Source organism: Phallusia mammillata, chromosome 6, assembly GCF_965637545.1.
Source record: "Phallusia mammillata chromosome 6, kaPhaMamm4.hap1.1, whole genome shotgun sequence".
In the NCBI taxonomy this organism is placed as follows: domain Eukaryota; kingdom Metazoa; phylum Chordata; class Ascidiacea; order Phlebobranchia; family Ascidiidae; genus Phallusia; species Phallusia mammillata.
This window is the reverse complement of record NC_137257.1, coordinates 15,980,013-16,030,546: the sequence shown is the minus strand read 5'-3', so window position 1 is coordinate 16,030,546 and position 50,534 is coordinate 15,980,013. Positions and strand designations below refer to the sequence as shown.

General features: G+C 37.3%; 4 protein-coding genes and 1 long non-coding RNA gene across 6 annotated transcripts in view; 4 read left to right on the top strand and 1 right to left on the bottom strand.

The window, feature by feature from the left end:
- The first annotated feature begins 394 nt into the window (after nucleotides 1-394).
- LOC145232548 (lutropin-choriogonadotropic hormone receptor-like) lies at nucleotides 395-23,858 on the top strand. 2 transcript variants are annotated; one of them, XM_080097193.1, is made up of 17 exons: nucleotides 395-605; nucleotides 929-1,010; nucleotides 1,249-1,321; nucleotides 4,111-4,188; nucleotides 7,398-7,472; nucleotides 12,071-12,145; nucleotides 12,684-12,761; nucleotides 13,916-13,993; nucleotides 15,083-15,154; nucleotides 15,242-15,316; nucleotides 16,077-16,405; nucleotides 17,245-17,365; nucleotides 19,293-19,817; nucleotides 20,372-20,547; nucleotides 20,990-21,173; nucleotides 21,672-21,908; nucleotides 22,318-23,858. In XM_080097193.1, exons 1-17 carry the CDS (start codon nucleotides 519-521, stop codon nucleotides 23,033-23,035), a joined length of 3,063 nt encoding a protein of 1,020 aa, XP_079953319.1. In that variant the 5' UTR covers nucleotides 395-518; the 3' UTR covers nucleotides 23,036-23,858. The 2 variants fall into 2 exon arrangements, with proteins under 2 accessions (XP_079953319.1, XP_079953318.1); XM_080097192.1 differs by having other exon boundaries at nucleotides 17,245-17,374.
- A 2,246-nt stretch (nucleotides 23,859-26,104) lies between these two features.
- Nucleotides 26,105-30,211, top strand: LOC145232549 (uncharacterized). The gene is made up of 4 exons (XM_080097194.1): nucleotides 26,105-26,374; nucleotides 27,162-28,226; nucleotides 29,339-29,567; nucleotides 29,959-30,211. The coding sequence occupies exons 1-4, from the start codon at nucleotides 26,251-26,253 to the stop codon at nucleotides 30,083-30,085; spliced, it is 1,545 nt and encodes a 514-aa protein (XP_079953320.1). The 5' UTR covers nucleotides 26,105-26,250; the 3' UTR covers nucleotides 30,086-30,211.
- Nucleotides 30,212-30,981: 770 nt separating this feature from the next.
- LOC145232550 (parkin coregulated gene protein-like) lies at nucleotides 30,982-33,274 on the top strand. The gene is made up of 5 exons (XM_080097195.1): nucleotides 30,982-31,271; nucleotides 31,530-31,664; nucleotides 31,825-31,996; nucleotides 32,254-32,403; nucleotides 32,807-33,274. Exons 1-5 carry the CDS (start codon nucleotides 31,197-31,199, stop codon nucleotides 32,965-32,967), a joined length of 693 nt encoding a protein of 230 aa, XP_079953321.1. The 5' UTR covers nucleotides 30,982-31,196; the 3' UTR covers nucleotides 32,968-33,274.
- Nucleotides 32,034-34,194, bottom strand: LOC145232551 (uncharacterized). Its single transcript, XR_013860914.1, has 4 exons — nucleotides 33,895-34,194; nucleotides 33,534-33,706; nucleotides 32,174-32,417; nucleotides 32,034-32,098 (listed from the first exon to the last, which is right to left on the bottom strand). It is a non-coding gene; the product is annotated as an uncharacterized LOC145232551 (long non-coding RNA).
- Nucleotides 34,195-48,475: 14,281 nt separating this feature from the next.
- Nucleotides 48,476-50,534, top strand: part of LOC145233630 (uncharacterized) — a 17,984-nt gene continuing 15,925 nt past the window's right edge. Inside the window, exons 1-2 of the mRNA XM_080098394.1 lie at nucleotides 48,476-48,603; nucleotides 49,400-49,579. Of these exons, the coding sequence (XP_079954520.1) occupies nucleotides 48,577-48,603; nucleotides 49,400-49,579 (207 nt within the window). The 5' untranslated portion in view covers nucleotides 48,476-48,576. The remainder of the gene's footprint in view (nucleotides 48,604-49,399; nucleotides 49,580-50,534) is intronic.

Genomic DNA, 50,534 nt, shown 5'->3' with positions numbered 1-50,534 from the left:
TAGGTTAATCTTCGCCCTATCAATGAATGGTTCGTAGGTAGCTTGTGTGTGGTAAGATTTTGGTTAGTATAAGCAGTAGCTTGAAGAAAGACTCAATGGTACTTGACTTAATAACAGATTGTGGTTTGTATGCGCTTTAGTAGTTTACTTTTTTGTTACGCGGGTATCGGCTTTCAAAGTTTGTTTACAGTTTATGTAGTATTGGTAGTAGTAGTGAGTACTAATGGCTGCGAGCAAGTCTTTCGGAACCTTTTTTTAGAATCTTGATTTTTATGATCAAAAGACAGAAAACGATAATGTTTAAAATACAAAAATTGTTTAGAACCGTTTGCAGTCAGTTTTGGTGATTTTTCCATATCTAAACTACAACTCGTCTTCTGCTATTTCAGGTGCTAATAAATATTACATTTAATTATCAAGTTCATACTTACGTTTTGTTACGTTATGGGTGATTCTGTTGCTTGAAAGGCCAAAAACGCGACCCCCAAAACATCCAACATTTGCCGGTTAAACCAATCATGCATCGAAGTATAACGCTCGTTCTGGCGGCAATTCTGTTTTGTATTTTTCCGACAGATGCTGGATCACCACGAATCGTTTCACAGGTAAAGAATGCTTTATAAGCCAGTGTAGTAATCGAAAATAGACAAATGATTCATTTCATCTCGCAAAATTTAACATCTTAAGCCACACGTTTGATGGGCTTTACAAACTGCGCAGAAAGCTAAACGTTAAACTGTTTTTTTCTGTGTGGATGACATAACAACACAAGCCAAGATAAAAAAATAAATTGTTTAAATGTTCTTTCACGACAAAAATGGAAATGTAAAAAAAAACGATACAACACTACATATTATATTTATATGTCTACTTGTTTCATACCTTGGATTTTTTACGCAAAATTTTTAACGTTAACAATTTATTTTAGATTTGTCCAGGAATCAACGCAAGCCGAAGTTTGTGCCCCGATTTACCTAAGACCTGCTGTTGTAAAACCGGAAGCCTCGCAAGTGAGTAAACGACTTTAATCGCTTTGTCACATAATACAATTTCCAATGCAGTAGCGACTGTGATAGGGAACGCCATTGAGTAGCATTTAAGAAATCGCCACTATAGCTAAAAAGGTTGAAGAAAATCGTTGATATGCTTTATTTATTGCGTATAGGAAACTATGAAACCACGAAAAAAATCACTCAGAGTATTTTTCTGTATCGTAACACTTACTAAAGTTTATGAACACATTTTCAGATGAACATATCAACGTAAAGTGCACAAAACTTGATTCCTTGCCGAAGAACTTTCCAATTAGCATTGTCCAACTGTAAGTATCAAAATATATCCATGGCATTGTTTTTTCTCATGATTGTGCATGTGCAAACTAATCGATCTTAGGACTGCCAAAGTACATACGTTTCCAGTGAGCTTCAGAAACATGCCATAACTGCGAGTTTTCATCGATTTACGTTTCATATAATTTTGCTAGAGTTTCGACACGTCAATTACGATTATCGCTTTGTTATTATAAGACTGTTATGAAAAGTTATAAACTGAAAATAAGCTGCCAACTTCAGTTTCACGAAAGAAGACGTCATTACCTTAAGCAAAAACGTTTTTCAACTATTGCCAACGCCATGTAATCCTCCATGTAAACCTAACCAAACGTGCGGTTCTTTCCTATAATGCCGCCAATTCATGCCACCAACCCCACAGGACGCTGTCAGTCAAATTGTGGCTTGCAACCGTTTCGCTCGTCGCTATAGGCTTACTGCAATTTGATCCGAGGCCAAAGTCACCACGAAACTATTTTTAAAACCTGTGGCGCTTCGTTGCAATCCTTTCGTTAACTCCCTAATACGAAAAATCACACATTGGGAGTCCATTTTCAACTGCTGTGAAAGATAAGCGTTTGGCGTTCATGAAAACAGACGTGCCTAACGCAAGAATTGGTAGCTACACGCACACTTTCGGTTTGGTATAGGAACAGAACAAAACGATTTATTGTGTTTGATACTCTGCCTAAAATCTATTTTTATTTCAGGTTTAGTTTCATGCCACATAATAAAACTATCGTAGCTCGCTGTGTGCCGGTCAGAGTTTTGCTGCCCGGTAGATACCAAGCAGGCACTTGTGTGTGCACATGCCTGAGTATTCATGCATAAAGGACACCGGCGCCTTGGCTAAACCCTTGTGATAAAATCGCTTAGCAAAATGGAATATAATTTGATTTTTACTTTGCTGGTGCCAAGTAACTTTTCTCCTTCGGTGCATATGTCCACAAACCTAAACACAAACTTGCTTCTTTTTTAATACCAACCAAGGAATAATTCTCCCAAAGCGTGTAAAATATACGGAAAATAAATAATTTGCAATTTTTAATTTGTCGTTGTCGAAAATCTGCGTGTCCGTAGCGAATTCGACAAGGTTCCTAAAACAAACACAAAGTGGTACGGAGAATTAAGAGTTTAACTTCCATTTACTAAAGATGCTTCTTTGTCTGTTGCGGAGATAATCGGTGAAACATGTAAAAGGTGCTAAAACCATCCTCCGGAGAAAAGGCTTGACATTTTTCACAGCTACTCCTTGCCACAAAAGCGTGTTTCGTATAACGCTGCGAACAAAATGTTTGTAGGCAAACTAACGCGATTTGGTAAACCTTATTGACCCATGAACTTGACACTTAACCTTAAGATGCTGCGAGCTTGGTTTAACAAACATCGAAAATTTTGAAAATATTTTTCACAATTTTAAAAAATTAAGGCGCAAATTTTTTTAAATTATAAAACATGTCAATTTCATCTAAGTTATTAAGTCCATTTTTTACAACTTTTAAAATAAGCAAGGCGCGGATATTCCAAAATTCACATTGCGCTTAATCTGTTTTAGGACGCTACGGATTGGCTCCGAATTTTAAAGTAAATATTGAATTTGAATTGTAAAATTAGAATTTAAATTGCTATTTTTCAAAGTGGCATTAAAACGCGAAACGAAGTATGCGAGTTTATTTATCTAACCACTATATAAGCTGTGTTGGACTTCAAGGAATAAGTAGCATCTTTTGGTTGTCTAGTGGAATTTCAGCTTAAGCCGGTACAATTTATTACACTTGCTTCTAATTCGCTTGTTTACAGATCAGATAAACCTAATGGTGTAGTACGTGCGCTCTACAGTCTACAGCGGTGTGTAATGCGCTTTGGTCTGACAAAAATCCGCCGTGAAATTCGGTTTTAACCTAACAAGACGAGCGGTTCTGAGTCTTATGGCTGGCAAATCACGCAGATTTGGCACCTTAGCTTGGTTTTAATTAAAACATGTCAGGCTGTTTGCAGAAGGCTTTGGATCATTCATGCTTTGGGGTTCTAAGCCCTTCTGCATATTTTAAATTGCTTACTATTCTTGGTTATTTCCAATTAATATACTTAAACATGCTTTGGATTTAGGACTTTGGACTTTGGATAAACTTTGGATTCAAATACATCAGTATTTGGCTTTAGCCAGGAGTTATAAATTATTGAAATTACAACACGTTGTCATTGATCTCCTATCAATCATAAAGAGTTTGTGGTAGAAAGCTATTAGGGTTTGATCCTTTTGCATGCTCTCTTGTCGCCTCAAAGTGGATTCAAGTCTAAATTTAGAGCATAGAATAAAATATAATCATGTGTTAAAACTCCCTTGGTTGTCGCAACAGGAAACGTAAGGTCATAAATATTTGGCAATTACGTAAACAATTTAAAAAAAAAACGCACAAAGGTATTAAGTAAACGTAAATCATATGCTTTGTAAATCTCAAACAAATACATTTAGGCATCACTCAATTTAAACAGAAAATTTAAACAAAGCTCAACTCAAACAGATTGGATATTTTGACATATTCAAAAGAATAATCAGTTGGTCTTACATGTATAGTTTGTTCAAATGCAGTCGACATTTTCCAAGAATTAACCCGCTAATCTGTAGTTGTTATTACAGCATATACACCCGACTTTTCCTTCGTGCAAAAATTTGACCTGGATATCCACAAAGGCAAATTATAGATTCACACCTAATTTAGAATACTATACCGTTGTCAGTTAGCTTGATAATAATAAGAAAAAAATATGTTCTTTGCAGGGCGTTGGAGTACACAACGATTGAAGTCCTCAAAGAAACTTCATTGAATCGGACGCAATTTTCCCCACTTCTTGACTTGTAAGTGTTTTGCAATCTTGGTACTTGGAAATATTACTTCCCAATGAGCTAGACCTTCGATGAAATCAGTAGTTGCATATTTCTGACTAGGCGCCATGAATTGCTACCAAATAAACCAAGATAAGCAAGGACTGGGTCACATGCAAAGGTTACACAGCCTGTTTAAAAGGTTGTCAAAAGCCTTTGTTTGCCGTTCAATTATTGCGACCAGTCGTGTTAGGGCCCTTGAATTATTACTTTCATCAGAGCAACAATTATTATAGTTGTGCATATGGATCTACTTGCCAGTGACTTCTAATCTTTTCAGCTGTTTCCCAAGCTAATAATCTTTAAAACCTTGGTGTACTCCCAGTTGTTGGTGAAACTAAAAATAAAATTTTGGTTGAAACGTTGGCTTTTTCTCCGCCTGATTAAAAATCCTCCCATTCAAAAACAAGTTAACTTCTGATCGTGTTACGGGGTCAATAAAAGTGGTTAACCTTACAACGCTTGTCACCCTGGTAATATTGCGGCCTTTTTAATTTCGAACACTTCCTCCTTGCGTGTGTTGGTAGTTGTTTTGTTTGATGTGTGCTAGCGTGCACGTACACTCTGTTTTTCCAAGTCTCTATAGGTCAAAGGGCACATTAAAACCGTTCACCTTTCCAAAAAATATATTTTCCCTTCATTTTTGTTCATTGAAACATTTGCTTTAAACGTCTTTTAAAATCAAGATATATGAAGTAGTTTTTGGCACATTCGACAGATCGAATAATAACTTAACTTGTCCTGTTTATCGAATATGGGTATCCGTCGTAGCCAACAGTTGCTGGAAACTCGCTGACAACAATAAAACTAATAAAACAGCTTTAATAATTACCAATCATACCGTCAGATTTTTAAGTGTGAAACACAACAAGACAATATTGTTTGAATACAACTTGATAATTTATACAGCGGTTAGTAAGTTGCGTAAATTGAAGTGACAAGCGAAAAGGGACAATTCCCTCAGGATTGTCTTTCGCTCATATGGGTTTCTACCGTGACTGCATAAGTCGTTTAGCTCGTTTTGTATGCAACCTTGTTATATTCAGACTTTAAGAGGGTTTTCGTATTTAATCGATCGCATATTGAAGGTTGTTGAATAAATTAATTCAAAGCCCCTTTTCGCAGCGTAACACCAAAAAGGTAAACCGAAAGAATATTCTCCTCTATATGGCACAAACTTTGCTTTTGTTTGAAACAATTTCATACAGGAGATAAAAATGTTAAACGAATGTGGCATATTTATTGTCGCTTTCAGAATTTGGCTCATACATTAAAATTTAGCTTAATAGTAAAAAAAAGATGCCAAAATCAAGTTATAAGAGTCTAACGTTCACACAAATACATCAACAGTTACGTTTTGCAATCTGGTACCCTTGTCCAATCAGATTAAAGTACGTATCGCCAAGACTTAGTTCGATAAGACATTTAGTCGCCTGAATTCCGGACCCTTAAACCAAGATATCTGACGTATTGTCGTAAAATCTTCTTATCGCAATTCGAGCAAATATTTTTCATCGTCATGCCTACGTATCCATCAGTTTATCATCTTCGATAACATTTCATCTCTGGTGACCCTAAAATTAGATCGTGTATGTCCGTCCCTTATGCCAACGTTGAAGCAGGTCTATGTAGACGCCCTTGTGAGGTTAAACGGAGATTGGCAATAAAACCCCGTAAATACCATAGTCAGCATTAATTCTATAAGGGCGCAAAGTTTAAACGCTTGTAACTTTTTTAATCGCGGGATCATTCTTTACCGGTTGGAGATAAAATTTAGGGCGTAGTTGGAAAAATAAATTTAAAGAAGATCGTTTCAAGTGGGGAATTAAATTGCATGTGTGTTACATAAAGCATCTTCAAAGTGAAGAAAAAAAGGGCAAAAACCAAGAAGTTTAAAGACTTCAAGCATTCGCGTTGAACACTCAAATTTTGAAACTAATTCTTTTTCTCAGTTAGTTAAGCCAAGTTGAAACATTGTTGTCTTAAATTTAAAAAAAAAATATTATTAATAAAAAGCGCCATTGACCCATGCTGAAGCTAATAATAACATTAAAAGCGCATGAATGTTTTTGATATGTCTTATACTTTGAAACACCTTGATCAAAGACTTACTTGGAAATGATTTGCTTTATCAAAGACTCGTATAATTGTCCTAGCGCGGAAGAGGGGTTAATGGGGGTCTTGTCCGATGCGCACGTGCATTCACCGAGCAAGCGATAATGATGTAATTCTCATCACTAACCACAGCAAATTGTTATGTCTTGTAACTCGCAATATTATACCCACCTCTCGTTACAAGTCAAATTAAATCGCCGTTACCTGGTTATTAGCGCAAGGTACAGAGTGAACACGTTGCCATTTCCACACTTTGTCGCTGCGATTTTAAGCGACGTCGCGGCTCAGAATCAGGCTGATAACACAACTCAATCACCGACAATTATGGCAGGTTTCGTGGAAATCTAAAATCGTTTTCCTCATGTTTGGTCAACCGACCTCCAAAAATCACCCGAAACGTGCCGATTTTTGGTTCCAAGTCCGTTCCATGCACCTGTGGCATTCATTAAGCGCAAACAAGGCGGCTCGAGATGCCAGCACAAGCTTAACAGAAACCTAATCTTGTGTGCACTTGTCTTTGCGAAGTTTACAGACTTAAATAGGATCAAAGCACTTGCTCTTGCATGCGCGTTATTTGTCTGCGAGCACAAGGTATATGTGGCCGTTGTGTTGGCGGGTGTAGCCTGACAGCACAGCAGTGAATGATCTATCTCGCAGATGCATACGGCGACGTCGTATTTGACGGAAATCGCCTGTAATCTGGATCACAACACACCCACTCTCGCATTTTAATTCTCGCCTGGAGCTCTTTGTTTTTCGAGTTGTGGCTTTTTTGTTTTACGGCCGGTCGCATCGTCGCGGAATTGTTTGTTGTCGCTGCAAGTTCGCTCGTATTTAGCCAGTCACGTTTTATTAGAAAGTCGCCAGTAACAGCCCATGAAACCCACCGCAGCGGTTTTGCCCAGCGCCCGCGCGGATAATTCGATTCCTCCCGATCCCGTAGTAAGACACACAAATCGCCACCGCAAATACTCTGTGATAAATGGTCATCCCGTTTGCAACATCTAAAACAGGCTGTAACTTCTCAGAAAATCCGGTCACTCACTTCCGTTTTTATGTCTTTTTAGCACAATCTCTTACGACGACCTTCTGCGGAGAATTGAAGCCAAGACTTTCTCGGGATTTCGCCAGCTCCAAACTGTGTAAGTGTACATTGTCTAACCTCAAATATATACTTGCATGAGCCGGTGTTTGTTTCACGTCTTAGTTTAGCGCATTCCGCAACGTCGGGCCCGGAACGATTAACGCCCGACAACACTTATAAATAGTGCTTCTCTAAACGTGTGGTGTCAAAACAGGTGTTCAAATGTGCCTTGTAAACACTGATTAGAATCCGTTACAAGATTTTTAGGCTATTACCTCGTTTAAGTAGATTCCCTTCTTCGTGTAGGTTTTTGACTTTAATCCGAAACGAAGTCAAACACATCTATATTGTGTTTTACGAGAACATAACTTGGACCTTTGCACTTTCATATTTCGGTTTTAGGAGCAGACTTTTTGGGTTTCCTGAAGATTCTGCTTTAGTTTACTTTGTTATAAAGAACATTATAACAGATGGGTAAAATTGGGGATTTGTACAAGAATTTGTCACGTAATTTGCACTTAACCGCATGGATATCGTTATGAAACCAAAGTGTTCAGATTGAAGAAGATCATTTAGCTAATAAAAGCTTCAGAGTATGTAGCAAGTACTGAAAAAACGCCAGTAAATATTTCAGCTATTTTGGGCCTTTGTATTTAACACATCCAAAGACGTGAAACAAATAAACAGTGCTGGAGCTTCGCCCTTTGGCTCCCGAATTTACTGGGGTGAAAAATTGAACTTTACATTGGCACGTTCGGCTTTCAGATCCTTATTGATGGTGTTTCCTCAAAGGTTTTGCAACGCCAATTAATTATCGCACCAACATCCCACAGAATACAGCTATAGGTTTAAGTAGTGGACAAATGTGGTATTTCTTGTTTATGTGAGTTTCACAACAACTCATGTTACCACGTTACATAATTGTGACACTTTTTGAAGATAAAAACTGGTCAACTGTTTTTGTGGTAAGCTGAAACACAAAGTATCAAAAATATATTTTATTGTTGTGCACAAAGTCATTTTAGGTTTGCGCAAGGCTAACCGCCCAATAATTAGTATTTTATTTATTAAGACAAGAAACACGATTTAATTGCATTCAACACAATAGCGGGTAAACACAAAGTACTTTGACTCATTACCCAAACCATCTTGTTGACTGGTGGGCAGGGCACGTATACAATGAGATGCCTTGATATAACGCGGATGATAGAGTAAGGTGGAATGTCGAGGCTTCGTGAACGGTTTCACGGCGGAACGAAATGGACTTTATGCAGTTGATAGGATAAAGTTTTACAGGAGAGACAAATCCGCTGCATGATGAACTTGCGCAGGTGGTTCATGATCGGTTGTGTACCACACCGCAGGAACACCTTATCTTAATGTAGAGCCGCAGTTGACATTTAAACGGGCGCTAACTAAACCTTGGACTTTGGACATTTATTGGATTGGTACAATAACATTGGTAAAAATTAATCGGCCGGTTTATACGAAAATTGTAATCTTGTGTAAGCTTTGGAAAAACCGCTTATGTACGTGAGGAATAGAACGCTCAATAATTTCATACCGGAAAACTATTCAATTTGCATATTAATATTTTGATGTATAGGATCCGCATAGAAAATCCCTAGATAGTGGCAGGAGTTGTTCAAGTTTTTGCATAATGTTGGGCTTTATTGTTTCTTCGAGGTGTAGAATATATAACTCCCAAGAAGTTTTCCTGTGTATTGTTTTGAAGCGCAACAGCATCTGTCAGTTTCAGTAAACATGCCACCTGGTTTGGGTAACGTGTCAAGGGTCAGGTGTAACCCATACCGTAAAACAAGATAGTGCTTTTATTCTTACCAGCAACTGTTCACGTTCAACACATCGCCAATACAAAAAGGTTAAGGACGCCGGATTAACGTCGAAGACCCGGTTTAGCGGTTTTTTGACACTCGAATTAGAAACCTTCCTGGTATGACTTAACCCTTACAACTCAAGATTCTATCAGTATCTCATCGGCGTTAATTGCCCTTTCCCCAACAGACTTTGACCATAGAACACAATATGGTGCTGTTGCGGGTCTTGAGCACGCGATTCGGCCGAGTAGGATTTGAGGAGAATGGGGCCACCGCGAATAATCGTATTACATGTTTTCGTGCCTGCTTCCGACCATATTGTTTCACGGCGCTTGCACACTGGGATCCATGCCTAAAGTCTTTATGCTGTGGCGTCGCACGCAATCTTAGTAGCACCTTTACACGAAAGACCCACCGCAGGATAAAAAGGAAATTTCTGCTGGCCTATAATTGGAGTCAAACAACTTAGATGCATTGGTAAATTTACTACATACAAAGCGTTTAAAACAACTAAGATTTAAAACTCTAGGGATTACACCTGACATACAAACCGGCCTTGCAATATTACCATAAAATCGAATGTCAATGTAACTTGTTCAAATTAACATCAAGTCAGTGGGACCCATGTGATTATTCCGGTTTAGACGTTGTTCAGCAAAAAAGTATACAAACCTTTTACCGCCTTGATTGCGGATTTGCAATTGTTTATGTCAGGTCTTACAGGGATTACAAGTCGGGAAAAATGCGTGGGACACGAAATCGAAGGCGTAAACAAGACTTATCCTTTACCAGATAGAGAAACCGTCTCACATCTCATCACGTATCCGTGGTTTCAACGCACTGTACAGGAGCAAACAATAGCGTTAATGTGATGCACAAAACGTGCTTTAAATTTAGCAGACAGCAAAACAAAATCCTTGATGTTTTGACCTTGTTCGACCCAAGTCTCTACGCTCCTTGAGCAGTGAAGCTTCTTCATATTTACCCGGTTTGCTCTGATAAACACTATAAGAGCTAAGGGCAATTTTGAGTGCTGTTTTTGTTTACAATGCCAGGTAATTTAGACCCTAATTGTACGCGTATTTGAAACCGCAGATCACGAAATCGCTTGAGTTTCCGTAGAAGTCATTTCGGGTCATTTGCATCACACAACGGCATGAACGAGCAGAAAATATTGACTTTATTTTTATAAGATGTTTTTTGTCGTTTTTTATAGTAGTCTAAACGTACGAAATTCAAAGGCAAAAATCATACAATTAAATGAGTCCACGAATAACGTATTTCAGAAAACACGCTGCTATTTAAAACTTGCCTAATGGTTGCATCAAAGCGGCCTTATTTGTCAGTCCTCTTAAAATTTCCTGTTGTTGTATTGTTGTTCACTTTTTTGCACCTTCACAGCCTGTACAGTAAGTTTGTATTGGTTTCCAGGCGATTGGCGAATGCTTCTAGGCAGGCACTCGATTTGTTTGCTGACTGCTGTCACCGGTGCGAACTTTTAGTGACATCGCGGAGACCGAGAACAGAAAATTAGTTCACCAGTCAGCGCAGTGAACAATCTAATCCTTGGCTATATGGACTTAGTTACACTTTGTTTTCATTGCCAAGCAACCATGCGAAGATGTCTCAAAACAGCAAACTGAATTAACCGCATTAAAAAATCATTTTAAATTTAAGGAGTTTAGTTAATAACCTTGGTGGAAGTTGGGATTTGACATGTTTAACGTAAGTTTAACGCAATTGAGACAAAAAATGCGGGAAATCAGATAAAACTCGTTTGAAACCAGCATTCGAAATGATGTTTAAAGTTAAGGGCGTATATTATTAGAGTGTATACACTCCTCGGCCACAGTACCACATACAACACTTTTAAGTCCATAGTGTTATAATTCTATTGTATCCTCATCAAGTCTTTGAATGGTTATACTGTGGCAGAAAAAACAAACCCCAAAATGTTGAGAAATAATTTGGGGCGTAAGTGCAGTTAACCTACAGTTTTTTGTGTGAATATTCCTTAAAACAAGTTTGATTCTTGCTTAGTGGTGGTCGAAGCCGCTTTGCCGGGGGCCTTGCAATTGTTTGTTTTTGCAGTGCTAATCACTTATCAGTAAACTCGCTTCACTTTGCTTCGTTTAAGCCGTGGCCCGTAGGGTAATTCCACTGCCCAATGTATCAGAAGTTGCGTTTGAAGACAGTTTAATTAACAATCAATTCAACCATTTTAGGGTTGGTATAATTACATGACATAAAACAACTTTTATTGAGATCGAAATCAATGGTTTACAATTTGTAAATACCATGGTTTATCTACATCAATATTTGTACTTTCTTTGACTGAAAGAATAAAATAAAGACAATCAATGGAAATACGGTCGCACGGTATTGCGACAAGATTTCAACCGAAATGTACTTTGGTGTAAAAAATACCAATAAAACAAAATTTTTATGTTACCCTCTATTTTTGTAAAAAAAATTAGAGGCGCTAATGTAAAGTGTCATAGAACAATACAATGGTTACCTTATAAATATTAATTATTAGCAGAGTATAACGTTAAGCAGAAATTAAAAAAGCCATAAATTATTTCAAGCCTTTGTTGGTCGGAACGTCCGTTTAATTCCAAATATGGCCACAAACAAACCAAAAATTAATTTAAAATTAATTTCTTTGTTATAAAAACCTTATGACAAAAAACAAATCTAACCTCCAAACCTAAAAGGGGGCAAGCAAATGAGCCGGAAATTTCAAGTCTCATTTGAATTTAAGTGTTTTTAGTCATCAATCTTTCACCGTTGTTATTCACCATTGTTTTTATTGCAGGACGATCGAGTACGTACAAAGCCTCACAACAATATCTGAATCTGCATTTCAAGGGGCACCAAATCTTCGAAATGTGTAAGAAGTTTTCTTCAAACAAAACCATATTTAGTTTTTAACTTAAGCAGTAAATCCAAAACTCACATGCTAAAGTTTAATAAAACTACCTATTGTTTTTAGAAACATAAATGTACACCGCAATGCTTAGCCTAAATGAAAACATTGTGCTTTAAAGTGGTGCTTGAAGCAAACCACATCCATTTAAGAAGGCTGCTGGCGCTTATTTGTTTAAAAAGAGCCAAAAATGTTTGGCTTTATTTTTAATAACCATTTTTTGCATTTCTTTTCATTAAATTTATGATCACATGCTTCATGCAAATTACTTGAAAAGAAATTTGGAGTGATACAAATTAATTGTGTATAATGGGAAAGCAAAAATTTTGATATCATTACGTATAGGTTTCAACGCTATAGTCACCCATAAATTTACTCCGCGGAAATCGTCCATAATCTGGTATATCTGTAGCACCAAGTTCGCCCAAAAGATTGCTATCTAAATTAAACCTAATCCAACCCGACCAACAGGGCGTATGAGTTACACTGTTTCATTTTGCAGAGTTTTAAGGGAGACTGGCCTCACAAGGATCCAAGGCTTCAATGGCTTGACGGGTCCATTTGAACGACCTCTGAAGATGTGAGTATATAAAAACGGGTACAATTCCTACAGAAATCCACATTATACAAAAGTGTAAAACAGATTGCTTTGGAGTTGAGACAAATTGTACAGAATAGATAAGGATTGCGAAATCAGAAGTCGCATAAAGTTTTTCCATTTGGCTGACGTTTTATGAGCAGTAACAATCGAGTGCAGTTGAGTATTTGGCCTAATACAACTCAAGTTAAATTGACTTACGTGGAAAACAAAAAGCGAGTAGACAGTCGAACCGCTAACGCGCCCAAAACGAGTCTTTTTAAATAACTTTTATATAAAGTTTAGCAAAGAAACTCTTTTGTTGAAATCGCAGTCAAATAAAACCAAGGCGTTACTGTTTTAGTCCCCCATAGTCATCCTGCAAAACACAGTAGCAAACACAAGCCTTTTGGGCGATGACTAAACCTTGTCGCGCATCACCAAACCTGTGCCGTTGACTGTCGTAGAGGGAGAAACACCAACGGTGACTTCAGCACAGATGTAATGCGTATGCGGTATGTCGCAGTGCTCCGCCTGGCATTAAAGACTTAAGATCCCCAGGCGCCGTCCCAAGGCTATTAACATATTAGAGCTGGTTACAAGCGACAACATGCGTCTACATATTAAGTTGTCGCGACGATGAGAAACGTCCTGTCTAGATAAAGCTTTGGTTTTATTGACGTCCGGGGGTAAACCCGGTTCGTTATGAGCTGCAGAGTCTAAATATACCCAAGTATAGATTACCATTTTCTTTTGCGATGTGTTTCATATATAGTTCTCCACCATTTTCTTCATGACGCACTCAGATTTTCGTTCGTATACACTTTGTAGGCCAAAAGGAACAATAAAGTCAAAAAATAATTTTCAATTTCAACGTGGCGGGTTACAGTGCTTAGCTTATGCAGTCACAGATCAGATCACGTTATAGCAATGTACACCAACATTTTGTCATTTACCTCAACATAAGATGAATGTCGCATTTTAAAGTAACGAATATTGAATGCATGTTACAGTGAAAATCTTTGCACCAAATATATGTTTCTTTTTAAAGTCACCCTTTGAAACGTTGCTTAGATGATGAAAAATATGAAGATGGACTGAAATACATGAAAATAAGGATGGACTCTTATATTTAAACCTTGCTTATTGTTTTGCAGCACGATATCAAACAACCACAAATTAGTAAAGGTCCATCGCGATTCGTTTTCTAATATCACAGCAGTGGAGCTGAAAATGTAAGTACTTGCCACACAACATCATTCTATCCGATTTATGGCACGGCTTTTCCTGATTGCTTAAACAGCTAAAGAGCTGTGCTTCATTACTTTACTGTTATCTGATATGTATCTACGCTTCCGAACGATATTTGATTCATTAAGTAAATCAGCGTTATATTAATGAAAATGACCTAATTTGTTGGCATTTCATTTTCGTTTATGACGTAATTTGTTCATTGTCTCATTGTTGACGTCATAAACTCCCTTCTTCCGTCACCCCAGCTAAAAACCCCGTAGATATATTACGCTAAGGACTGTAATAGTGTATTGGTAAATCCCATGCACCCACTTAGGACTTTAACAAGGCGACTGCATGGGTCTTATAACTTAATGTGAGGTTCCATCGACACACACAGGGCATGGTACGATTTTCGATTTAAGTGTCATTGCGGTATACCAGCTTCTAAAAATGGATGGATTTTATCGCTAATGGTGTCGGATTTGTCAGACTAATCTTTGCAATTGCCTGGCACCTTTAGGATATCCATAACCATCAGAGATTTCCTATATAGAATGTTTATTTACGTTTGGGAGGGATTTAATGCCCCTGTTACGCGGCCTTAAAAAGAATCGTTACTATAACTTAGTTATATTTATTCTCCTTAAAAAACTATGTAATTGCTTATGCAATATCAAGTGCACTTTTTAACATACATACATACATTTTCCTTTTAACGTAGCACTGGTGCTGGCATGCAGTTGTCGAAAATTTGTAGAAGCGCCTACAAAGAATGTATTTACTATATGCAAGTTATGTGGTGGTCTTGTGTTGATCAGTTTGGGTACGTTTCGTTAAAAACAAAACGTTGTTTATTGCCTGTGTCTAAGGCAATGCGAACCAACCCAACATTTTTGAACACTATACGTGATATAAAGTTTATAGAGCTCTTCTGGCAAATGTATTTTTATTCCGACGTTTCGACGTCCTATACAGGTCGTCTTGTATAGGACGTCGAAACGTCGGAATGAAATATACATTTGCCAGAAGAGCTCTATAAACTTGATACTATGCCTGGCAGCAATAGCTTATACTTGATATAATTCCAGAAAAATCGTTTCAAACCCAAACTTAAAAGAAGTGGAGGATTTTGCTTTTCGTGGAAGTCGGGTTACAACATTGTAAGTTTTTATTACCTTGATCGTTAAGCTTATGTCTCTTAATCAAACGCAAAAGGCTCTAAATCTAAATCAAAAATCTTTTTGTAGAGTCTTGAATTACAACGACGCACTGGATAATTTACAAGAACATGCCTTTTCTGGAATTGACAATTTTAACGAATTGTAAGTACCTTGAACATGCCACACCTTGTACGGTCGCTTTCTATATACGCACGTTTTATACTTTGTACGACATTTGTACACATATTCTTGCAATTTGTACACATTTTCATGTATATAAATCCTCTACAAAACTTATATAAAACAAATATTGTGGCAACAAACAGTTGATAAATATGCGTAAGTTTCAACTGTAAATAAATTGTTTGCTTGAAGCAATTTATTTGGGTCGAATCTACAATCACTTTTATGGCGTTATGCAATCCGCTTTGATTGTTAGGAGTGCTGCGCCACTGACGGTGGTTAGTGTTTAGGAAACACACACCAGAATGTTGTAACGTTAAACACGATTAAAATCCAAGCGCGTTCCAAACAGTAAACAGGCAAAAATGGAGATTTCTGTGATTTTGCACTGCTGGTGAAACTAATGCACCTTTGATTGGTACAACATCAAAGAGTGCATCAAAGATACTATTTTATATTTTAGGTTGTTCAGAATAGTACATGAACCTTTTTAGCTATAAATATATTTGAATAAGAAGTGGGGATGTTATTAAATCAGCGAAATCGATATTACTTATATTACATTGCAAAACGAAAAACACGGACTGATTTGATTGTACTGAAAGCTTCAGTTTACTATAACCAGAACTTGTGGTTATATTTCGGCATGAACTCTTTCGGGGTCAACTAAAAATACAGCGTAGCGATTAAAAAAAAGCTAAATTCTTAAAATTATAATAAACTTTTATTTCATTTTTAGGTTTTTGCAACAGACGGCAATTTCAAGTTTACCAACAACGGGGATGGACAGCCTTTCCATATTGGACATATCAGACACTGCAAATCTAGTTCGATTTAAAACTGACGGTCTACCGTCCTTACGTGAAGCCAAGGTGACCTACCCAGCCCATTGTTGTGCCCTAAACAAGGAATACGGATTCGGGACAATTTTCCAATCAGAAGATAAAGATGAATTGGTTCCATGTGATGCAGATGACACTGAAATCCCGGAAATGCTCCCTATACTTCCCCATGGTGACATTATCTCAGACTTGTCAACGTACGATTGGAACCCACTGATAGATAACGGTATGTTAAGTTCACGGAATTAAAAAAGAATGTTTTTAAAGTAAAATTAGTAAAATTTGTACATTTTCGATTTGTTCCTAAAGTAAGGTTTAATATTGATTTGTCAACAAAGTAAAATTTATTATTGATTTGTCCACATTTGCTACTGCTTCGTATAGATTTCAAAGTTATATCGAAAAAGTTTGTTATTCACATACCACTGTTATGCATATCTGCAAAGGCACCCTGTGAAATTCTATACATTGGCATGGGAATCTGAGAGCTTGCTTATTGCCAAAGTTACATATGGAATAAAACACCTTTTCTTAACTTACAAATATGTGTTCTTGATTGTACACAAATTTTATAAGTTTAATGAGGAACATAACGGCCCTAATTGACGTAAAAAGCGACATACTTTATTATTCAAACAGGTCGGCAAATGCTCATGTCATCTTCAGCGATATGGGGGGACATCAGTTGACTCGTTTATAACTAATTGAGTCATATGAAAGATTGATAAAAAGGTGCGAAAGAGGTGTCGCGTAACAACCAAGGAAATACTAACTTTATTCGTTCAATGCATTTTAAGACATATGTGGTCCAACCGTTATACTCCAAAGTAGTTAGACAAACGCCACTAACCTTTGTGAGAGGACGTGCCATCTGAAATTTGGGTCCCTGCCATGAACGAGGAATAGGTTAAAAATGACGTCAATATACTTTACCTAATTGAAAAGCATCATGGTCTCCACAAACCTTTCCACTAATTTACTCAATTTGTTTATTGTTTCATTATCCAAGTTGTTACCTCCAGATCAGTAATCACGTAAGTTCATTATCATATTTCTGTTTCCCAGAATCGATCATCATCTTTCACGATTATTCGTTCACTGGTGAAGAGACAAACGATCTTACGGACTACGCGGGTACAGGCGATATCACCTCCTACAACTTTGGCACCGACTCCAGCACTGACAAGTGGGACAGGTTTGAAAATTTTATTCAATTCTTTTTTGCAAAATTCCCATCCATGTTTCTTGTTTTATAAAAACCGTAGAGGAACTTTTTAGAGTAATGGGCCAAATGGGCTGTTAGTTTAAACGTTATGGATTCCACATTTCATGACAATTTATGTATGAAAATTTGTGACAAATGTAAAAACACGATGTTCAACATGTCGTTAGGTGTGCGGGGAAAGGGTTACCAGAATAGTTGTAAAAAGAAAGAATTACTTGAACTCAAGTTTATAAAGAGCTCTTCTGGCATATGTAATTTTACTTAAATTACTCGAACGTTCAAAAGGTAGAATGTCCTGCGAAACGCCTTTGATTTAAAAACTACAGCAGTAAACTTAGATGAAAAAACCAGCGAAAAAAAAACAAATATAAGGAGTATAAATCAGAAAAGACTGTCGTTGGAAGGAAATAAATTTTCTCAAATATTTTCCCTCGTTTCGCTTTTACCGGCATTTTTTGGAGGCATTAGAACCGTACACATTATTTGAGATAATGGGGTTTTACTGCCTACAGGAGTTTAGGTGAATGGAAAACGGGAGCTAAAGACCACACGCGTTGCTATGGGTTTCCAATTTCAATCACACTTGAGGGGTAAAGAGCACAAATGAGTTTTTCTTCATTAAGATAACGGCATCCCGCGATAAGAATATCCTGATTGATCAGCCGTTGTGTGTATTGAAGGGGAAACCAATCTTATGAAGATAATTAAGCATGTAGGCTGTATAGAAAGGCTTTCCAACGAACACTTGGCATGTTGCCAAGGCTAACATCAAGCTTAAAACTGCTAAACGAGCTAATTTAATCTACAGATGTGTTTTGTTAAGTTTGAATAGTTCTAGGCATGCAGTTTCAACACTTTAATCTTGTGTTGTTTTTGTTAAACGTTTGATGCAAAAGACCCAAACCTATCCAACTTTTTACCGATTTTCAATTTTTTACGGGTCTTACAAAATATTCTTGCAATAATAAACAAAATTGTTTTGTCCAAAAAACAATTTTATTGTAACGTATATGTTTGTTGGTACTCGCTGCAAAATTGGGTATAAATTTTGACCTCACGGTAAACGCAGGCATAAAAAAGATTAAAGGAATTAGGCATTGTTACAAGTGCTACATTTTCCGCTATGAGCTAATTGAAGCCGGACGCTTGTATATCAACCAGAGAGATTCCAATCAACATTCTTCCCGTTTGTGACCCGCGGCAAATTGGCGCGAACAAATTCGTGTCTTAGTGACGTAATTGCAATCATCAAAGTCTGCTGTTGTGAACAAACCAAGTCAACATGCCAAAACAGTTTTAATCTTCCGGTTGACTCTCGTGTACAGCTTATCGGATGTAATTAAATTCGAAAAAGAAATATTTTGATTAGTGCAATATTGTCGCAACAAGCCCAGAAATCATGGTAAATTTACATGAACGTATATTTGCAGACAATAACTGCACGTTTTGGCGATAAATCTGTTGTTTTCAAATTGGAGTATATTTTGTTGTGTTGGTAAACTCCAGAACATTTCTGATTTTTGTAGTGGCTAATTTAATACTATCAACTTTAAAGTTGTCCATCTTTAAAACCAAAAATAATAAAGTAAGCTCCAATTTTGAAAGCTGTGATAATTTTTACTGCTTTGAACAGAAGATGCACAAAGTTAGCTTCATAGCAAGGGACATTTAATCGGTCGATAAAGGTGCAGGACAGTCAGGCTTGTTTAGTGCACGACGAATGACTCATGCACCACGACCGCCTTTTCTCTGCCATTAATCAGTACAAAAGTCGTCGCAGTTTCAAAGTATTTACGAAATTCTTAGTACCGGCCCTATTAAAATGCCTATATAAAAACCTGATTTTCGTGCCTTAGAAGTAAGTTTAAAAACAAGTATTCTTGTGTAGTGACCCCAACAATCAACCTTGGAGACCAGCGACCGTCTCAACCGAAAACAATGGCTCAGCAACGGTTACGAAGATGTGTTACCGTGACAAAAATGGAACTTTAAGGGAGCATGTGTACAGGAACCTCGTTAAGTGTTCGCCCCAACCAGACGTTTTCAATCCCTGCGAAAACCTGCTAGGACACCCAGGACTGGTCGTTGTTTCATGGGGTGTCGCAACTTTGGCTGTTTTCGGCAATTTCTTCGTCATGTTCGTTTTGCTCGCGGTCGCCGTCGACAAGTCGAGGACTCAACAGCGCCATCTCTCGGTTCCGAAATTCCTGATTTTGAATCTTGCCTTTGCGGACTTGTGTATGGGAATTTACGTTCTTGCCCTGTCTGCCATGGACAGCAAAAGCTCCGGGGAATATTATAAGTTCGGGGTGGAATGGCAAGCGTTCGGGGGTTGTGACGTTATCGGCTTTCTCTCGGTTTTTTCGTCACAGCTTTCGGTCTACACACTTGGCGTCATTTCTCTGGAGCGATGGTAAGCGTAAAAACAAATTTGAATTTGCATTTTAGTTCATGATTTGTTTTTTACAATTATTTGATACTTTATTCTTAGTCCTGAAACGTTTTTTTTTTTTTTCAAAACACATGTTTTTGTTAATTTTCGTCGAAAGTGTGTTTTCAAACTGTGGTTCTGCATTTGTGTCTGGACTTTAGATTAACATGGATAAGAAATCCTTAAACAAAACGTGTATAGCAAAAGGAAAAGCCGATGACCGATAAAAGCTGCAGAGTTGTAAAAATAAAAAACGCTTCATACAGTGTGAAAACAACGTCCGCCATTTAATTTGTCATTTTTCGCCAATTTTGGTGAGATTTCATAAACAACTTTCCTATATGAAGCATCTAGAATAGATTAAATCACAATAGCATCTTTTATTTTTCCCAAGCAACTGACTTGTATCAGACTGCCGATACTTTCGTACTTTTAAACTCAAAATTAATATTTGCAAATTACACCATTTTCAGATATTGTAACGACATAAGCTTTTTAGGTCTAAACCAATTTTTTAACATGCATTTTTCTATTAGGTATGCAATCCGTTACGCCATCCAGCTTGACAAACGGATGACGTTGAAATGTGGTCGAATCATTATGCTTGTTGGCTGGCTGCTTGCTATTTTATTTGCAACTCTGCCTGTTGTTGGAGTGAACAGTTACAAACGAACTGCAGTTTGTCTACCAATGGATGTTAGAACCACATCAGGTAAGAAAAATAGCTCTAATTTTAAGCCTGGTTTATTGGTAACAGTCAGAAATTGAAATGCCATTGAAAAATAAGGTCTTCCATAAAAATGCACATTGTTTAATTGCACAGTTTTTCTACTTTTATCTCTTTTTTAACATTAATTTTAGTTTTTCTATTGTCTTACGTGGGTTTCTTACTTTCTTACTTTAATGAAACAGTTGCCTAAAATTTGTAATTTACACGTATGTTATGACTCTAAAGTCGTATTTTGTAAATTCGATCCCAGATTATCCGATAACTTACAGACCTTTTAAAAACATTATAAAGCGCCTATAAAGGCCACCTTACAACAGCTTAGCAAAAACTACCTATTCAACATTTGTTTGTTATTTTTTTGTTATTCAAACATTTCTATTGTGTTTTCCGTAAAGTAATGTTCTAACACTTTGTTATTTTACAGGCACAGCTTATGTAGCGGCGCTTTTGTCACTTGACATCGTAGCATTTGTGATAGTGATCGGAAGTTATCTTTCAATGTACGCAATAGTAAGATCCGCTAATGGGCTCGAACGGGGAATCAAGGAGTTTTTCAAACTTCGACAAAGCAAGAAGACTGACGATTCTAAACCAAGAACTTCTCACAGGTAAATAATAACATGTTCCGTTGATAGTTTTCGTCTAATATGCATTGGTAAATTCGGGGCCCAAATATTAAAAACGGTACAGAAATATTTTGTACGGCATGTGGTGGTCGTGGACAGTGGCAATACTTTCATGAATTCATTTCGGTCCGTGAACTAGGCATTAATACACTAACATTGGCCTGCTGTTTCCTATAAGCCGAGATATATAAGAACATTTTTAAGCAAAAATTGACACTTTTTTAGCTTTGTATACTGCTATTTACCTTGGTATTTTGTAATCTCATACTTTAAAACACGTATAATTTTCCCCACAAATATTGCCTAACCCTCCAATTTTTACGTGACAATCTTGAATAATTATTCAATCTTGAATAATCTACTGATTATAATCAGAAGCAAGCCTAAGTAGTGAGTAATTTCCCTAGTGGTTCAACTTCCCACTAACGCCCTCTTTATCCACATCCAATTTACTAACCAACGTTATATTACTTATTACAGCGGAGGAGAGGGCTGTTACGGTGTGATGAACAGCCGAAAAGCCGACGCTCGTGTCGCCAAGAGGATGGCTGTGCTGGTTTTCACCGATTTTGCTTGTTTTTTCCCGATCTGTTTTTTCTCGCTCTTCGCGCTTGCGGGGCTTCCCCTGCTTTCGATGTCGACCGCTAAGATCCTTTTGGTCGCTTGCTTTCCATTCAATGCTTGTTGCAATCCATTCCTCTACGCCATTTTGACCAAGTAAGATTTTTTTGACTATTTTCGTTGCTCAAGATTTTTGCAGTAGCCATTTTGAACATTTTTTAGATGGTTGTGCACATCCGTCCTTGTTACGATAACCACTTATAATTTAAAAACTTTAGAAATAAATTATAGGTGAGCTTGAACACGTTGTTGTCTTTATTTAATTAATGTGAAAAATGTTTAAAAATTGATTTTGACGGCGTTTCTACTTGATGTGCGAAAATTGCCTTCGATAAATCTAAAATTAATAACCGTTTGAGGTAAACACGATAAATAAATTGAAACGTTACTGAAACCCCTTTTTCGTAAAGTTAATGCAAAATATGTTTACAAATATTTATGGAATTTTTGGGTTTGTAAAATAATGTGACCTACATTTTCATTTATTGCCCTTATTCTTTTTCAGATCCTTTCGTAGAGATGCTAAGGCGTTTTACAAAACACACCGACACAGTTTGTATGGGGACGACCGGCAAAAAGCGAGACCCACTGAGAAACGCTCAGACGGTGGCAGTCGACAGGAGGAGAGGCGCAAAACTATACAAGTATATGTGGAAGGAGACCAACAGAACACCAATGGGGACGTTGCGCTTGTTTCTATCGACCACAAATGCGTTAAAAATGGCTCAGTCTCAGGAAAATCCCCCACGCGAGGGGTGAACCACGCAACATGCAGTTTGACTACGGTTAAACTGGCAGATACCGTTGCTAAACCATCACCAGACAAATCAAAACATCTGCCTAACCACAACAACAACAACCATAATAACAATAACGCACCTAAAGACCCCACACATCGAGTTCTCACCAGGAGCTCCACAGGTCCCAGTAGCTTAGACTCAGACGAGCATGTTGCCATTTCTAAGCGTCTAGCCATGCTGGCCTTGTTGCGAAGCTTTCCTATGTTCAAGCGGCGTAAAAGGTTGGGCACAGACAGCTCGAGGCAAACATACGACACCCAAGTGTCCGCTAACGGCGCGGTCGTCCTGTTTGAAACACGAGATGCAGAACCTTCGCAAAATAACAGAACTCTTGATGGCGAGGTTGTAGAAATGAAAAGCATGGTGAATGAGGCTGACCTTGAACGGCAAGTTTCTCATTGTGAAGGCGAGAGTTGCATTTAGACAACTGCGACTCAGAAATGGTGTTTGCTTTTTTGAGCTGTATTTTATCGTCGAACAAATGTTCCAAATTTTTTCTGTAACTGCTTGTATCAGCATTGTGTCGTGTTCCTTTTTGCCTCCAATCGACAATCAGCGCGTGTATTCGGTGTTCCTTTGGTTGACTTGTCACTTTCAATGTTATAATATTTGCCCCATTTAAAAAGACTTAAACTCTGCATTTCTTCATCCCATATTCAAGCCTTCCATTTTGGAAACTGTACATTTTGTCAAGAGTTTTAATTCGCCAAAATGTGTTTTACTTTTTCGTTATAGTGGGGTGTTGTACCGTTGGCACCGCCCATGAGAGTACATTAGCAAGAATGGGTTGTTACAATGTAAATCAGTTTTGCGGGATTTACATAGAGCCCAATCTCTTTTGAGTAAAATGTAAGAAAAATACAAACCTAATTATAAGCAGAATTAAGTAGATGCCAAAATATTACTCTGTTACTTGTGCCCCACCACATAGGCGCATGGAATTATTCAATCCACTTTATGAATTTTTGCTTTCCGTTTTTAGTGACTGAATTTCCACCATGTCGCCGAATCCAACCGCTTGAATCCCAGAACCCGAAATATGTACCAGCAAATAGTAGTTACTTTATACAGAGAGCCGATGTGATAAAGAAAGCCTTCGGGGCAAACATAAACAATAGCAAGTTGCCAAGTGTTTTTGTTTTTCGGACAACCGTGGTGCTTTGTTTTTTAAGATGTAGTTGTTGTAGTTTTACTATGTTGCGCAATTACAATGTTTGTCGTTTTAAATATATTCCTTATAACTCAACTTTTATTCAATTGGCTTGTACTCGTCGGCAAGAAGTAGAACAATGGCAGTATACAAAGGTTTTATGGCGCACAAAGGCTAATATAACTTCAGTTGTATTGAGCCTTTGGGGCATGATGGACAAATTCAAAGTACCTTACTATCGATCTTTTGTACTCGCGGCCAGCTTGCATGCAAATACAATGTAGTTACAATATTGGCCAAAACAGCTTATAAACCTCAATTTTATTCGATTAGCTTTTAAAAACGACTACGTTTTTTTGGGAAAATGTCAGAAACTGTTCTTGTCTTTGCAAATTAAAATTGATGTCTGAGTTAGGTAGTTAACAAAGTGTAGTACGGTTTTCAGAATACATGGAGTTGAATTAAAGGCCAAAACTGACAATAAACCTGCAATATATTCGACCAGCTTTTGAAAATGACCACGTCGTTGAGTAAAATACCAGAAAATGTTCTTGTCTTCTGTGATTAAAATTGATGACTCAGTTTGGTAATTAACAAAGTGTAGTGCAGTTTGCTGGTTCGTTAAATGGGAGAATGTTATGAACAGAAACGAAGCGAGACTCGACACGTAGCACTTCATGAAATATTAAAAGAAAAGGTCGTTAGACAAGACCTCTGTGGTCGTAAAAAACACAAGCAAGGGTTCTACCTGACCGAAAGTGAAGCAAATTCCTTTTTTCGTGTTGTAAATAGCGTAAATAGTTCATGATTTAGAGTTGAGACAACTTAGTAGAATTTTACAACTGAAGCTTGTAGTTACAGACTTTGGGATGCTACGTTTGGAATTGCTCAACAGTTTTATAGCTTGACGTTTGCTAATATTAGATTGCAAAATTTCTTAAATGCAAATACAGAGAACTGAAAGAAAGCATTTGGAAGTCTGTTATTGTTAAAAAAAGAATGATTGGTTTGGAAAGATGAGTGCATAATTTTCCCAATCAAAAAATTACCTAAAACGATTTTTGGGTTTGAGGGGGTTGGGTTTTCTTTGTTTTTGCAAAAACAAACAAATTAAGTAAGTTTATTAGCTAAATAATGTATTTATGAAAAATATAGGGTATTCTTTTAATTGACGTTTCGACGTCCTCATTCAGGTCGCCTTAATTCATCAGGGTAATTTTAGTTCATATATTATGCCTTGCAGCAACAGTTTATTTAAGTAAGTTAATTTTATAAGTTTTAACCAAAAATAAAAACATAAATTTTAGAATATTTTTGATTTTTTGCTTCAAACTGCACTGACAATTTTGTTTGTATCAATGTAGTACGTTTTTAACTGCGTTATAGTCCACCACTTTAAAAACAAGTAGATCAACAAGTCAGTGACATTGGGAGACGTTGTGCAATCGGGTCATAAAAGTCAGCTGTTATTCCTCACAGTTGAGTCTCGTTAGTTTAGTTAAAGTTGATTGCTGAAGATCTGCGCTTAGTATTAGAGTATTTTGGTTTTATAAACGTTAACCATCAAATTTTGCAAACATCTATTCAGTGAGCTGTTTGATACGTTTTCGTGTTTCCAATATTTTATTCAACTATTGTGTTTGGTAACTCAGGCGAAAAAGGTAGACGTTTTTTTGTCAAAGTTGTATGCATGTCTCTTAATGTAATAGTTCCCAAATTGATAGCCTTTCACCAAGGGAGCTAAGTCCAATTATAAAAGACAAAAGATTAAGTGCCAATATACCAAGTGTCAACAGAACGCCATCAATATCTCTGAAGATTTAGTTGTTTAGACCCAGCTACACAGATTTTAATTTACAGCCCTTACAGAAGACAGCAACGTGCCTTCGTAATTATCAGAGTTCATAATGTCAGGACACTGCGTTGACTGAAAGCTTAGGGGTGTTACGCGCTAACAGGTTGTTATCGATTTTGACGGTGGTCATCACCACAGGGACACATGACTTTCTTAATAAGGGTAAGACCTGTTACTTGGCGAAAATCAATTAATTGGCTTGTTCATGTTAGGCAGCGTGAAACAAGGCTTCAAAAATTGACCGCGAGTTCCCTGGGGGAATTCGATCACGGCATAGACGCACGGCAGAGATGAGATTTATCATATAGCCTTCGAGAAATAAGATCTGACTTCTCTATACACCATCATTCAATGGTTGATTCTGGGGCTTTAGTGTAGCACTAAATAGACTTGTTATATAACCACTGCATCATCAGGGTCAGTCAAAGTTCGCAAGCTTAACGAGGTGTTGATTGGTCATCGCAATGTTAAGAGCGTGATTTCCAAGTCATGCATATAGTTCACGTAAAGTTTCATCTTTACATGTTAACAGGTCGCTAAGGTGTCTGGAGAAATATGCTGAGTGTGGTGTACGTTTAAATCGTCGGTGTAACGAAATGCATGAAACTGCTGGACTGGATGTAGGCAAGGATCATGACTCTTAGATGGTTGTTGTTTCTTTTTACAACTGGAGTATTGCCTGCAATGCTGAAAACTTCAACTGCAAAACAGACCACTACAGTTACCGAGGTTTTAAGTCCTGCCAACGCCACAAGTTGTAAGTTTGTGAATTGTCTAAGTAGTGATATGGAACATGTATTAGTCTTTTTAGTTATTACCATGTTATACACATTAGTAATACTTCATTTAGGCCTAGCATCTCGGGTTAACGCCGACTAGATTGGGACCCAATAAAACCCTGTAGCAAGCATTTATATCTCTTTACACTTATTGTTACCATGTTGGTTCACCACACTTTTTGATGGTATATTCCCTTGCACAACGGTATGTACTTGTACGCAGCCACCTAACTGCTTCGCTGTGGTTTGTGATAGGTTTAATAGGTCACAAAAATTCATACTGTATAGACCAGTGGTTCCCCAACTGTGGGCCATGGCCCAGTACTAGGCCACCAAGACATTTTCAATGGGCCACAGAGCCATTGGAACAGATTCTACTGTTTTGTTATACTGTAGATGTTATGCGCTTTGTTTTGAAAAACATAATTTTTGCAAAGAATTCCGAATCTTGTAGCCAAATTTCAGGAGCATGTATCTCATTAAAATAAATTACTAGAAAACATTTCGCCTGTTTTTGAATTTTTTTGTTTGTGCCCAAATTTACAGCACATGGTGGGCCACGAATCGCTATTCAATAGACATTTGGGCCACAGACCAAAAAAGTTTGGGAACCCCTGGTATAGACATTACATGGTATGGGCACCACATACCCTTTACTCAGCTTTTTGAGTTTGTTTATAAATGCAAGAGCCTTCGGTGCTTATTCGACACAGTGTTCATATATTTGTTTCGAAATAAAGAGCAGTTTATATATTTTGCTTTCAGTTTTTACAGCCGTCACCAACTCAAACACCGCCACAGAACTTCCTGATTTCACAACATATCGTCCGGCTAACTGTCCACCCAAGTGCTCGTGTTCTTTCAACTGCTCAGAGGTTACATGCTCGGGGGGTCGCTTAGCCCTCCCAAATCTGCCAACTTGGACAACTGCGCTAACTTATACAAACAATCGTGTGCCCAATGACACTTTGTATGCAGAAAGTTTAAAATCATTCAGACAAGTTCATTTTCTGGACCTAAGCAACAACGGGATAAAGTTTATAGACAAAGATGCGTTTGCATTCTTTAAAAACTTGACAGTTTTATCTCTGAATGGAAATCCGTTTGTCCGCGCTTTTTACAATTCTTTCCTGTGGCCGGTTGCGTGGAGTTTACAAGACCTGAGCTTGATAAATGTCGTTGCTAGTCGAGAAATACCAAAAACGATATGGAGAGTTTTTCAGGCTGGACTAGTTACGGGCATTAAGGTCGGTGGTCTTTATCTACCCGGTCGTGAAACGCTAAATTTCCCAAATCTTCAACGATTGATGTTGGGCAATAACAGTTTACGAATACCAAATGTTGCTGTACTGCAAAACGTTCTGAAAAACTCGCCAATTGAACTTCTAAGCTTTTCACACAACAATTTTAATCAAGAAACCTTACTGAAGCTGTGGGCACTTTTTGACAAACAATCTGAGTCTAAATCATATCGGAACAAGCTTGCTCCCAATTCAAGCAATGCGGACACTCCAGCGCCTCTAGTGGACGTTATCGATTCTATTCGAAAAATCTTGGTTGATGTGACGTACAACAACATTACCGGTTTTAGCGACGAAATACTGCATCATTCGCAAACGATTTGGACAAAACACCGCAGTAGGACACCGATCTATCGTCTTCTGGGCAATGACATCAATCTACCACAAGTAAAGTTACTGTTAGGGGGCAACCCTATGGATTGCAGTTGCAGCATTAAAACTGCCATGCATTTTCTGTTTGAGAGCAGCGGAAAAGCGATTATCACCGACTGGAAAAAGCTGGCTTGCGACAAACCGTCTCCTTTGAAAGGTAACTTGCTTTTAATGCAAAAGAGGTTTCCAAGGCAGACATACCTGGCGGTGTTTATGATGGTACGGAATTGTAAGTCGGCCCAGATTTGGGGTTGGGTTTTGGCTATGAAATGTCTTGCATAGGCCATTGTCTATTATTGCCCATTGTGCATTTCTTCTTGATTATAGACCTGTCAATCAAACTTTTAAACATAAAAACGATTCGCCGGGTTTCGGGCTTATACTTTTGGGTTCGTGCCGGGTTCGGACCCGCTTGCAATTCTGCAACGGTATATTATTAAAGCAACTGGGTCTGTAATAGTAAAAATACGTAAATATATGTATACGTTTTAGTAAAATAAATTTTGTGGAAAATGCAATAAATTGTTTGTCAATGGCAACAATATTTAGATTGGAAAGCACATATCGTTTTTTTGTCTACCCGTTTACAAATTGCTTTTATATCACGTGAAGTATGAGATCTCAGGGCCAATCACAGTGATGAATACTTTTTTGTTAATTTATCATTAAATTGAAATGCCAAATGTGTGCGGTTCGTCAATTTTAGCATATAATTTACATCCGAACGCATTTGGGAGAAACTAAAAAATTGTTTAAAGTTTTTGACAACGCTTCTCTAAATACTCTATGCTTAAGTGGACCAGATACTTAATATAGGTACAAATTGTTCAGAAACAATAAGACAAGCTTTGCATTAAGTGTCCGACCATAAAACTATGCAAAAAATGTTCAAATGTAATTTGGCCAAAGCGCCTTTGAGGCGTAGCTATTGTAGGTTGTAACACACGGCATAAGCCACAAAGGGTCCTTTGAGTTTCTTGGCCCTTCTATTATTTATGTGCTGCTTTGTACAAATGGCATGTAATGCACTAATCAATACGACTTCGTTACGAGTGCACGCTTCATTACCTACCAGACTATTCCTACCTACCGCTGTCTGCTCGGTAACACCAGTGACGTATAGGGTGGAACAAGGGGGATTGGCATGCGAGTTATACATGACGTCATAAATTAATAAATGACGTCTTTAAAATTACGTCATTGATAAAATTCGTAACTAATTCAAACGACTTAAAATAGGTTTTTCTAAACTTTTGTTTTTGTGTTAAGGTTTGACGCTGGCGCGACTGGATGAGCTACAAATTCATTACTGTCACAGCGATTGGGGTGTGAAAGAATTCAAACTTACTCCAGCCCAACTTGCTTTTATTATAATTTGTGGAACTGTACTTGCATTGGTCAGCGTTATGGTGGGGTATCTCAACCGTTCAAAGCTTATCGCTTACTGGACGTTCCTGCGAAACTGTGGAGAAGCCGAAGATTACCAAACCAGCGTCAAGTATGTTTATTTATACTGTCAAAGTCATTACTAGCTGGTGAAAGACTTCTTTTAATCAAAAATAATTATCAATAAATTTTTTACATCCTATTTCGTTGTTTTCCAAAGTGCGATAAAGGTAGCAAGAGGTAATTTTTAACCATACGCTTTTTCTGGAATGTTAAGCCGTTTTTCCACGAAATCCTGGTGATGTTTTTTTTTTATTCTATGTTAGTGTAATACATAAAACTTAAATCCGCCTTAAATAAGATTTACAACAAAGGGTGAACCAGTGTTGAATTAAGTAGCCTATATCGAGAATAATTCATTCATTGTCTGAGCTGTAATACTTTATAAAGCTACTGATTATGTATTCTGTTTAAAGCTAATACAAATCTATTCTATTGTTTAGATGGCATTCCGCTGTGAATAAATATTCGATACCCAGTGACCATCGAGGTGTCGGCCACAAAGGTTACCACTGTGAAGAACAAGTGGCCTTTGACTTAAACGGCAGTGATGGCAATATGCGTGCATAACTGAAGAAAGGCAAAGACTGCCTCGTTTTTTAAACCTTTTCTTGTTGTCACATTTGTAACAGTCTCGTTTTCCAACACCGCAATGCATTTATCGTAGCCTACGTGATAATACAAGATAAGAAAATGTGTTCGTGTGATAGAAAGGCACCCTGGCACTGGTTTCATACCTCGTACTGCAGAAAGCAATATTTTGTGAAGTAGACACTAGCGAGTTTTTTTCGGGTGGTTTTTTAACGACTATAACTGGTCAAGTGTATTCAAGGACAGTGAAAGGTCCTATTTTAGAGCAAGTAATCTATAATTACCTAATAGCAATACAGTTGAACGTACATGAAAATTCTATTCCGCAGGTAAGTTTGTGCGGAAGAATAAAACTTGTTACCCTTTTTGAAAATAAAAATTGTCGTTTCACCTTTGACCCTTACAAAGTAAACGGTCGCATAGCAACAGTGCGCTCCGTTGCTTACAGTACTCGTCTTACAAAGTTACCGAGTACTAGTTGTTGAGCAATAAATGAATATTTCGACTGTTTAAGGCAATTTAGCGTGGGCAGCTGACGGTTAGTAATGTTAAAAGGCAGGTGATTCGTATTGATTTTCTATCTCTAACACTATAAACAATCCCCGTATTGTTGAACAAAGGGCAAATACCAGGTGCCGATGGTGAAAGTATTTTTGTAGGCAACATAATGTTCTTTTCCAAACATACCGATATAATTTTTTCTTGAATATTTTATTTTCTCTGTGTATAGTAACAATAGTTTTAATGAATCAGACTTTAAAGGTTTCAATTGTGCAGTGTCATAGGTATATTTTTAAATGTTAATTTTGCTAACGAAACTTTAATAGACTACCCACAGGATTAGGCCTTGTAACCTACCTTCATGTATTTGTAACATTTATATAGCGCTGTGTTTGCTATGTGAACTGTGATGCTTTAAAATACTGAAGTACTCTCACAACTGTGTGAATCTATGTATGTTCAAATGTGTTTAAGTATAAGTTCCCTGGAAGGGATATTTTTGTTGACATGAAAATGCAACTGCCCTTTTTTACTCAACAGAAGTAAGGTTTTAAGTCAAATTGGGGTTGGGGTAAATTTGACATCCAAAATGTCTTCTACTGCGGTACATAAGCAATGTCGCTCACAGGGATTTTCATTGCAGTCCTACATGAAGAATTCAAAGGTATGTACCAATTGTAACAGTGTCAAACTGGAACTTAACCTATGCCTCGGACAATTTCACAACAAAAATAAAGTTTTTTATGCCTTGGTCCCTGCATCAAATTTGATGTTTTAAAGGCATCAAATAGTTGGTAGCCGATTTCAATAATGTTTGGAGGAATCTGCAAAACCAACATGATTTAAACAGTGACCTACCTGAAGATGTCAACAAACATCATTTAAATTAAAACAAAGTCAAATAATTATGATATGACTTCAGGTAAAAGGGCCACCAGCAGCTGATGCTTTCAAATCACGACCAGCGAAACCAACAGCGTTCAGGAAGTTCTATGAGCGAGGTGATTTTCCCATTGCTCTGGAGCATGATACCAAGGGGAACAGGATAGCATGGAAAGTATGACAAATAAACTTATTGCTTAGCAGTGGTTTTACTTGTATCCTACCTTTGTTGCTCTTCACTACAGCCTTGTGTAATCCATTTGATCCAATTTCCACTTACTTTGCACAACTTAATATAGATGATTAGGCTTTTGTTACAAAATTTTATTTGTTAGGTTGAAATTGAGAAGCTGGACTATCATCACTACCTCCCATTATTTTATGATGGCCTCTGCGAAACTGTCCACCCATATGAATTCTTTGCCCGACAAGGTGTCCATGATATGCTTGAGCATGGTGGATCTAAAATTTTGCCAGTCATTCCACAACTGATCATTCCTATCAAAAGTAAGTTTTGGTGAACCAATATAAACCATTAAGCATCCACAGTTTTCTTTTTTATTATTTTTCAATGTCTAATGTTTCGTACCGAATCTTTGTCAAGTAGAACTGCAAAATAAAAATACGTTTTATTGTCTGTTTACCATCATGGTATATAAAGATATCTGTGACATTTTTACTCACTTTTTGTTTGTTTTGTAGTGCTGAATGTGTAGTAAATAAATGTATTGGATATTTTTTGTACTGTATTGCTTCTTTTTCAGATGCCCTAAACACCAGAAACCGTCCTGTAATTTGCACCACACTAAAGGTTTTGCAACATCTTGTGGTTTCTGCTGACATGGTGGGTGAGGCTCTTGTTCCCTACTACAGACAAATTCTGCCCATCCTCAACATTTTCAAGAACAACAACTGTAAGTGATAAAAACTGCAACAAAAACAAATCAAGTTTGCACAGCTGAAATATAGTTTATCACCTATGGCCATAAAATCAAAAAACAAGTCACAGGGTCTACAAAGCATAGGAAAACTTATGGTTTTTAATTTTTATACAGTTTCAAGTGTTTGTGCATTTAATGTTTGTAAAAGCAGTGTTAAAAGAAAATTACCTAATATAAAGTTGTAATAAATGTTAACTTTCCCATCCTAAATGCACCTTATGGTGAGGTTCATTCAGGGCCAGATTAGATAGACCCTTCAAACTGCTTAATGAACACAATGCAATACAATAAAAAGTCCCCTCTTTTTCGTGAACCATGTGCTAACGTTGCCTGATGTTCAATCGCAGCTTTTAAAAACATTTTTTCTTGTGTGCAGTGAATAGTGGTGATGGAATTGATTATAGTCAACAGAAAAGAGAAAATATTGGAGACTTGATTCAGGAGACTTTGGAGGCATTTGAAAAACATGGAGGGGAAGACGCATTCATTAACATCAAATACATGGTTCCGACATATGAATCATGCATGCTTAACTAAACACTATTTTGTAAGGTTGCGAACAAATTTATGTTTTGTTACTAGCAATGCCAAACTATGGTTTTGTATGGCAAGGCATGTGTGTATTCATTAACACTTTATTTTGTGGCAGAAAACCTGTGTAATTTTTAACAGTGCCTCCATTTTGGGACATGTTTTGCAGATTTTTTATTTGGGGTGTTTTGTTTGGGGGGAATATTGTACCAATTGCTTCATTCCGTTCAGTGTGTTATAAATGATACCTTATGCTGTTATGTTGTTTTTATGTGTAAAAAGTTTTGGAATAAATAAATATAGTTTCATTTAGTGTATATTTGTGAAAACAGAAATGTTAAATCATTCCAATGTGATGCTTTCAAAAATTGGGCAGATTTTTTAAAGTATAAAAGAAATATTTTAAAACAATCCCATTGTAAATACTAAATACATTTGCCAGAAGAGCTCTATAAACTTGATATTATGCAAGGCAGTAACAGATTATGTATAAATACTAGGTGTAATGCAATAAAAATACAGTAACCATGCTAAAAATTGACATGAACACAAACTAAAAACAGGCATTTTACCTTGTGTTAATGTAGAACTAAGGCTGGTGTGAAAGCTGTAGGTATTTGCGGGCAGGCATGTGGCATAAGCACAATTGGGAGGGTAGTTACAGCACTGGATTGTTTGAACAAGACCACACAACAATAGCAATTGAACAAAACCACTTGTGCCTGCCAACTTGACAATCCACCACCTAACAGCAGAGCGTTCAAATAGTATTATGTGATTTTTAACCTTGGTACCACAAAAAACATATGTTTTTGGTCTTATTCGTTACAGTTTTTAGGTCTTATACACCGTGTTGTCTGTGTTTACCAGCAAACAGGATGTACATGATTCGGGCTGGGTACACTGACTGGAAAACTCTGCTGGTTTGCTTACCTTCAAATATTCTATCATGTAACAGTAGAAGCGTTAGGGTTACTTGGCTATTGTGTATGTCTTACAAAACCCTTCAGTTTACTGGGTAGTGTTTCATACACACGCCACCGCTTCGTACTGTGCACGTTTGGCTCCTTGTTCATCTTTTTGTGATTTTTTGCAAGTCCAACTTTGCAAAACGTACAAACGTAAACAAAAAAATACCCAACGTCCGTACTAAATTATGGTCATTAAAAATCATTAAAGGTTCAAAGTCGAATCCATGAAACACATTTTTGTGCACAAACTGCGTGACGTCATTTTCCTTTGGTGAATAAGGCACATTGCTTCATGAAGTGTAAGAACAGTCACAGTCGGTGTGTGTTTAACATAAAATGCATTGTTATAAAAATTCAGAACAATTTTGGTGGAGTATCTACCAGGCAGTTTTGCTTTTAATGCTCTGTTGCTGCAGTACATTTGCACAAAATACAACAAGCGTGAAAAGCCTTTCTAGGGCAGTCCAAAGTAAGTGCTTTTACCAGTAGGCAAAGCAGAACAGATTAAATTGACGTTTTGTGTACGTATTTTAGATGGAAACTTGCCTCAATTTGGGTTCGGGTTTGAATTTGGGGCCCGCGAAATCTTGTCTCAACAACGTTACGTCGTGTACAATACAAGATCCGTAACTTTTAAGCAGGCAATGTCCCATTGTCGCGAAAGAGGCAGAAGAGTCTTGGTTGTAAGTGATCAAAAAGAAAATGACTTTCTTCGTGAAACACTCGAAGACTTGAATGCAGACGATTTAAGTGAAGGCTTTTGGCTTGGCATATCGGACGAAAAGTTTGAGGGCATTTGGCTTTCAGTGTACAGTGGCGAACCTATCACATTTTCGGCTTGGGGAAATCTAGAGAATGCGGCGATGGGTCAGAAATTTGATTGCGCTTTTGTGGCATACAGACGTGGAATATATATCGGCTTAAAAGCTGTATGGGATGATATTTCATGCAGGTCTAAACGAAAAGTGATCTGTGAGTTGCCTAACTTTAAAACAGGTGGGCCATTAAAACAATACAAACAAATACTATATTTCCATTAAAACAGGGTTACAGACGTCCGGAATTTCCCGAACATGTCCGGAATTCGGGCGTAAAATCTGTGTCCGGAATTTACAATATACTCTGCAATATACTCTGTTAAATGTACCGGATTTTGTAAACTTTTGTTTTTTATAACTTATTTAGAAACAAACACCCTACATTAAAAGCTAAAAAAATCGTGAAAAAGCCTAAAATTTAGGACGCTCCTATTATTATTAAAAAGTTATTATCGCCATATAAAGAGAGTGTCAGTAAAAAGTGAAAAATTGCAGTATGGCAACTACATCGCAAAACGACTACATTTTGTATCTTTTTACACCATGCACTATTAGTAATTGACTTACCGCTGTCAAATGTAAGCATACAACAGCCTGAATCAAAATGACTTAACTTTTAGTCACCACGCCATCCGTTACGCCAACAACAAAACAGAACAAACCGCTAGGAACAGCTTTTACGACAACAAAAGATATCGTGACGGATTCGAGCGTATCAACAGTAACCTTCCAATCAACAAACCCACCAATGGCCACAACTGGACTTTTTGAATCGCCAGAAACAAGACCCACGTTCGATTTAAACGCTGTTGAAGAACAGGTGAGAAATAAAGATCCACCAACACAGTAACTTGAAAAGGGGTAACCTACACATAACTACCAGTAGAAATTTAAAATTCGCAGTACTGAACAATACTTTGGATAAGATCAGTGCTGGATTAACCATTAGGCAAAATCCAGGCCACTTTTAATGATTTTGCAAGACTGATATTTCTAATTTTTTAGTTGGCAACCCTGATTTTCGGTCCATAAATGTGACTACAGGCCAGCAGACCCTTAATCCAGCACTGGATATAGTATTGAAAACAAAGGCTTAAAAATAGTCATAATCCTAAATCCAAATATTAGAGCCCAAATCACTTGCTTTTGGCACCATGTTATCACATATATTGAAAAAAATCTTACAAATGTTTACCTAAATCGCATGTAAATAATAAACAAACATTGAAAAATTTCAGATTCGCGAAATGAACTCTTTTCGATCCTCGTTTGTTGAACGAATTACAACCGATATTGTACAACTGTCTCGAAACCGTTCAATGATAAGAAACGTGCCAAATATCGAAAGAATTGTTTCTATTTTGGCCACAATATCGACAACAGACGAGGTTAGTGCTTAACGGCAAACGAAATATGGATAACAATAGGTTTTTATGCAAACTCCAGTGACGGAATGAATTAAACGCTATATTGTACCAAATCAATATTTCGTGGTCGATTTGAAGAATTGTTTCTCTTTAAAATTTTGACAGAAAGGTATTTGTGCATTTTAATGTGTCATTTAGTTTTAAACATTTTTGAAGTAAAACGTTGGGAGTCTTCAATAAAATACGATCTTTCAAACTAACGAAATTAGGCACTTGAACCGGATAAGGCGTTTTTCAATTAACGAAAACGAAACATATACCCGCCATAGATGCTCCTGAGAAAAAATAATAATTTGGCAATTCATTTAAAGGCATACAATGAGTATGACAGATGCTTTTGCTTGTTAATGTCCAACGAACAATCGGTGGGTATGGTTAAGTATACACAAAAACGGGTACTGTTTTCACTTGGTTATAAGCTATTACTGTGTTGAATAGTTTTCATAAAAATAGCCAACAAGTTTTGTTTTATATTTTGTTTATGCAAGGTCAGCCAAATCTCATTGACAAACGTGTTACAAGTTGTTGATGAAATTCACGATAGTAATGTTGAATCGCCAAATATGCTTCCACCACAAAGAAGTACAGCACTGGTGCGGGCCATTTCATCGTTTGCTGATAATGTGCAACTACCTGCAGATGAAATAAGATTTGCTACAAGCTCAAACAATATTGCTGTTGAGGTATATAAAACATACATTTTTGTCAAGTTGATTTTTAGGACCCGAATGCGTATGTTAGTTATGTTATTTAATGTCTTGTAAAGCGTGATGCTGTAAATCAATTTTTATTAAAAAACGAAATGCAAATGAGTAGGGTTTTGCCTAAGGCAGCTACTTTATTGAATAACTACTACTTGTTTTGCAAAGATTTTTATTTACATTTGAAGTAAATCAAATTTAGTTTACCCTTTCCTTTAACAAAAGTTGTATAACTAGGTTTTGCGGATAACAGCTGGAGACTCAGTAGCGAAATTTGACAGTTCGACTGTTATGAATTCAACAAACATAACAGAAGCCGTAACAGTTCGATTACCAGTTAGCATTGATTCATCGAATAAATCAGCTTCCGATCGCAGAGTATCGTTTATCAGCTATGAGGATGATGTGTTCTTTCCTTCAGACTTTCAAGTGGAAAAGGTTAGTAGCTAAAACGTGGAATTGGTTGGTTGCTGTTTAGTAAAACAAAGAGACTGTATTGTCAAATAACCCTCCCAAATTGGCTTTATAGGCTAAAGCTCTGATTTTGTATTTGTTTGGAAATAAATTATCTTGCAATTTTCTTTCAGCCAAATTACCTCTGTAGATCTAATATATAACATCATAACATAACTCACGTCAGCCCCAAGTTAAGCTAATTTTCGATAGGTGGCAAAAAGAGTTGAATGAGAGTTGAATAAAGTAATTTTTTTATATTAGGAACTGGGTTTGAGGTTGGTTTTATTGAGTTTATGACAATAAAACCCTAATTCAACTTAAATAGACCTAACCGTCATCATTTTTGTGTAGAGATATCGTTTTCAATAGGTGTCATTGTGCTTTTTGCTACCTAACGATATTTAGCTAAATGTGCGGCTGACGTGAGTTATAGTGTTAGTGGATTTTTTGCGATAAACTTATTGTCGTAACCAGCTGCACCGATAAGACCTTATTGGTCGAAACATGCCACTGTCTACAGCTGAATTAACTTTTTTCACAAACCATACAAACAAGGTTCCCATTAAATTTTAATGTGTTATAAGATTCATAAACGGTTTGAGATAGCACTATGGTGATCACTGTGAGCAATGCTATCGGCCTAAATAAATTACGGTATAAGTTGTTGTTTTTGCATCTTAACATTTTTCGCTTGTTTAGGTTGTGAGCGTGATTGTGTCTGACAAGGACGTGCTTGGTGATTTGGAACGAACACCCCTTCAATATGTCACACCGTTAAGATCAGCAAACTCTACGAACGTAACTTCCCAGACTTCTGCATTCATAGAACTTACCAAAAAGCAAACATTGTTTTGTTTTTAGCAATACCGATTTATTAGTTGTTCGTTTTGGAATGTAAATGAGTCCGTCTGGTCATCTGAAGGGTGTTCGCTGGTCGAAGGATCTGATCCTCCTGAATGCCAGTGCACGCATTTAAGTAACTTTGCTCTCATCGTGGTAAGTATCAACTATCAAATAATGTTAGCGCTTTGTATCCGTGCAGTAGTTTTTAAATTGTGGTTAAACTATATACAAGTGTTTGTAAAGGTCAGTTAAAATTTAATTGTTGCATATATTACCATAAAATCTATAAATTTAAACTGTTGCTTATGTTGAAACATCGTATACTAAGCGTGCTTTAGATTGTTTTGTACAAGATCATGATTATGTTTCATTACATTTGGATGATCTAATCTTTCCATGCATTAAATTATTGCCTCTAAAATGCCAACTTTGTGTTTTTTTAGAGGTTACATTACATTCCTTCCGACCTGGGCTTAGATTTGATTGGGAAAATTGGGTGTTCACTTTCTATTTTGGGATTCTTTTTCACCTCGTACATTTATATTCACTTTCCGTAAGTAAAAATTGATTTAAGAACATCAGCTATTACCAAGTTCAAAGCAATAGCGTACTTAAATGTACATAGTATGACATTTTCAGTTCATTCCAAATCACATTCGTGTTTTACAAAATAAATTTTATGTAATGGCATTCCTGCTTTGTCTTAGCAAACTACGGAACTCTAAACCTGGACCAATTCATATCCACCTCTGTAGTTGTTTAGGGACTGCTTACCTTGTGTTTCTCATTGGTTCGGACCGAATCTATGAAGGAACAGTTTGTATTATCGTCGCTGCAGGTACCCATTACTTCCTGCTTGCCGCTTGGTTGTGGATGTTTATTGAGGGTATTGCAATGTACAGGTTTGTAAATCATTTGAAAGGGGCTTTGGTGACGATTGTATGACGTCATGTGACGTCACAAATGTAATTGTTTATTTTTTATGAAGAAATTTTGTTGTGAGGTTCGGAGGGATCGGGGATCACTTTATTCTCAAATCAGCAATTGCTTGTTATACTATACCAACGATTACGGTGTCAATAACTCTAGGGGTTACTGTGGGATTTTTCGATTCTACAAACAGCGGATTTTACCCTGATCCAGGTCGGTAGAAGCTGAAATCTTGCCTATAGCTTTTAACAGTAACTCAAAAGTATTCGGATTTTTTAAGCGGCCTAATCCAAAGATACATGTACATAAACATTGTTGGAGAGGAAATTGATCAACGACATAAATTAAAAAGACCTATTCTGGTGTCAAGCACCGCTAAAGCACTGACAAGTATAGTAATTTATGTTTCGACAGACAACGGTGCAATCGTTGAATCCACATACATACATGAAAGCTTTTGTTGGCTTCACGGATACACATTAATTTCATCGTTCCTTGGTGAAATAGGCATCATTTTTATTGTCAACTGTTTCATCTACGGGGCTGTTGTGCGCTCGATCACATGGGGGCGCCGAAGGGTAAGGTTTATATTATGTGAAGATAAATTTAAATTTTCTTGTAGTTCGCATTGTGACTACAAAATAGGTGCTTTTCCAATAAAATTACATTACTTTTTAATAAAATGACATAATCTAGTAATGACATAATAAGGATAATGACATAATCTAGTGTTACGTCATCACGCTAGAATCTAGCGGCTAAATGATGACGTCTGCTGGTACGTCATACTTTTCCTCTACTTAAAACCCTTATTAGGCGTTATCTCTACTTCCAAAGTTAACGATTATTTTTGTTTTATTAAGGTTCATTCAACTAAGGCCAAAGAAGGCTCTCGTGAACACGTCATCAAAGCTACGTCAGTTTCAGCGCTCTTAGGTCTGACTTGGATTTTCTCCCTTCCTTTATTCCTTTCCACTGATGCCACTGTTGTATCGGTTTTCAGTTACTTGTTCTCAATTCTCAACAGTCTCCAGGTAAAAGTTTCCTATAGTCAGGTTTACATTCAATACGACCGAACACATACGATTAGCACAACATGCCACTTTAAAGTATTGTTTTGTTGCATGGTAATGGCATAATTTTATCCCCAACCACGACATAAGTATCTATAGTTTTACCCCAGTGCGTTTTAAAATATGTAGTGGCGACGACAAATGCTAGTAGGCTACGGTATCTAAACAGACACACTTATAAATATTGAGAGTGAGAGCATTAAATACTACAAAAAAGTTTCTTACGGCAATTTATAATCACAAAAGTAAATGTTAAACAACGACCTATGGTTTTTTACCTCTTGTAATTTTTTTGAAAAGAATTAGTGCTGGACTACAATATTAAAATATACAACATTGACCGAACAATATTGTGTTACAGGGGGTTGCGATATTCTTTCTCTTCTGTGTTCGAAACAGATCCACTCGAAATCTTTGGTGGCAGCCATGTTGGCAATTTTTCAAAAGTATGCGACCACAGCAAACATCGGCTTATCAAGTTACGCAAGTGTAATGACAAACCGGCTCACGGCCTAATTTTGTTTACATTTCTCGAACAAAAAAGTGTAATTAATGAATGCAAATATGCCTTTACAAATTGCGTTTTAATTTGGCGTATGGACATACACCTGGTATACACAAATATCATTATTTTTCATTTTTTTGTGACTAGCGCTATATTGGTTACGCTTTTTGGCTTTTCCCTTATATTTGCAAGAGTTATTCCAACTTTCCATTAATGTAGTTTTGCTTGATTTGGCGCAATACAATTCAATGATCATCTTTTCAACAAATTGGAATTATACAACGTTTGTCGTTCCGTTTCATAGCACACGCGTAAGTCCGCACACTAACAACAAACAAGTTGACCAAGGCCAGACCTGCCCTGAACTGTAAACAGTGGCTGGCCAAAAGTGTAGACGACTTCGAAATACAATCCCCATTTTGTTACACACTTTAATTAGATCAATATTATGGCCTGAAAGGGTTACCGACCGTTTGTAATAGATCTGTTCCACATCCATTGTTTCGTCACAACGCACCGTAGTCCCACGTGAGAGTGTGTTTGAAGTTACTAAGAATAAATTGCGAATAGTGGATTGCGTTCGGCGAAAATAGTTACATTTCGCAAACAATAAGATGGCAAAGATCGTTGAGCAGTACGTGCCAGTTACTGCAAGTTAATAAATACATGTCAACAGAACTATGTCAATTTATTCTTAATCAATGCTTTTGTAATTAGGTGACATTTAGTTCAGGTTTAGCAAGAACTATTTTGATAGATTGTCAAGTCTGTTTTAGTCAACAAAACCTTATTGTTTACTCTTAAGATTCTATGTCCAGGCGACAAGCTTCGGCAGTTGTTCTAATACTAACTCGTTGCAAACCATAGCTTTTTTACATTGTAAAATGTCAAGAGTGTGTTATGTACAATGTAAAATTATCAGAGGAATTATAAATAATGACTGAAGGCAAGGGTTGGAATGCTTGGCACAGGTATTTTGGCCTTAAAGGCCATCGTAACAATGCCATGACAATGCCGCATTGTTTGCTCGAACTATATTTGTCAGCCGGGTGACTGCGAAACGAATGGTTTTAAAGGGCTACTTGGCAGCTGTACTTTTGGTGAAGTGTAATGTCGTATGTTTATCACAGTTATGTTTACATTATTATGTTCGTAGAGGGCATAGTTGCAAGCGTCAGTATAAACCGCGAAATTAGTTTTGCCAACATTTATTAAAACGTTGAACATTAGTGTACAACTGTACAATATAGGTAAAGTTACGTTTAACTAATTTTTAAAATCACCGCTACAAATCGCAAAGCATACTGGAAACCTACTTAATTGTGAAAATCTGGTTGTTACCACAACATTACGTTAATTTTTAATTATTACCGCTTATTAGCCTTGGAGAGACAGGCGCGCCGATTTGGTAGTTCGGTTGGCAAGTATCATTAATAGTACTTGTCGCTAACATATTGTTATGATCGGAGATATTTGAATATCCAGGAGTACCTATCTGCTTGGACTGGGCATGGATGAAGGTAGTAGTGTAGATAAAATTGATTTGAGCTGTGATGATGGCGGGGAGGCTAATGTGGGGTTAAATTTGACCACGGAAATTATGGAAGAGGAAAACGAATTTGATGATACATGGAACAGCAATTTTGAGGATTCTATTGATCGAAGGGCAGCCAGTGCACTGAACATTGGAAGCGTGAGGGAATTGTTACTTTCTCCCAAGAGCTCAAAGGGTAAGGTGGTCAACAAAACAATGTTTTTTTGTTTTCGTGCATAGCTTAGTGATACTGATTAGTTATAAAAATATTCAAGGTTTTAAACAGTAACATAACAGCAAACATTGTGCCAGCGCAGTGTTTACATGAAAATGTTTATAATTGCAGACAAAGCAGGGGTTGAATCACTGATTGGTGTCATGTTCAGTGCGCTAACAAGTGATATACGAAGTGCTGCTTGTTCAGTAACCCCCAGCACAAGCAGATGCAGCAGCCGACAATCCTTACAATCTAACACGTCACGGCATACCCGTAAGTAGTAGGATTTAAGTTTGTTGCACCATACCGGAATTTCAAACTACAACTCGGCAAATTTCATTTCTTTTATTCTGATCATTTTTTTGGGAATCTATGTAATAACCCAAAACCCAGTACTACATAGGCCTACATATATATATGCATATATATTAATACATATCTTTTCACTTATATGTGGGGTGATAGGTAACTTTCAGCGCCTATTGATGACTATTTTCAGGTATTTGTTGCATCTCTAAGGCATTTTAGTGCTTTATGTGGGCAATAATATAGTTTTTGCAAAAACGTATGTGCCATTTGCTTTTAATTACCAACGTAATGTGATCGTCGCTTTCGAAAGCGCTGTATACCTGATATAAGTGGGTCATTGCGGGAATGTACTTTTCCGTAATACCATGGCATATACCACACACTCGTCGCAAGCCTAATTTAAGCTTCAAAAGTCAATTAAAACCAACTTAAACCGACCAAGGAGTGCATGTTCCACCTAAATATTTTAAACTTTAGATCAGTGGCTCCCAAATTTTTTCATATTTTTTTCAAAACGGTCCCTTCGCCATTATTTCGAGGGCTCGCGGTCCTTAAGCCTAAATGTGTATTTCACACAACCGAAAGTTAATTGCAGGATTTTAGCTAGTAATGCAAAATTGCGCATAACAATTATCCAAAGACAGCATGTGACATCACACACAGGACAAAAACATTACGATTGTGCGCGAACAATTGCATTTTTTGATAGTTGTCATTCAATAAAGGCAATTGTTTAGCAATGGAGACAGTCGATTCTCAATTCTACGTTGATTTAAACTGATTTAGTGGCACAAACTGACGCCAAATAAGATTATAGAATTACTTAAACCGCTTCGCGGTCCCCCCAAAATTGCCTCACGGACCCCAGTTTGGGAACCGCTGCTTTAGATGTATATTACTCTAATAAAAGCAATTATTGCCCTCAGCTGGTGTACAACGGATCGCGAAACATCGAACTCACACAACATCAACTCCACGAAACCTGACACAACAGGGAGACAAGAATAACAAGTCTTTGAGATATCTTGATAAAATCGAACAGCTTTACCACATGGACTTGCTTCCAGACGCAAGCGACGGTATGCTAAAGTTCAAAACTTTTCTAGATTTTAGTTACATTTGTATGCGCGCCCTGTCCTAATTATCAATGTGATTTCTAAACATTTTTGACAAATTTCACACTTATAAACGTTACTGGTGTTCTTGTGGAACGTATTTAAAAATTAGGCCTTGTCTTGACTTTAAGGCCCTATAGCCAGGGTTGCCATACCGTCCTTATTTCTAAGATTTGTCCTTATTTTGAAGGGTTATGTCTTAGTAACGTTTATTGTCCTTATTTCTAAGAAATGTCCTTCTTTTTGACTTGCGTCCTTATTTTGTCTTATTTTCAACAATTACACGGAACAAACTTAGTGAAATGACAGTCAAATCCCTGCCATCAGTAAAAGTAAACCTAGAACTGAGCTGTCACGAGATGCACGAAGTATTCTTTATAAACAAGGAGTTGCTGGAACAGATTGTTTCTGGTCCAATTATTGCATATGATATGTCATGGCTCGTATACATGCAAATATTTTTTCAAAAACGTTTGTTTCGTTTCGTATGAAAAGTTAATTTTTCGCGGTTGTCCTTATTTTTGGTTTCATGTCGATGGCAACCCTGCCTATAGCAGTGCCGGATTAAGGGTCTGCTGGCCTGTAGGCACATTTTATAAGTGGCCCGAAAATCAGAGTTGCCAACTAAAAAATTATAACTATCAGTGTTGCCAACGCATTTAAAGGGGCCTGGATTTTTGACTGGCCTGTAGGCACGTGCCTACTTTGCCTAATGGTTAATCCAGCACTGCCCTATAGTCAACCTAAAGACCCTATTTGCAGAGAAAAAAGTAATTCTCCTAAACGTGGCAAATTTCCTATTAAGTTTAGGAGGAATTATGTTTTCAAACGAATTAATTGTTTTTAGATTCGGTTTTAACAGAACCGGAGCTTCAAGCCGTGTTCAGTAGTACACAGCAACATACGATGGATTTGCTATCAGCGGCAGGAAAGCTACAAGAAAGACGTGATGCCCACGGTGGATACGGTACTCCAAGCAGTTATGCATCGGAAATTGAGATGAATTTGTACTTCGACAACCAACGAGACCGAGAAATCGCTTCTTCAAACAGCGACTCCACGCCCACCAAAGACCGACAGCAGAGCGGCAGTTCAACTGATACCGGTGTCGACAGTGAACTGAGTGAAAACGTTTGTTACGTCGAAGATACAGGTAAACGTTTGACTTTCTGACTCTAAAGCAGGGGACGGCAACATTTTGCAATACAGCGGGTCGAAACCAAGCTTAGCAAAGTCGCGGCGGGCCAAACTATTTTCCACTATCAATTCCATGCCTATGATTGTTATATATTATGTTGTTAAACTCTAAATTTAAACCAACCTAAGGGAATGAAACTGTCAACTACTTAACTACAATCTTTCTGAAACCTAAATGGTATCATTTGAAACGCTGCAAGAACAACGTTATTTGCATTCAGACGTGTGTAAAGTCGTGTGTACGCAAAACCACTTATTTTTATATGTTGCGATTATTGGTCAAATTTCAATCGTGGGAAAATTGTTTGGAAAAGTTTTTAGAACCATATCAATTTTGAAACCAACAATAATAAAATTGCATAAAATTTGTTTTAAAGCACAGCTAATTAAATGTTTTTTTAGGTAGAGTTTTATTGTTTGCGTAAAGTAAAGGTATTTCCCGTAACTAATACTAAACATTTCGTACATTGACACGTTATTAGAATTTTTAGTTTTATTAGAATTGAATTTGTACTTCACGTTATTAAATCTTTTTATTTTTAACAGAAAACAGCATGGCGTACAACAGAACTCCAGTTGCGTATGCATTGATGTCCGAAAAACAACAGGCCAATGAAATGGACACCCACAACATGCAAATGTTAAATCAGGCGGTTTCGAAATGCGAACAGAGCATCGCTCATCTCGAACTGTTCGCTTCCATTACCAACGGCGGCACAAGCAATCATCAACCTAGCTACGGTTCTTTCTTTTCAACGAAAACTAGTTCCCCAAGACGCAGAAGGTCGTTTGAATCTCCTGGACAAAGGAAAAACATCCCTAAAACGATAGGATCTGCTGGAAGGCTCCAAAGAATGCTTGAAACCGCTTCAACAAACATGATTGACGAAGATATTAGTAAAGCTGTGTTGCTGAATCTAACCACCCCAGATAGGTCGAGGGTTAAAACTTGTGAGAACACAGACACTGGTTTGGAACAGTTTACAGCGTTTCAAACTTGCTTAAAAGAGCTACTAGCTGACGAGTCGCCAACCAAACGAAGGGTTTATCAGCGGTTAAACCGTTCTCGGTCACTTGACGAATACTCGGATACTGAAATAGGCAACGAGCAATTTAAAACTGACTCAAATTCTTTGACAAGTTTCAATTCTACTTCGAATGAGCCATGTTTCGAAACAGGAACTGAAAACGCAACCGAACAAAATTTGGACTTGTTTTTAACAGACAAAGGAACGTCGAATAAAAGTGAAGGACAAATTGGGCTAAAGAGGAACAAATCCTTTGAAGACGTAACAAAAGACATTGTCCCAGACGCTGTTGAATTTCTAAACCACAATTTCCAGGAAGAAAATAATTCAGTAGAATCACTTTCGTCTGAAAGTCCGGTACCTACGGCTCGCAATGTATTAGATTTCGACGAAATCGAAAGTTCAAACACAACTTACCAGCAAAACGAAGACCCTCAAAACTTAGTTACAAATTTTGTGAAAACTGAGGACAACAGGGCAACCCCGCCTCTAGTGGACAAAACACCCAGTTCTGGGGAATACGAAAGTAACAAAGAGGATGACCCAGACAAAATTGACTTCAAAGGCCCGAGAGACAGCAACAAAGGACATTGTGAAATGAATGATAGGCACTTTGCCCAAGCGCTGGAATGTAATTGTGAAAGTGAGACTGAAAGTGGCTACAGTACCACCACATTTTCCGACCTAAAGTCTGTTAAATCCGTTTCTGAAAGTCAGGTAACGAAAATTTGGCCCCGAATTTCCAACGCTAATGAAGTTTCAGGCGACAATGCCATACAGGAGTCAAAATTAAACACAATAAATTATTCGAACTCAGACAGCATTCCACAGACGCAGTGTGAGAAATTAAGCCCTTCAAATGATCCAACAAAAAGTTATATCCCTGCCAATACTATATTAAACTCGGAAAATTTTGACCCGCCATCATTTGAAGACATGCCATCACCTAAACTTACACACGACCAGCTTTGTTTAGATGAAAACAAAGCGTTTGAAAGACCTCACGAAGAGAAAACTTCGAACGTGCCCACAGAAGAACGCAACGAAACAACTAGTTACAATACTTTTTGTAAATCACCTGCAAAAAATTGTGATCACAGCTCTTTACCATGCATAAAAAATCGTGAACCGTTAGCAACTGCTTCTAGTCCTACAGACAACGGAGTAGAAACTACCAAGCCGTCAGCCATTGTGGAAAAGCGTACAAAAGACATAGCTGATGTACCGAAGACTATCGTGACAAAGGAAGAACAGAACAAAAACACTTTTACCAATTCTTTATGCACCACGGATAAGCGTGCACCAGACGGTAAACAAGTTAACATTGATTTTCAAAGAAATGATAAAAAGACAAATTCACAACAAGCAAAAGCTGAGGTTAGACGTCCCCGCGATACAAAAACTGTACACTTTAAACAATTTGAACCACCTAAAAAGGCCATTAAACAACAGACACCGGTTGATAGTCCTATCACCGAAGCAAGAAAAAACATTAATTCTATGCCCTGTATTAAAAAGGGAACAACAAAACTTTTACGAACAGCGACTGCCCATACTCATACATCTCGATTTTTTAACAATGTACAAACGGAAGCGCTTGGCGGTTTCAACACTCCAGTGAACTTTGTTGCTTCAGAAATCCCGCAAGCTCCTAGAAAAAACTTCGCGAGCCTCGGAAATCGATACAAAGACCTGGACAAGAAAATCGACCGCATTCTGAACTCGACAATGTCGCCGCCTAAGCAAACAATAAGGGAATTAGACTCGACTAAGTTCAGACTAGAGGATCAGCGACAGTCACGTGAGGTATTACGTCACGGCGATTCGATTCGTTGTAGCGATTTCGACGAAACTACTGCGGAGACGAAAGCTGGCGGCCACGCTACAAGACGAAATATTTTCTGTAAAGTGCCCGATTCGGCAAGGGAAAGCAGTAAAGGTTATTATTTGCTTTTTTGTAAAAATGTATTTGTGTAGTCGTTTGTAGTACTTTATTTTCAGAGTTAGCCTGCGTTTGCGGTAATGAGTTTTGTCGCAGGAAATTTGAGAGGTTTTGTACGTCTAATTGCTGTTAAGGTTTAGGTTGCTTTGCGCTAAAATTGGATGGTTTTTATTCGCACCTTTCAAGTTTTTTTAACAACCATAGAACAATGCAGTAGATTTTGTTAATGGAATAAAACCAGGTTTTTGCTTGGTAATTGTTTTTAGTATCGGGACGTTCAAAACTGGAAATATTAAAACTTTTCTTTGTCAATTGTTTTTAATATCAGGACTAAAGTACATTACTTTGAGCTGTTACAAACTGCCTGAAACCAGTTACTCTTGTACAGCTTAATCTGGGCCTGGCGCTGAGGCTTTAAGTTTACGATCGATTTTATAAACAGGTACGTCGTCGGTACGAAGTGAGGAAATTGCGAAATCTGTCGATGAACTGGTGGATGATACAGCCGTGAAGTTGGGTGAACAATTTCTTTCATCAGCTTCACCAGAAATGTCAAGTGTTGCTGTCGACTCACAGGTGCGACCATGAATAGTGACTCTATCATGTGTCTATATCAAGTTGTAGGTATATGTGCCAACACCTTAAATATACAGCTATAGATTGATAGGCCAGTGGTTGTAATTTTCAGCCTACATTAAAATACGCCATTCACGCAATCTACTAATAAAACGAATAAAATATTGTCACATGCGTTAACATGCGGTGTTTACAACCACCAGAACATGTGAGAATATTGGCCCAATAGCGGTATCTGAGATTGAATTACAATGTTTATATAACTACAAACCCTCACTTCGCCCCTAACAACCCTATACGTTATATGTTTATCAGTAAATTGCTGTGATTGCGTATTTTAGAGGAGCCTGTAACTTTCTGCTTTCACATTAAACTGATTTGAAAGGACCTCAGTAGGTATCACAAATACTGTTCGATGACTATGTGTTAAGTTGTAAGTCGAGCTGCGCTTTTGGACTCCAGTTCCGATTTGGCCTCCGTTTTGACTCAAGTTTAAACAAATATTTGGCCTGAATTCCGGTCCGAATTACCGTATTGTCACTTACCCGTCGTAATTTGACCTTCCAACTTTACGCAGAGCGTGTGTCTTAATGTTTTGCACACATTCCGTTGATCTTCGAAAAATCCAGCCCAACGTGCCAAAAGCAGCACATTTTAGTTTAGGGGCAAAATTTAGATTAAAAAAAAGGTACAGACCTGGTTTCAAGCCCAAAGCATACACTTCTTTTTGACGTGTTTGACATCACTATACGGTCTGCCCTTATTTCCGAGTTGCTAACACTATTACCCAACACAGGTCAAAAGTGACACATTTGATGAAGATGCCGTTTCGAGTGTGACGAAAGCTCTTCAATCGATTAAACTAAATCTGAAACGAGAGAAGGAGAATGCTGATAAGTTACAGGAAGATGTGATGAGAAGCAGACAGAGATTCGATGATCTCAATTCTTCGATTTTAACTGATCCTGAAACAGATGTGAGTAAAAATAGTTTTTTTTAACATTAAACTGTGGTATTGGGGTTTAAAACTACTAAAGTGTATTTATTGTGTAAGTTTTTTTTCCATAAAACATTCATATGTTATCTTGAAAGAAAATATTACCTATCGATAAGTTATCTTTTCACTAGGCTGCGGCTTAAAGAAATGTGTGAAAGGGCCTCTATTGTAAACAAAAGTTGCTTTGAACAAGAAAATATTATTTATTATAGTCGCCAGATGGCGCTAGTAGTCAATTGGGCAAAAGTTTCGGTTAGTTTTAAATTCTGCTTTGAAAGTTGTGTAAGTTAATCTTCTGTAGTAATGAACAAACACGCTTTACATGTAAACATAAAATGTATTCGTACACTTAAAAATTGTAGTGCTAACAACTGCTTGAATAAGTGACCAACATATAAAATAGATAGATATAGGATTTAAACACTTATATGTATATAATATAAGGACGATTATCACAAGTTCGTAATAACAGCTGGTACGATGTTTTTGGGGACATATTTTGTTAATTTACTTCTTTTAGCTAGAAGTTTTTTTTGGGGTTTTGACTAAACTGTGTAATTGGTATTGTTTTTATGGCCTGTCCAGTGTTTTAAGCATCTACATTGGTTTTGCTTAGGCATTTTTGCCTCGTTGGGTGTGTATTAAATATTGTCTAAAATCTTAACTTGTTCCTGAAACATAATTTACAGTCTAACGGTCGTTCTACACATGACTTTGTTGTTTCGTTTCATGGGCATTTACGTAATCAGTCTGACGACTGTTACTTTCTGCTGTACTTAAATATGTCGATTCAGGCTATCCATGGCGTATCAACAACTGTATACATTACTGGGATTAAAACAACAAATACGTAAGCTGGCTTGTATCAACGCTTGAAAACCGATTTTCAGCGTTTAAACGAGGACCGTTAGCGTCCGTCCGACTTCTGACAATC

What these genes read in the sequence shown, in the direction of transcription:
- LOC145232549 (XM_080097194.1), top strand. Translation starts at nt 26,251, where the DNA reads ATGACTCTTAGATGGTTGTTGTTTCTTTTTACAACTGGAGTATTGCCT. An exon ending in TCCTGCCAACGCCACAAGTT is followed by an intron (nt 26,375 to 27,161) that starts GTAAGTTTGTGA and finishes TTTTGCTTTCAG; the next exon opens with TTTTTACAGCCGTCACCAAC. An exon ending in CAAACCGTCTCCTTTGAAAG is followed by an intron (nt 28,227 to 29,338) that starts GTAACTTGCTTT and finishes TTTTGTGTTAAG; the next exon opens with GTTTGACGCTGGCGCGACTG.
- LOC145232548 (XM_080097192.1), top strand. Translation starts at nt 519, where the DNA reads ATGCATCGAAGTATAACGCTCGTTCTGGCGGCAATTCTGTTTTGTATT. An exon ending in CCAATTAGCATTGTCCAACT is followed by an intron (nt 1,322 to 4,110) that starts GTAAGTATCAAA and finishes TGTTCTTTGCAG; the next exon opens with GGCGTTGGAGTACACAACGA. An exon ending in ACAGCAGTGGAGCTGAAAAT is followed by an intron (nt 13,994 to 15,082) that starts GTAAGTACTTGC and finishes ATATAATTCCAG; the next exon opens with AAAAATCGTTTCAAACCCAA.
- LOC145232550 (XM_080097195.1), top strand. Translation starts at nt 31,197, where the DNA reads ATGTCTTCTACTGCGGTACATAAGCAATGTCGCTCACAGGGATTTTCA. An exon ending in CCTACATGAAGAATTCAAAG is followed by an intron (nt 31,272 to 31,529) that starts GTATGTACCAAT and finishes ATATGACTTCAG; the next exon opens with GTAAAAGGGCCACCAGCAGC. An exon ending in CATTTTCAAGAACAACAACT is followed by an intron (nt 32,404 to 32,806) that starts GTAAGTGATAAA and finishes TCTTGTGTGCAG; the next exon opens with TGAATAGTGGTGATGGAATT.